Source organism: Onychomys torridus, chromosome 5, assembly GCF_903995425.1.
Source record: "Onychomys torridus chromosome 5, mOncTor1.1, whole genome shotgun sequence".
Classification (NCBI taxonomy): domain Eukaryota; kingdom Metazoa; phylum Chordata; class Mammalia; order Rodentia; family Cricetidae; genus Onychomys; species Onychomys torridus.
Genome location: NC_050447.1, coordinates 63,077,742 through 63,149,830, shown reverse-complemented (window position 1 = coordinate 63,149,830; position 72,089 = coordinate 63,077,742). Strand labels below are relative to the sequence as shown.

General features: G+C 39.5%; 2 protein-coding genes across 3 annotated transcripts; both read left to right on the top strand.

The window, feature by feature from the left end:
* Window positions 1-19,034: 19,034 nt before the first annotated feature.
* Window positions 19,035-36,296, top strand: LOC118584129 (aldo-keto reductase family 1 member C15). Its single transcript, XM_036188143.1, has 9 exons — window positions 19,035-19,159; window positions 23,630-23,797; window positions 25,012-25,128; window positions 25,905-25,982; window positions 26,990-27,112; window positions 28,793-28,902; window positions 30,178-30,343; window positions 32,911-32,993; window positions 35,407-36,296. The coding sequence occupies exons 1-9, from the start codon at window positions 19,073-19,075 to the stop codon at window positions 35,447-35,449; spliced, it is 975 nt and encodes a 324-aa protein (XP_036044036.1). The 5' UTR covers window positions 19,035-19,072; the 3' UTR covers window positions 35,450-36,296.
* Window positions 36,297-41,910: 5,614 nt separating this feature from the next.
* Window positions 41,911-65,944, top strand: LOC118584072 (3-alpha-hydroxysteroid dehydrogenase). 2 transcript variants are annotated; one of them, XM_036188035.1, is made up of 9 exons: window positions 41,911-42,056; window positions 46,835-47,002; window positions 48,588-48,704; window positions 50,752-50,829; window positions 59,994-60,116; window positions 61,572-61,681; window positions 61,944-62,109; window positions 63,831-63,913; window positions 65,653-65,944. In XM_036188035.1, exons 1-9 carry the CDS (start codon window positions 41,973-41,975, stop codon window positions 65,693-65,695), a joined length of 972 nt encoding a protein of 323 aa, XP_036043928.1. In that variant the 5' UTR covers window positions 41,911-41,972; the 3' UTR covers window positions 65,696-65,944. The 2 variants fall into 2 exon arrangements, with proteins under 2 accessions (XP_036043928.1, XP_036043929.1); XM_036188036.1 differs by lacking the exon at window positions 59,994-60,116.
* The last annotated feature ends 6,145 nt before the right edge of the window (window positions 65,945-72,089 follow it).

Below are 72,089 nucleotides of genomic sequence, written 5' to 3'. Positions count from 1 at the left end.
ACCCTGCAACAGGTAGGGAATGAGGGACACTGGGAGAACCTGGTAGCTAGATCCAGCTTTGAGAGCTTTGATATGTTAAATGGGCACCTCAGTTTTATATATATATGCAACAGACAGTACAGTTAAACATTAGCTTAAAAACTTAAATACTGACCAAGATGGAGTATGGTCAGGACCACCACCAGGAAACTCTCCAGCTGTGTAGCCTTGAGACATGTGTTGTTGAGGCATATATGGACAAAACCCTTAGGCCACTTTATCTGTTTTTTTTTTTTGTTGTTGTTTTGTTTTTTGTTTTTTGTTTTTTTGTTTTTTGTTTTTGTTGAGACTACATTGTTATTTTTTAAGAAATACAATTTTCAGAATCCCAGGAAGTTCCTTGGTCCTTGGGCAAGTGTTATCTTTTAAGAACTAGACATCCCAGAATTCCAGGAAGTTACCTGGTCTTTGGGCAGGTGGTACTTACAGGTTAATTTTGTATTTAACTTTTTTTTGAAGTTGTATCATGGGTCAAATCCTTGAATCTATGAAGGATACTGGTTTATATTTGGATTTGATAACCATTAGCTTAATGGTACCTAGATAGGAATTATCATCTAGTTATTATATCAGTGATATAAGAGCCAACAATAATTAACAGAAAGCAGAAGGGCCAAAGGTCCTGCTATGGATAATATGTTTTTGTTCTGCATAAAGCAGGTGAATGAAATATAAAACATTCTATCATATTATAGAGCCTTTTTTTTGGGGGGGGGTTTCCAAGACAGGGTTTCTCTGTGTAGCTTTGTGCCTTTCCTGGAACTCACTTTGGATACCAGGTTGGCCTCAAACTCACAGAGATCCGCCTGCCTCTGCCTCCCAAGTGCTGGGAATAAAGGCGTGTGCCACCACCGCCTGGCAGCCATTTTAATTAATGAATTTATCTGTTGATAAATAATCTGAGACACCCCCTTTTTTGTATATCAATTGGCATTATAGGAAGTCATTTGATGTCCAATTTCAGGGAAGTCGGGAAGGTTTCTTTTTTTTTTTCTTTCTTTCTTTCTTTCTTTCTTTCTTTTTTTTAACTTGGCCTTGTTTAGCAACTGTTATGGGGGCAAGGACAATGTACGCTCTTCTGTACCTGCTTCCAGCTGAACTGGGGGCATAGGTTGTCAGGGCTCAGGAAGGCTGAAAGGCTAGTTAAAGGTTGGGCAATAGGGCATTTATCAGAAACATCTGACTAGCTGTTCTAGGGGAAGGGACAGGGAGCATTCATATCAGCTGGACTGGTTCACATCAGCTTTCAGAGCTCAGCAGCTCGTGGTTTGCAGGTACTCCCTGGATGGTGATTATCAGCCAAGTGGAAAACTGTTGAGATATAGACAGGACAGAATGACTTTAGTTTGATGAGAAGCAACTTAAAGTCTGTATTTAGAGGACAACAAAAGGAAACTTAAAATCTTGAGCTTGTGACTAAATAATAAGTAGTCAGTGTTTTCAGAGCTAGATTCATAACTTGTCAGAATTCCATTGGTTTATGTTCAAACTCTGAAATTTTGAAATCTTAGTGAAACAATAGCATAGAAGTGGAAAGAAATCTGAAACATTCTTTATACACCTTAGGCCATTCTTATATCTTTATAAATTATATCCATCCATGAATCTCAAAACAATTTATGTCTTCAAACCTCTATATCTTGCATTTACACACCTAAGTCACTTTTTAAAATAATAATTTAAGCTTTCACATCATCAGACCTTTATAACTTGCATTTATACATCCTCTTAGACCCTAAAACATTTTCTTAGATCATCACAACTTAAGGTTTAAGCTTTACACCTTTTAAATGTCTAGCCATTCACCAGGAGACACAGGTGGTTGATTACTGAGGGCAGTCAGTGTAGAGTGAGTTCCTTTAAGAAGAGGAACAGTAGAAGGTTACATTGAATCTGTTTTCTGAGTTTATCTCTTTTCTGAGTCTGGTAACAAGGAAAACTGTGTCTAGACCTAGTAGTAGCTCTAGGAGAGTGAGACTTGAGGTATGAATTTTACCCAAGAAGAGAACTGAGAAGAAAGCTGAAGCTTTGGAAAAAGAAATGGGTGCTTGTTGTTGTTAAAGCTATTATCAAGATTGTATATTAACAAAACCTTTTATGAACATAAGATGTTTTATAGCCTTAAAAATACTAAATATTTTAAAGGCTGCTTCTTAATATATATTTAGCATTTTTGTAACTTAAATGTTTTATAAAATTAAAAAAAATTTCAAATACAATTTCTGATCTTTTCAAAATAAGGTACCCTTTTTTTAACCTCAGGAGGGGAAAAAACCCAGGATATAACCACAACCCACATGAGGTAAAAACAATCTCTAATAGTGTAGATTATTTAACATTTAATATCTGGGATTTATTCATGGACCTTTTTTTTAGGACAAGACAGGACCTATCACACAAAAATCCAACCTACTATAAAATATCTTGGAGACCCATTGTTTTCTCCTTTGTAGGCTTACTCCTCGTGGTGATCTTTAATTATATGGTGGTGAAGTCACATGACATCCATCTTCTCCAACCCTAGCAAAGATGATGACCATGCACGTGGCTGTCTAGAGATGGCAGCAAGCCAACTTGTTGCTTATGTGCCAGAATGGGGTCATGGCACATGATCTCTTTAAGATTTCCTATGTATAGATTTTTAACTACAAACCATGTGTTACAAGTTGTAAGTTAAAACTTTTTATATATATTTAACAGATTTTAAACCAAATCCAATAAAATGAACTTATAAACCTTGAGGTTTAGAATGTTTACACAATCCAAATTTAATATTTTTGACTGTTCTACTGGTCTCTGTGCCAGCAGACATCACCTGACACAGGGCAAAGAGTGAGCTTTTAATTGTGCTTGAATCTAGAGAAGGGGAGAGCCAGACCTCAACTCTAGAAACAGCTTTTTAATAAAATAGAACACACACACAAAACAAACAAACAAACAAACAAACAAACAAAAAAACACATCTAAATTTTTGCTGAACACACCAGAATGCACCAACAGACAAACTATCTGGAGAAACAGCCCAAACAAACAAACAATCCCCAAAACTTCTTATGAGAATGACACTTTGTTATGAATTATATAGATTTTAAACCATGCCTGATGGGCAACTTTTAAATCCTGAGATAAGAATTGATAGTATAATTGTAAGATATAGGGAGCAGACTTTTAGTAGGACTTTTAGCTCCTGGGAGAAGGGAGGGAGGCACCAGCAGGTGGGAAGTGTAGAAAGGAGCTGAATCTTTACTGACTGAGATAACTCACTACCTTTGGAAGTATCTGGCTCCCTAGACTCTGGGATTAAACAAGCAAGCACTGTTGCCAGCAAGTGTCTGTGTGCAGGCTGCAGTGGCAGTGGTGAGAGGGCAGGGTAGGGTAGGGGAGGGGAAAGGAGAGGGAGGGAGGGAAGGAGGGAACAGAACGAGGTAGGAAGGGAGGGAGGGAGGGAGGGAGGGAGAGAGAGAAAGAGACAGAGCTAGAGAGAGACACACACATACACAGAGACAGAGACAGAGAGAGCAACAGAGAGAGAGATTTTTTTATATAATTTAATTTAATTTTACACATCAGCCATGGGTTCCCCTGTCCTCCCTCTTCCAGCCCCTGCCCCCACCTTCCCTCAGCCTATCCCCCATTCCCATCTCCTCCAGGGCAAAGATTCCCCTGGGGATTCAGCTCAACCTGGTAGATTCAGTCCAGGCAGGTCCAGTCCCCTCCTCCCAGGCTGAGCAAAGTGTCCCCGCATATGCCCCAGGTTCCAAACAGCCAGCTCATGCACTAAGGACAGGTCCAGGTCCCACTGCCTGGGTGTCTCCCAAACAGTTCAAGCTGTATCACTTATCCAGAGGACCTGATCTAGTTGGGGACTCCTCAGCTTTTGGTTCATAGTTCATGTGTTTCCATTAGTTTGGCTATTTGTCCCTGTGCTTTTTCCAATCTTGGTCTCAATAATTCTCACTCATACAATCCCTCCTCTTTCTCGATAATTGGACTCCTGGAGCTCCACCTGGGGCCTGGATGAGAGTTCTAGCATGAGAGGGTGTTTGGCCATCTGATCACCAGACTAGGTCAGTTTAGACTTTCTCTCGACCATTGCCAGTAGTCTACAGTGGAGGTATCTTTGTGGATTTCTGGGGACCTCTCTAGCACTTTGCTTCTTCCTATTCTCACGTGGTCTTCATTTATCATGGTCTGTTATTCCTTGTTTTCCCTCTCTGTTCTTGATCCAGCTGGGAGATTTTTAAATGGCCCTACAGATGAAAGGAGCAAAGGAAAAAGTGTAGAGGAGAATTCCTTTTTATTTTTTGGTGGCTAAGACAGAAGGACCTGGCCTGCCTACTATTTGTTGGCAGAGAGATAACCTCCCCCGCCCACCCCAGCAAATTATATGTGTTGACACAGCCTTTGCAGAACTTGATGGGTAGACAGAGGCTCTGCCCCTCCCAATGTAACAGGCAAAGGCTTTGCTCTGCATGCAGTCAAGGGAGCACAGTTAGGATAAGCTGTTCCTGCAGCAGTGTGACTGTCATGCCTTCGTGGATCAGAAACAGAATTTCCCCTGATGGAGAACTAAAAGTAAAGCTGAGGGAGAAGAGAAAAGAGACTTGCTGGTCCTTTGAGGGATGGCCAGATCAAAAATTAACACCCTGATGATGACAGGACACATACCCATAAGCCCTGTGCATCCTGGAGAGTTCCTGTTCACAGGTGCCAGTGTTGTACCCAGAGTCCCCCAAAGACCACCAAGAGACAGAATCCAATGCAAAAGCAAAGAGTCTTTGTACTGTTACAAATTAACTCAGGACTCTCCATCTGTCTGATGCAGCAGCAGAACAGGAGAGATCCTGAGCAGCAATGGGGCAGGGACTTTAAAGCAAAGTGGGCTTGGGGTCTACAGACTACATAGGAACAGATTCAGGATTGGTTTATGTGAGTGGCAATCATGTTCGTAACTTTTAATTGGGTAGAATTAGTTGGGGGTTACAGTTATCCATTTTTGGGCAGGTCTGTACACGTCCCAAAATTCATCCTTGGGCTGCCATGGAGGCTGGCTGGCCTAGCACACACCGACTGTGGAGCCTGACTCAGTGGCCCAGGCTTTCACAATGACTAATGCATGTAGCTCTAAGTTGATGAGGGGTCCTGGACAGTAAACAATTGACTGAACCTTGAGCAGTCAGAGTATGTGCAGAAAGGGAGCTACTGCAAGGACTATGTCTTTTGTTCATGGCCCTCCAAGAAACTGCTTGCTTAAGTCTCAGGAAACTGAAATTGAGGCCTGACCTCTGAGAGAAGACTGAGCAGCCTGTTATGGTGTCTGCTTTGTCTTTTCACATCTGGCAGTCTCCTTCTTCCTTGGGATCTTTGATCACTGGTCCAAGAAGGTGGAGGGAGCAGAAGTAGGGAACAGGGTTCAGAGGGCCATGGATACAACATAGATTGCTCTCTGGGAGATGACTTCAGTGAGACAGCTCTGCTTTGTTCTAGACATGGGATATACAAAGTATTGGGGACAGTAGCTGGGGAATCACTCAATTTGAATCAAACAGCACACTCCTATCATAAAGTTTGGTTAGGGCAGCACAACCCTATGATAATAGCTAGAGCATGTTACTTAATTACCATGTAGTCAGCAGGGGAAGAATATTTGCAGGGGACTATGTCAAGGGTCATCCTTGAGATAAGTCAGGCATCCTGGCCTACAGACATCCTCCCAAAAAGGGCAGGAAGCCTTGTTGGGAGGGAGTTCTTCCTGTTGCTGAACTTGGAGAAAGTTGCCAGATGGTGGTAGACTGTAACCTCTGAGCATGAAGGCCTCCCAACAGTGAGCCTTCAGCTTCCTGCTTCTGCTGCATTTGCCTATTCTAACCCTCTGGAACTATAAGTTCAAATAAACCCTGTTTCTATAAGTTGCCTTAGTCATGGTGTTTTATCACAACAATAGAAAAGTAACTAATACACCAACCAACAAAAAACAAGACAAAACAAAGCAAAAAATCCAAACAAACAAAAAACCCAACAACAACAACAACAACAACAATAACAACAACAACAACAACAACCACAACAAAAACAAACCCTGTGAAATAAGCAATTGAAAGTGGGCTACAGCCTTATATCCTCCCTTCCTTAGAGGCTTTCTGGGTAAAAACTTGTCTGTACATCCTTCCTCAGGCCATTTTATGTGTATGTAGAACTTCCCAAAGGAGGAACGAGAAGGCTGGGAGTATAGTTCAGTTGCTGACCCTTGGCCTAGCATGTCTGGGTTCAATTCCCTGCACTTTCCAAATAAAACAAAGTAGGAACCAAGAGGATAACAGAGAACTAAAGAAAAAAGCTAGGCCCTTTGACAGAATAATTACAACCCAGGGTTGTATTCGTTAGAGTGTGAGGGCTGCCAAGCCTTTAAAATGTAAACATTCAAGTTTTCTAGTCCCCTGGCTGCCTTGCTCTAAGCAGTAACTGCTTCTAACCTGTCTTTGCTGCTTGCACAGTGGTCTTATTTTTCTTTCAGATTAAGGTGCTTAATGAGCAAATGACCAATAAACTGAGATATGAACCCTGAAAGACTGTATCATAAACAGTGTTGGTAGAGTCTTTTGTGAAGACGGTTGCCGTTTATCCTGACAATACATGTGTGAGGAATGTATCTGGATGTATAAAGATGTATAAGATCTGGATGTTAGTGTCTCTCTCCTCTTATAATCCTGGAATCAGTTTTTTTTACATTTAGTTATTTCTGCATGTGTGCATGAATGTGCAATGCCAGTGTTGGTGACATGTGGAGGTCAGAGGTAACTTTCAGAGTTAGTTATCCCCTTTACTATGTGACTTCCAGGGATGGAAATCAGGTCTTCAGGGGTGGCAGCAGGCACCTTTCCCTGCAGAACCATCTTGTCAGCCCTGTAATTTTTTCTTTTTAATGAAACTAATTTTTTTCATACAAAATATCATCATTATAATTTTCTTTTCCTCTATGCCTTCCAGTTCTTCTCCATATCCCCTTCCATCCAGGTCCACCTCCTTTCTGTCTCATAAAAAAATCAGTATCTATGGGATAATAATAAGATAAGATAAAAACAAAACCAACAAACAGAAGGAAAAGAGCCCAAGAAAGGGTATAAGAACCATGTGACAAAGGACTTGTTAGATAAAAGACTAAAAAATAGGAACTAAAAATAAAAATTAAAAAAGTCCTGACATGACATTATGAGATAAAGACTATCCAAAGATGCTGTTGAGTTTGTTTTCTGTTGGCCATGTACTTCTGGGCATGTATTCTATCCTTAAGAGTAGTTTCTTTCAGCTGTGCTGGTTGCATACACCTTTAATCCCAACCCTTGGGAAGCAGAAGTAGGCAGATGTCTGAATTCCAGGTTAGCCTGGTCTACAGAGTAAGTTCCAAGACAGCCTGGGCTCCATGTAGAAACCTTGTCTTGAAAAACCCAAAATCAAAACCAAATAAACAAAAACAAGTAATTTATTTCTTCGGTGAGACTCTGTTGGAGGAAACTAAATTTTAATTTGCAAATGCTTATCAATTGAAGACTGCTTCTTGTTTAGGGATGGATGTGGAATATTTCTTTACACTGTCTGAATATATGTCACTGTGATTGGTTTAATAATGAAGCTGACTGTCCAATAGCTGGACAGGATAAGGTTAGGGGACAGCAAACAGAATGCTGGGAAGAAGAAAGACAGAGACAGGAGTCTTGAGCAGAGGCAGAGAGAAGCACAATGGGCATCCTATACTGAGTAAAGGTATCAAGCCATGTAGCAAAGATAAAAAATATGGCTTAATTGAAAATGTAATAGTTAGCTAGTAACAAGCCTGGACTATTGCCCTAACATTTATATTTAATAATGAGCCTCTCTATGGTTACTTGGCATTAGTTTGCAGGACAGAAACTTCTGTCTACATATGGGGAGTTGTGTCTACTTCTTTTAGCTCTGGCAAAGACACCTATAGGCCCTGTGAATGCTGCCACAGTCTCTGTGAGCTTATATGTGCAAAGGTTATGGTATGTTTAAAAGGCCTTGTTTCTTTGATGTCCTCAATGCCTATTACACTCTTTCTGCCTTCTCTTCTGCAGGGTTCCCTGAGAGAAGGAATTTGATGGAGATACTCTGTTTAGGGCTGAGTGTTCTGAGATCTCTCACTCTCTGCCTAATGTCTGGCTGTGGGTCTTTGTATTTGTTCCCAAGCATTGCAGGAGGAGGCTTCTCTAACGGTGGCTGAGCAAGACATCAATCTATCAGTATGGTAGAAATGTCATAAAGAGTCATTTTATTGTTATGTTCCATCAAAAGAACAGTATTGGTTTTACCCTAGAGCCCTGTGCTATCCAGACCCAGGTTCTTAGTTACTCATGCAGCATTGGGTATGGGTTGGATCTTACCGAGTGGGCCTTAAATCAAAGCAGATATTGGTTGGTTACCACCACAAGTTTTTTAATTGCCATCATAGCACTTGTATTATCTTGTAGGCAGATCATCATTGTAGATTGGAGGGTTCATCGCTGTGTTGTTGTTTACTTTTCTCTTTTGGTAGCATGCAGAGTACTGTTTGGTACTAAGATCACTAGCCCATAGAGCCTCTGTACTTTATCTTTAAGTAGCAGCTTTCCTCTGTGCAGCTTCTGGGTGGTTTAGGTCTCATTAATGAGAGCAGAACTAATTCATTCTTTTTCTTTTTATGTTTTTGTTAAAATACTTTCCTTTTCTTTTTGAGATAGAATTCCACTTAGCAGATTAGCATGGCCTAAAACTAACTGTGTAGCCCAGGCTGGCCTCAAATTCAGAGTGATTTTGTTGCCGTAGCATCCTGAGAAGTTGGATTGCAGAGTTGAGCCACTATGACAAAGTGTCATAAACTTGTCTCTTTTATTGTTCCTTAGTTTTTCTCTCTCTTTCCCTTTTCCTTGTCCTCTTTCTCTCTCCCCTCCCTCCCTCCTTCCTTTCTTTCTCTTTTCTCACATTTTTTTGAGACTGGGTCTCAGGTAGTGAAGGAGACTTCACACCTACTACAAAGCTCAAGATGGCCTTGAATTCCTAATATTCCTTACCTTTACTTCAGGAATGCTGGCATTATTGGCACATATCACCACACCAGATTTATGTAATGCTGGTGTTCAAACATTGGCCTTGGTGTTGGCATTCTACCAACTGATCTACACCCATCACTCTACTGTATTGATTTTCTACCTTTGTAAATTGTGGTTTTATGCGTTATCAGGAGATGCTATTTTTAATTTTATCCAACATTAAGGAAGGGGAAAACTGAAAATTATCTAAGTAAAAAGATTGCAGTTCAGTATCACCACCCACCTATAATGTCTTTTAGTTTCATTATAAAGAATATGAGACTATCTCCTTTTCCAGTTCTCAGTGGGTAGTTCAGGCATGCCCACTGACCTGAGCACATGGAACACTCTTCCCTCTTCTTCCATGCTACAACATTGGTTTAGTTGTAGATCCTCAATTAAAAGAGTTGTGCCCAGATTTGATACTAACTGGAGTCTTTGCTGTTTGCTGTTTGATAGCCAAAATTTGAGATTCTAGAGTTCAATGACTAGCATTTTGGTAAATGAGGGGCTACTGATCTCAGATCTTGTTGTATTATGGGTAGACAGGGTTTGAACAGAGAACAAAGGCAGAGTGGGACAATGGTGAGGACAGTTAACTGAGGCAACCAGAAGTGAGTCTCCCTCCTCTGCCTTTTCTCTCAGTTCTGACCAGAACATGACCATAGAGCTCAGCCACCCTGGGGATATAGCCCAGCTCACATAAAACAATATGGTGGGACATACCTGTGTTCTAACATTCAAGAAGTGGAGGCAGGATCAGAAACTCAAGGTTATCTTCACTTCTGTAAGGAGTTTGGGACCAGCAGGAGCTGTGGAGACCTTGTCTAAAAACAAGACAAAACAAAAACACACTTTTTTGAAAGTTTATTCTCACAATTTATATGTCTTATGTTAGTGAATATATAGAACTAATCATTAGCGAACCAGTACAAAATTCACCAGATGTTCTGAGTTTTATTACTTATTTATCCTTTTAAAGGTACAGCCAACTTTATTTCTTTCTTTTTCAAACAGCAAAGACTTGAACCTTGGCTCATACACAGCATACATGAGGCTGAGGCAGGAGGATTGGTACAAGTTCAAAGGCAGTTTGTGGGACCAAAAGGTTTCAGTTGAGTCTGGGCTGCAGTATAAGCCCCTGTCTAAAAAATAACAACAACAAAAAACAAAACAAAACCCCAAATTCCCTCAATTTTGTTTTCTTTGGCAAGGTTAGAAATTTTTACTCAGGTACGAACACTCACAGCCTGCAGTGTAACAATCTGGCCTCTAGAATCAGAGAGGTGAAAGTTTAATCTGAGTGCTATCATTTGCCAGCCTCTTTCTTAACCCCCTGTGTCTCAGTTTCCTCGTCTACAAAATGAAGACAGTAATACCTGTGTCTAGGTATAGCCCTAAGGACTAAGGGACACAAGGTGTGCACACTGCTGCATGGCACTTAGCATTCAAGTTCTGCCCTACAATATTGGCCATCCCTATGCACAGGTTGCTCATGACTGCCAGGGGCAGGCTTCTGTGCAACCCTCTGCAACCTGTGCTTGTGTAATGCCACCGGGCCATGTTGGGAAAGTCCTGCAATGACTGTTTGGGGCTTCTAGATGTTCCCTCCTTCTGTAGGAAGCTATTTCTAGCTGAACAAGGACACCTGCCATCCCTGGCTGACCATTTCTGAAGATGGGTTCACAGTGGTTCGAACTAAGAAGAAAACTTCCAGAAGAGAGCTGCTACCCAGCAAGACCCGGTTTACCAGGTATCTGACTGACCACCTGATGGATGGAGCATTTGGGGAACTTACCTTTGTTATTTAGAGGAAGTTGGATTATGACAAAAGGATGCAGCTATAGGAGAGGGACCAAGAAAAGGGAAAGACCTGGTGGCTTCTGCAGAGGGAGATCCCGGGCTGTGGGGACTATGGGATATGGCTAGGATATCAGGTCACATAGCACAGGGACAGAAACCAGGCTCTGAGCACTTCCCCTGTTGCTGTGAAGGGTTCATCTTGGGTCAGTGGTTCTCAACATGCGGGTCAACCCCTTTGGGGGTGTCTAACAACCCTTTCTCAGGGCTCACCTAAGACCATCCTGGAAATCAGATATTTACATTATGATTCATAATAGCAGTACAATTACAGTTTTGAAGTAGCAATGAATATAATTTTATGGTTGGGGGGTCACCACAACATGAGCACCTGTATTAAAGAGTCGCACGCAGCATTTGGAAGGTTGAGAACTACTGCCTTAGGTCTTTTCTTTACAGTCCTGGCAGTTTTATTAGTTTTTAAAATGGAAAGAAAAATAATTGAGCTGTTAATGTCTTAACCAGTTGGGTGCATTTCTCTTTTGAATTTAGAATGCCAGGCCAAAAGTGGTCGACAGGGCACCCAATTCTCATAGCAGGGTCAGGGGTAGCCAGACAGCAGTAACTATGCCAATGATAACTGCCCAGGAAGGCACCTGCTTGCAGAACTGTTTGGCAACAAGTTTCCTTTATCAACAACATCAAAAGTCTAGTCTGAGGAGCCATACAGTTTTGTTTTCATAAAATTATAATATCTTTGTGAGATTTCTGTCTTGGAGTTCCATGCTTTTCCTGGTCACTGGCCAGGGGTAATCAAAGTCAGTTCAGTTTCTCTGAACTTTGAATATTAATCAAACCTAGACCCTCTTTCCTGGTCCAATAGGGAACACACACACACACACACACACACACACACACACACACACACACATGCACACACGCATGTGCACACACACACACATACACACACACACACACACAAACACACACTGACATGGTAGATTTGCTCACTCTTTTTCCTCGAAATGAGTTTTTTAGTTTTTTGTACTGAAATTGAAGGAAAAAGTTGTTAATCATTTGCTCAAACAATTCCCTATTGTTCTCACTTTCTCCCCCCTCCACTTTACCTTCCTCTCCATCCCTTTCTTCCTCTCTCTACCGTCTTTCTGATCCTTGTGTATACACCTGTGTGTACAAGTGTGCATGTTTATGGAGGCCCGAAGAGAGCCCTGGGAATTTTCCTCTAGTATTTTTCACCTAAACTTTCGAGGCAGGGTCTCTTCATGAAAAAAACCATGTTTTCTTTGCTAAGCTGGAAGACAGTGAGCTCTAGCAATTCTTTCTCTATGCCTTTTAGAGACTAAATCACAGGACACATGATGAGTTTTAGGGGTACTGGCATCTAAACTCTGGTCCTCATGATTCTGCAACAATGCTCTTAATTGATGATCTCTTTCCATCCTTCCTTCCTTGCTTCCTTGCTTTCTTTCTTCCTTCCTTCATTCCTTCCTTCGTTCCTTCCTTCGTTCCTTCGTTCCTTCCTTCCTTCCTTCCTTCCTTCCTTCCTTCCTTCCTTCCTTCCTTCCTTCTTTCCTTAGTTTTTTTTCTCGTGTTATTTTGAGACAAGTTCTTGCTACCTAGTGGCTTCAAGTTTGGGGTCATCCTCCTCCTTCAATCCTTAACTACTGAGATTATAGGCTTGTGTAATTGGATACTTGTCTTTCACTCACCTGTTTCCAAATACCTGACAGCCATTTCCCAAATAATTAACTCAGAGGCTTATTATTACTTACTAATGTTTTACTGATAGCTCAGGCTTGTTACTAGCTAACTCTTAAACTTAAATTAACCCATATTTGTATTTATGCTTTACCACATGACTCATGGCTTGTTACCTCATTTTCTATATGTCCTTTTTGCCCAGTGGATGTCTAGCATCCCCCCTATTGTCCTGATTCTGCCCTTCTTCCTCCCACCATAATCTTTTTGTCAGGCTGTCTCACCCAATCTCTTTTTGCCCTGCTATTGGCCAATCAGTTTTTTTTTTTTTTTTATTAACAATGAGCATATTCCACAGCAGGCTTGTGTCACCATGCCTGGCAAAATTCTTTTTCTTTGGCCTGCGTATCTGATTTTTCTGAACATCCCTCATAGTAAGGTGGAATTGAAACCAACCAAAATTTAAACACAGGGAAAGTTACCAGTACAGTCCGTGTTTTTGAGTTTGGTTTCTATTACATTACAGCACTTTTCTCATTGTTTTCTTGTTAGCATGTTCAAGGATCCATTGGTTGTTTGTGCATGTCATCTTTGCTTTATAGACAGCATAGGAGGTTAAACAATTTTCTCATCGGTGTAACAAACCTTCCTTTTTTTGTTCTGAAGATTCTCTAAAATGAAAGAAACATGTCCTAATGGTTATTTTTATTCTTATGCCTATAATTTCAGCACTCAGGCTGATGAGGCAAGAGGATGATGAATTCAAGACCAGACTAGCTAATGTGCAAGACCATGTATAAAACCAAACAAAATGAAAACAAAGCATCTGGACAAACACTCCTGCTGCTTGAGTATGGCTCAGGAGTTAAGAGACCTGGCCGCTCTCACAGAAGACCCCTGTTTAATTCCCAGAACCCTCATGTTATATCTGTAACCACAGCCTAATGTGTCTGATACTCTCTTCTGGTCTTCTCAGATATCAGATATGCACACGGTACACAGATATACAATGTAGACAAAACCCATACAGTTAAAATGAAAATAATACTAATAAAACATAACCAAAACTTCTTTTCAGCAACAACTGTATACTGAACAGCACCTTCAGCATCTATGATCAGCAGTATTTCCTGTTCAAGAGCATCAGGGGACCTGTTCAGAGATCAGGTCTAGGATCCAGACACCCAGAGATTACATGAATGGTCTCTGAGACAAAGGGGAAGTAAAAGTATTTTCTTTCTAAATATCTTAAATTTGCTGGTGGGCCTTTAAATTTGGCAGAAAGAAGACAGATTCCTAGGAGAAAAATGACTAGCAAGCAGTTCCTTAACACATGTTTCAGTGAAGAAGTAAATCCAGTCTCTTGGGCAAGGTTTGTCAAAGTCTGGGACCACCCCAGAGGCAGCAGCCTAACACTGGCAGTAGGATAATTGTAGCAAAGAGGACAAAATGGGTAGATTGAGAACAGGACGATAATTTGTAAGGTGACATACTTATGGATTCTTGACTTTCTGGGAGAGTCTTCCTGGCACTTGTGAGTCCTGATAGGATTTGAATGAAGGTTTTAACACATTCAGGATTGTGTATGGGATTTGTTCTTTTCTTTCCTCTAGCTTGTTAACTGATTATCCCACTCTGATTTCTACCCTCCATTGTTACTCTCTCCCATCCTTTAGGATCATATTTTACTGATACCAGAATTATTACCCAGAGCCTAGGGCAAAGGCAAACACCAGCTGTGGGATATCCAAAAGACTACTACAACGCATCAATGGAAGTGATGATTGATAGCACAAAACAAAGATTGTAGATTGACCAACCGTCATCACATTGGGGAGGGCAACAGATAGTAGGGTCTTGTGACCCCAAATCTGGCTTCTGGACACTGACATGAGCTTTAGGTTTAAACTGAGTAAGAGCTGGGGCAGTTGGTGAGAGGTACTGATATGAGATTCAGGTTTAAATAGAGGAAGAGCTGGGGCAGATGGTGAGAGTTAGGCTTATTAAGCAGTCTTAATCAAAATGTGGTTGGTTGATTCAGCAAGGCTTTGAAGGAATTATCATTGTCACAACTTGTTGAAAGCTGTTCCTTATGGTCATTCCTGATCTACAGTGAGATATTGTCACAGATGACTCCCCTCATTTGGAGGAAGTTAATCCAGTGAGGCTTGCTATCACTTGGTGTCAAGTTTAACCCTTTGGCATCAAAGTGTTTACAGGTCAGGCCTGTGCCTCCTGGAATACAAGGAGACTCCAGGTTTAGGACAATGAGCAGAGGCCTTCAGGGGGTTTGTGGAGTCTGATCAGGAGATTTAAAAAGTTGACAATAATATGTCTATGTCACTGTTATCATCATCACTGTGGAAATAGCACAGTTTTGTGGGTTCTTGATCTTGTTGATAAAAGAATTTATGAAGCCCAAAAGGGGAGAATCTGAAGACAGTTTGAATGGTGTTAGATTAAACAACCGGGCAAGTGGACTGGACGACTCAGCACTTGTCAGGAGAAGGGAGAAGGAAAGGGGAGGAGAGGGAGGACAGCAAGTTACACTTTTAGTAGAGTAGATAGGTAAAAGACACCCCTCACAGGCCAAGGTAGACATACTGAGCAGAGAATGAACTGGATATCCAGAGGTTTGCTTACTTAAGGGAAAGCTGTTTCTCTTAGTTTATTTGCTTTTAAAACTATTTTTAATTACTGTAAATTTTTCTATATGCATATATTTTATATTGAGAATGTTTCCTCAAACTCCTTCTCCCCTTTTTTCATCCCTCTCTCTTTCTCCTGTAAGTCTTCTTTGTCTCCCTTGACATTTTACTTCTGCTTTCATTCCACACAGATACACAGTCACACACACAGACACACACACACACAGACACACAGACACACAGACAAAGACACAGACACACACACACACACAGACACACACACATGTATATATATATAAATGGTTAAATATCTGGATATAAAATCTAGGAGTCATAAAAGAAACAAAACAAACAGTATTTGTCTCTGAGATTATTAACTGTGGTAATGCAATATAATACTACCACCTTTGACATTCTAAGAGACTGGAGCTTTTCTGTACCTCATTTGGTTAATGTTTTATTAATCAAAGTTAATAGAAAACTTTGAGGTCACTTGAGTACCCTTGTGTAGTTTTTCTGTCTGTTCACCCCTCCTTTAGGAGAACAATGTAAGAACCAACCTTACTTGTCTTGGATTTCTCAGATCTATGTTTACTTTGCAACCTAAGCTAATATTTAGCTGTAATCTTAAATTTTGTACTTTCTCATGCTTCTTTCACAGAGTGATTAAAATGTGTTCTGATAATTATTTGCTGAAAACAGCCAAAAAATAGTGGTTGAAAGCAATCTTCTAAAATAAACACCAAACATCAATGTTGAACACAACATATAGACTTTGGTAAACAATGATGTTTGAGAACTGTTTGTTATCTGGGTCAGTTGGGGGCAGTTGGAGTCAGTGACTTAATCTATTTTAGAACTTCGTTAAGTATTTCTTTATGGTATCCTTCATTCCTCCCCATGTGATGAACTAGACACAGACAGTCATACAGGCACAGACAAAGATGAAGAGATGAGGACAGATTGACAGGACAGCCTTCAGACAGGCACAGATTGACTCTTACAACAGACAGAGAGGAGACTGAAAGAACCAGGGACTGCAACCAGAATTCCATTTTGGGCTTGGTCTTGATTAAATGATACCAAGGAGAAGCATTTTTATTTCTTTCCTTGATGAGATCCCACTGCACTGTTGGTGACTCATAGTCTATTATTGTTTTCAAATCAATCACACAATCAAAATTTTAATCCCATGGCCATCCAACAATTTCTCAGCTTCTGAAAAACTATTATTATATAAAGTCCTGGATACTTCTGACTCACTCTGACTTTGTGAAAAAGTATTTCACATGCCTCTCTATAGCCCTCTCTTCCAATTAGAGCCAGTCAGGTGTCCTATTCAACACCAACATTATCATTTGTTAGACTGGTGGGCTGCCATGTTTGTTACTTGATTTGGCTAAAATGCTTGCCTGGACTGCAGGCCTGCCTTCACAATTATGACATGCTTTGCCATGAGAGTCTCTTGGACTCTTATGGGAATGGAAGAAATTGACTTTTCTCTAAGGAAAAATCCAGACTTACTTGATTTCTCAAGGGAAAGCTGTATCTCTTAGTCTGATTTTTAAAATCTATGTTCTAATCATTTTAATTTTAATACATGTATTTATTGTGCATTTAGAATACACGTAGTTTATATTTAGAATATACATGTAGAAATATATACACACAACTTCATATATCTTCTTTAAAAAATCTAAGAACCACAAGTGAGAGAAATACAGAATACTTGTCTTTCTGAGACTCTTAGCCTAAATTTTTTTTTGAGTTTTAGTATTTTTTAAGTGTGGTTTAAATTCTTTCAATGAATTAAAATTAGCTAAACTCAAGAACCTTTCATATAGTAATAGGAATCACAAAGAAAACCAGTGACAAGGAAGGAGCACCTAGAAAGAATGTGAAAATGCTCAGACTTCTCACCATACAATGATTTTGCAACTTCTACACAGCTATATGACTAAGTATAATTCTGAATGTTGCTGACTCTCCCTGACTCAGCATCTTCCAGGGACTCAGGCCAAAGCCCCCTTTGCCCTGATCCTTTCTTCTGAGGCTTTGACACAGGGCAGTGCTTCAGTATGGCAGGTTTCTCCTGGTTACTGTGTGCCATTGCTGTGGGATCCTCTCCTTTCTACCAGGTAGCCATTTATCAGGGATTTCTCACAGGAAAGCACAGAGTGCTGCTTCTGTTTCCTTGTTTCTTCTGGTTAGTTTTTTTTCTTCCCTTTATAAACTCCAAGTTGAAAGAGAGAAATAGAAGCTATTTAGGCATCAACTCTACATCCATCCCTGTGATAGCTTCTTGCTCATGGAGAAAGAACATCCTAATTCACTTTAAAAGAGGAAGCAAATCCTCATTCTATCCATTGTCAACATGTGCCTGACTTGACTACTCAGTTTTTCTTTGTGCCTAGGATGAGTCTTTTCTTCTTTGGCCATTGCTTCTCTAAGTTCAAGGCTGTATTAGTGCTCAGCCTATTCATAGAGTGTAACTTTATTTCTGTTTATTTTAACAGTTGGGCCAAGGAAAAGACAAAGTGTGTACTCATTAAATTTATATCTGATAAAATGCAGGGATAATATACAATAAAAAGATTAATAAAATCAGGCAAAATTCTGACTCTGCAAAGGGATGGGGATGGATGTAAATAACTATATAAATTGTAGTGCTATTGGAAGACCAGTTGTAGAGTTTCAAGCTGAGGAAGAGTGACAGAACTGAGATACTGAACAAATTGCTACATAGGCTTTTCTGGTTCTAGCTGACTTTCTGAATTAATTTGGAGTATAATTCACCAATTTTTTGAGCTGCCTTAATAGATGTGAGAACAATGTAAGGTGACCCAAGAAAGCATGATGAGTCATATCAAATGAGGCTGTAGGAGTTGTGAAGGACCTGAGACTCGAGCACATATACTGAGTATAATGAGCAGATTTCATATGTTGGTTAGTGAGCGAGGGCAGCCCGCTTCTCTGGAAACAGACAACCATTTAAACAAAGGCAACAATCCAGATATTAACCTCGGTTTCATTCTAGTTTTTCTTGAATAAAAATGATTAAAGAAGCAAAATAGAGATAACCTGAATTTTGAATGAAGCCTTAACACAGGGAAAAAGATAATTAGATAACCAAATAAAAGGTGAATATTCCAAAGGAATTATTTTGTTGTCTGTGTGCTTGGGCTCAGACATCCAGCTTTGAGAAATTCTATAAAGTATTTTTTGATGGGATTTATAAAAAAAATAGAGATTGATGAACTTAATGAAAGTTCTGCAGCTGAATTCGTGGTTTGAAACTAACACCCCAATGGTAGTTTGCATCTTAAAAAGTAAGTCTGGTGTTATTATCACAGGCAGATTCTCACAGTCAGCTTTTCAGCTTAGGAGCTTAAAATCTAATGTCTTCTTGTCTTTTCTTCACTTTTTTTAATTTTAATTTAATTTTACATATCAGCCATTGGTTCCCCTGTCCTCCTCCCTCCCATCCTTGCCCCTGCCTTCCCCCCAGCCCACCCCCATTTCCATCTCCTCCAGGGCAAAGTCTCCCCTGGGGATTCAGCTCAACCTGATATGTAAACTTTCTGTGTCTGTTTCCAGTAAGATAATCCTGTAGAGGTTTGAAAATATTACCAGAAATTTAGTGGACTCACTCCAGCTTTTCCGAGTTTGTACTCTAGGCCCCGCCTACCTTGACAGAAATAAAGAATGCTGGAGGTTTGGCTCTCTTTCAGCTCAGGTTAGTAAGGAAGGAAAGGCAAGAGTCACACTTGGGCTGTTGATAGCATGGATCTCAAGCATAGTCGTTCAGTGCAGCTGAATGATGGAAACTTGATGCCAGTGCTTGGATTTGGCACGTTTGCTTCGGAAGAAGTAAGTGTACCTCTTGGAATGAAAGCATTAGATAACAGTTATCCCAGAAGTACTTTCAGAAGGCAGGAGACCTGCTCCTAGTGGATCATTCTTCTGGGCTCCCCTTTCACTGTCTACAATTTACTTTTGTTTATGCTTAGAGATCCTTAGTGGTACTTGGTGAGATGCCAAGATGTTAGCTCTGGAGGTTAATGATTTTGTAGGTAGATTATCTGTCATTGTTGTTATTAACATTGTTTCCTGACAAATCTCAGTGTTTACTATATATTTTAAGTACTTACATGTATGAGTGTAATGAATCCTTGATGTAAATATTCTTACTAATTTTTAAATTCTGATCATCTCAGGCTCAGGCTTCTCCTGTACTCTACTCTTGGTTAGGAATTGCTATGGGCAATGGATATGGGAGAAAATGGCTAACAGTAGGGACATTGGATAGCAGCTTTGCTATGAGTTTTTTTTTTTTTTTTTTTTTGTTTGTTTGTTTGGAAGAAGATGTGTTTGTTAGAGATTTTCAACTATTTGAACAGGTTTTTAAAATTTCATGCATGTATGCAACATATTTTGATCATATCCACCAGTCATTCCACACATCTAACTCATCTCAGACACTCTCACATCTCTTTCCCAACTTCATTTTTCTTTTTTTTCTTTCTCCTTTTAAAATAACCTACTAAGTTCATTAATACTACTATATGCTCTTGAGTATGAGGCCATCCACTAGAATGTGGTCAACCTCTTGGGGCCATAAGCCTGAAGAAAACTGATTCTCTTTTCCCCAGAAGCCATTAACTGTCAAGAGCGGTTTAGCCAGGGGTGAAACCTTCTCAGCCCATCCTCTGTCCATGCTGCAGTGTTGACTGGATTGGATAATATGCAAGTTTTGTGCAGACAACCACAGCTGCTGTCAGCTCATGAATGCAAGCAGCTTTGTCACACCCAGAAGACACTGCTTTACAGCAATATTCCTGTTTCCATGAGCTCTAGTTCTTACAATCTTTCTTCCTTCTCTTCCATGATGTTCCTTGAGCCTCTTGAAGAAAGGGTGTGATATAGAAGTCCCATTTATGGGTGAGCACTCCTGGGATACCTATTCTTTGGACTTAAATAGTTGTGGGTCCTGGTATTAGTCATTGTCTATGACAAAAAGAAGCTTCTTTGATGAAGACTGAGAGATGCACTAATCTATGGTCATGAAGATAAGTATTTAGAATGCAAGTCAAACTTAAAAAAAAAAGTCTATGAGAATCTACAATCATTTCATTCATAGGTTAGTATCAAAGACTTGCAAGATACAAAGGAACAATAGGAATGGGATAACACTTCTTACCAAACACATTATGCACCCACCCAACAGCTCATTGTAGTGAAAGTGTCTAACTCTAGTCACAGATAATAGAAGCTTTGAGGTGGCTTGGGAAAGATTGTCTCCAAATGATAGAGATCAATTTACTCAATGTTGGTGGAGGAATGATGAAATATTAGTACTGGATAGAACCAGTTTATTTTAGTTATCCTTTTTAATAGATTAAGCATACAACATGTATTTTATAGCTTTTAACTGACATTTGTTTATAGAGGCAATCTTAAAAGTTTTATTAATGAAATCAAACCTGTGGCCAGTTATTGGGGTGAATGCTGGAAGATCAGAGAAGCAGAACAAGCCACAGTTTCCTCACCTTGCCAGTTTCTCAGCTGGTCTTGTTTCCTCAGACTGCAAGCTTCTGAGTCCTCATCTGAATGAGTCTTAGTTGAACTGTGTTGCTCCAAAGCCTTAAAGTTTAACCAGCCAAATGCTTCTAGCTTCTGGTCTTCATGCCTTATATATCTTCCTACTTTCTGCCGTCACTCCCTGGGATTAAAGGCTGGATTTCTGGGATTAAAGGCATGTGTCACCAAGCCTGGCTGTTTCTAATGTGGCCTTGAACTCAGAGGTATTTCTGTCTCTGAAATGCTAAGATTAAAGGCGTCTGCTACCACTGCCTATCCTCATGTTTAATATTGTGGCCATCCTGCTCTCTGACCCCAGATAAGTTTATTTCAGGGAACACTCAATATTTCTGGGAACACAGTACCACTACATTTGTTATTATTGTTAAACATAGAATTGTATCTTAGGGAACAGAACAAAAGCATTCTATAGTGCTTTCACTTACACAACTAAAGGTAATACATCCTTTGAGAAATAGAAAGGAAGAACAAACAGAAGCTTCCTTCACAATCTAATAGAAGTTTTTATTCTGAACGTGACTCTTGCTCCACCAATGACCTCCCTGTGGGATCATTGATGAAACAAAAGCCTGCTCCATTGTGTGCCTTGTGACTTTGTCTAGCCAAGTTTCCTGGGAGCAACACAAACACAGGATAACAGATTAAATCATGAAATTATACACTGATTGAAATTTGAGGAAATTTTGTAAATATTATTATCCTGACTTTGTTCCCTAACAGCAGCTTAGTGAGGTGTGGTCCTTGTCCTGGTAACAGTAGCTGGCCAGGCAAGTAGTTGTCAGCTTTCTGAGCATCTGCCACATATAGATGATTTCACTGTGTTTTTGTTCATGGATATGCATTTAGCATCCTCCTCTTCAATCTTCCCAATTCTGATGCAGACCAAGGGACAGACTCATGTAAATTTTTTGCATATAAAATTAATGAGTCAATTTTCGTAAGTAAGGACAAATATTAGAAAAAATAAACTAATGTTTAAACTAGAAAGAAATAATACACATTGTACTGGTCTGGAGTATCATCTATGATGGCTATACTTTTGGTTTTGAATGAATGATTTATTAAATATATGCAATAAAAGCAAAAGAATAAATTATGAGGGTCAAATAGAGAGAAGTAGCAGATATACAGCAAATTAAATCAGGGGGCTGAAAAACACAGAAACTAATTGTGATAGCCCATTGAAGTAGCCAGATGGAATTTCCCAGTTAAAAGTCCATTCTGGGCAGAATGAAGTATCCCCTTGGGTGAGACTACCAAGCAACTAAACAAATATCAGCAGATAGAGTTGACATCATCAAATTGGATACTCACAGCATCCAACAGGAACTAATTGTGGAAGTTGAGGCAGTAAGCTGGAGTTCCTTATTTATTTTTCTCTCCCCATGGATGAACTTCCTTTGGGACTCCTCCTCCTCCTCCTCCTCCTCCTCCAGCCATTTCACATCATGGAATAAACAACAACCACCTCTGATTTATATTCTAGCTGTTTTATGACACATGTTTTCAATACTGTTAGCTGCTTGATATTTTCCTCTCCCTGGTACAAAGCCAGAGGGTCAACCTGACCCAGGGCAGAAAGTTTTGGAGGACAACTGACATAAACATGCTTGTGTCTGAAGTTGGTGGAGAGGAAAATCTGCTTCCAAAGCCAGCTACTCAATGAGTTTTAGCAGCCTATGTCAATTTTCCACCATAATGTACAATATACATTTATGCATACACCTATTAAAGTAGTACTGGTAAATTATGTAGCTATTAATTGATAATTAACCAATCCAGTGTTCATGATCAAGCTTGTAATTGGCATTAAAATCCATCCTGGCAATCATAAGAGTCTACAAAGGCTAAAGATCTACTTCTGTGTGGCTTTACAACAAAATAGAGATATTTGAATCACAGATAGAGAGCTGTTAAGATGATGATGATGACGATGATAGTGATGGTAATGGTGATGATGATGATTAAAACAAGGTCTCATGCATTCAAGTTTAGCCTTGGACTCATTATGTAGATAAGGATGGCTTTGACCTTCTGATCTTCCTGCCTCTCCATCTCCCAAGTGCTAGGATTATAGATGTGGGTTACCCCATCCACTTTTCATCCTTTCTTGTGTAATGACTGTCTCTTCCACTTCTTCTCAGAAACCTCATGAAAGAAGAGCCAGACATTTTGTTTATGAAAAAATCTCTAGTACTCACAGCCTAACATAGTGTTAGGCAAAAAGAAGTAACCCAGTAAATGCTTACTGCATGAATGCTGAAAGCAAAGACCCTGAAAATGAAGAGAATAAAAAAATCTTGAGTGAACTGAAGAACCTATTTGAGTGGAAATTAAGAATGATGGGTAATAGGAGCTAATTTTCACCTGTCAGCCCACACAAACCCATGTGTATGTACACCTGTCCTGTCTACTGAGTACCTTAGAATTTTTCTTCCAGTATGCAGCTTTCCTGATAGCTAGTTTCTTACAATTAATCTTTATTGAATGAAATTTGCATTTCCATGCTTCATAGGAATACCACATCACTAATTCATTCAGTCAGATTTAGAAGTTAGTCTTTTTGTAGTTTGTAACTCCAGATAGACTGTAAATCTATTATCAAGGTTTGTATCATCAAACAAGATCAACCATGGGGCTGGCAGCACATTGAATAAAATACTATGAAGAAATAAATGGCCTTTTTTTTTTTTTTCTGAGTTGGTCAGATCCCAAACTTTTCCTACTCTTGTTTCATAGATTCCAAAAAGCAAGGCTGCTGAGGCCACCAAAGTAGCCATTGATGTAGGTTTCCGTCACATAGATGCGGCATACTTCTATCAAAATGAGGAAGAAGTTGGACAGGCCCTCCGAGACAAGATGGCTGATGGAACTGTGAAGAGGGAGGAGGTATTTTACACCACCAAGGTGAGTACTTGTGGCCAGAATGGCTAGAAGCCACTGTCAATTCAGATATGTTACTGGGGAGGGAGACATCATCCCTTTGGTCTCAATTTGAATCATGTCTTTATTGCAAAGACACATTATAGAAACATAGAGAACAGGGCCAACAAGATGACTCAATGGAAAAAGATACAGGCTGTCATGCCTGGCAAACTTTTATCCCTCCATGTACATGGGAGAAGAGAAGTGATTCCTGATATCTTACCTCTATATATGTGGTACCTTTGCACATACATTGGTGGACACACACACACACTAAAAAAAATTAAAAAAGAAAAGGCTTGCTTTGCTCCAAAGTATACTAAATGTGGGAAACAGCTACTCAGTGTCTCTGAATATCAGACATTGCCTGGATATAAAATAAGGAAACAGTTTTGTTGGATAATCTGGCCTCTCTGGGCCCTGAGTAACTATTTCTTCAGTAGATTACCAAGTGAGGTTGAAAATATTGTTCACAAAAGGGAAAATCCTTTTCTCCGATCAGCACTGAATGGACTGAAATTTGCAATGTTTACTTAGGTAGAAAGGCAGGCTTCCAGTGTGATGCAACCTGAGCTGAGGTCTTTATAGACATCTCCTACTTATGTTTACACTGGTGACAGCTTGTTGTTACACTAGATCTCTTAGAATTGGTTCTGGATTTACTAAGAACAGTCAATCCTTTGTCAACTCTATCTACTGCTATTTGTTTGGTTACTTGGAAATCTCACCCAAGGGAATACTTCACTCTGCCCAGAACGGCTTCCTCAGTGGGGCTTCCACAGTTAGTTTCTAGTAGATGTTTTTCAGCCCCCCCCCCCCCCCCCGATTTAATGTTTTGCTATATCTCTGCTGCTTCTCTCTATTTGCCCCTACTCCATTTCTTGGCTATTTGAGACTACACATCTTGAAACACTTAAATTGGTTATTTTCTAAATTCTGCTCATTTCCTTCACATTGTCATCACTAAAATAAATCTCAGTGTTCTATAGAGGATGTGATCTATAAGGAGAAGTATACACTTGGGGAGTGTTATTGGGGGGATCTGGGAAAAGTTGCGTTTTGTGATCAAAATACATGAAAAAAAATTAATAAAAAATATAAAAACTTAGCCCCAGATGTTCTTAGTTTTAGTTGAGACCATTATAGTGGGTCTTAATCCTTTCACCATAATGTGTAATTTTGTTTGGAAACTGTAGATTTGGACTACCTTCCTTAGACCAGAGTTGGTTCGTCAGTGCCTGGAGAGATCACTGAAGAAACTTGGGCTGGATTATGTAGATCTATGCATTATTCATTTTCCAGTTGCTATGAAGGTCAGTTTTGAATTTTTATGCCCTACGGTGTTTTATTATGTCAGGACAATGAGATTTTTCTGGACTCTTGCTGAGATAGATACATCTATCTAGAAGAATAGAATGGCTAAATGATTATGACTCTCCATGACAGCTAAGCAACTCCATGGGCAAGACTTCTTAAAATGTTCATCCTTCATTCTTTATGAGGGTTGAAATTCAAGGACTTCACTGCCTTTTACCCATTGGAGTGCCCCAAATTGTAGAGACTTCCCCTGGAGTCTCTGCCTCCTTAGGGCACGTTCTCGCCTATGTATATGTTTCACACTAGGAGACAGGGATCTGAATTTGTGTAAGGGACATTTGGGATTGGGCTCCTTTGGGCCTTGTGGCTTCATTTTCTTATTATGGTGCATGTTTGTGGATTACATCTGATAGACATGTTAACTCAGAATTGAGGCATCATAAAGTGGAGCAAAAGCTCATGATTAATAATGAAAGTCCTGTCTTTAACACCATTATAACATTGGATAAGAAATAAATTCTAATGGAAATTCATAATTGGTGAAATCTAGGCATTTATGGGGAGTCCAGGGGGGAGAAAAGTGGAAGCAATCAAGGGGAAAGGCACACACACACACACACACACACACACACACACACACACACACACACACACACACGTGATTAACACAATCTCCTGAATGTTTGAATGTTGAATGAGTAAGCTCATTAGGCACTAGAAATTGGAGATTAGAGAAAAATATTTGTTAATTTCCCTTCTCTCTGCATTCTAGCCTGGAGAGGAACTTCTGCCAAAGGATGCCAGTGGAAAATTTATTTTAGAAATAGTGGACATTCGTGATACATGGGAGGTATGTACTGCTGTAGATACCATAAGGCACTGTGTGGCAAGATAGGAACCAATCAATAAAGAATTAGAAGAGATGGATTTTGTTTCCTTAATTGACAAGCCTAAGATATATCATAATGCCTAGTATTATTGTAACTTATTATGCTGAGTTCAGTTGATATCCCTGGTATGCCTGCTCATTTCTGTAGAGAAACAGGAGGACTGGATCTGGGGGAGAGGGGAGGTGAGGAGGAGGAACTGGGAGGAGTGGAGGGTGGGGGAGCTATGGTTGGGATACAATATAAGAGAGAAGAATAAACAACAACAACAACAAACCCTTCTCTGTATTTCTGTAATCTCATCTGTAGAGTAAGAGTTGAGAGGGATGAACTTTAATTTTTAATCTCAACTGTGATTTGAGGTAGACATTTCTTTGTCTCATAGATCCAATAAACTATATAAAGGGGATCAGCATAAAGAAACTCAAGAAGGGCTACAACACTATTCCAGGACAGATAAACACACCTTTGGAGAAGTGTAACCCGTGTTAGCCCAGGGCAAGCTATAACTGAGAATGAAGTCTGACATCAAATATTCTATCTCATATATAGTTTTTCAGCATTATAAGAAAAATGTAACAATGTGTTTTTAATTAGCACAATTAGATCCAATAATTATTTGTCTTTGACTATGATGACATTTATTAAAGTACCATTGTGTGCTTGGAATCAAACAGATGCCACTAAAGAGGGTGGAGAAGATAACAGGAGACTTATGTGTATTTGTTGTTCTCAAGGTGCATGTAATTGAATGAGCAGACAAATATGTATTCATGCAGGTAAGTGCATTAGGCAAGGCTGTATTCAAGTGACAACATTGTTTTGAAATTATAACTGAAGTTGTTATATAAGTGAATGAAATCATTATGTAAATAAATGAAATTATTGTGTAAGTGTTCAAATAGGTCCAAGGAGAAACTCCAATACAATAAGTATACTAAGGATTAATCAGTTATTTTCTTCCTCCCAGGCACTGGAGAAGTGTAAAGACTCAGGGTTAACCAAGTCCATAGGGGTGTCCAATTTCAACCACAAACAGCTGGAATTGATTCTGAACAAACCAGGACTCAAATACAAGCCCACTTGCAATCAGGTAAGCTCTTAGTTCACTTTGGCTGGCCTTTCCCTTCTGTTCCTCACAAACTTCTTCCTTACTTGATACTTCCCAAATTTCTGTTTAGGATATAGCTGTTTTCACTGAGGTAGGAAATATCAGTGATTGTTCAGGTTGACTAGAATGGGAAGAACAAGAGAGGGGAAAGGCAGTTGGATTGACCAAAATCACTGCTCTCCTTAGAAGGAATACCATTGCTCGGTCACATTCACAGGATGTGCTGTACTTAAAATCATATAAAATCTTAAAAACAGACAAACAGACAGACGGACAAACAAACAAATGGACTGAAGTGAAGGACAGCAAGGCTGTATTGCTGCTGTGTTGTTCTGGCGGGACTCTAGACAATTTGTGGTGGTTTTGTCCCTAAATTTAGATTGAAAATATTTTTTAATAACTTTCAAAAAGTTTTAACTTTTGCAGCTACAAAAGCTACAAAAGGCACCGAGAATTGTGTGACAACAAATTTCTTCATCCACACCCATCAACACACTAAAGCAATAATTTTTTTCCTGTACAAATTTGTTAGATACACACTATTTTGAAGTATTTTGAGGCAGGCATTATGTAAGTTTAGCCCATATTTTAAAAATACATGGTTTAAAAAAATTAACATTTCTAGAATACTGTTAAAACACCCACACTTTTAGTAATGATTGGTGTAACTAAATATTTTGAGTGTTAACATGTGATCATGTCTTTTTATTTCCTTGGTACTTGATATTGAACCAGAGTCCTCATACACAGTAGGCAAATACTCTATCACTGAGTTATATCCTGTATTCTTTAACATTATTTTGAGGTAGGATCTCTCTGAATGCTCTGGTTGATCTTGAAATTTTAATCTTCCTGCCTTAGCCTCCCAAGTAGCTAAGTGTTTGTCACTATGCCTCTCTGTGTTCAAAGCAGGGAGAGAAAAAAGTCTATGTATTGCAGCTGGGTGGTATGTCTACTAACTTTTCCATTACATCACTGGCTTCTCTCTCTTGTATGCATGTCCCCTTTCCATTCTTACTCTCTTCTCTCCCCCTTCCCCTGTTCTTTGTTTTCACTCTCACTCTCTTTCTCCTTTGACTTATTTACGAAAGAAATTAAGCATTTTATCCTGTCAAAGTTCCCTACATAATAGGGAAAATTAGTCATTGATCACCATGATAGTTTGGTAGGCTGCTTTTGAGTTTCTTATATGTTGAGGATCAGAGCAAAGGACTTGATAACAGAAGATCAAAGTCATGTGAATCCCCAAATGTTAAAAGGCATGGCATTTTCCCATCCAGTGCACCCACTCTTCATTTTCATCCTCACCTCATTTGTTCCCCTGAACTCTCTGGTCCTTTCACAAGTCTCCAACTTCTTCCTTCCCTAGAGGGCAAACAGTTTCAGTCTCAGCTTGTAGTCTTCTCACATGTGCTTATACTGTCATTGCTCTATCGGGCTTTAGTTTCATTCTATAGAACTGACAGAGACAACAAGTTGGAAATGGAAGATTTTAATCTTAAAATGCTAACAAAAGGACAGAAAAAAAAGTATTTCAGGGAAAATTACTTATTTGAAGCATATTGTACATAAGTCAATGTAGAATTGGCCTTGAGTTTTTAAAACCTGTATGACATTGTTGGCTCATATGTTCTGGTTCCATTTTGTTTTGGACATTTACAGGTAGAATGTCACCCCTATCTCAACCAGAGCAAACTCCTGGAGTTCTGCAAATCCAAAGACATTGTTCTAGTTGCCTACAGTGCCCTGGGATCCCACAGAGACTCTAACTGGTAAAATGAGACTATTGGACTTCATTTCCTTATGTCAATAATTCCAGGCTCACTAGTGATCTTTTCTTCTTGCTTTACTGTCTACCTGTTTCCAACATTAATAAGTAGAGCTCTAAAAGGGATTTTAGGACACAGTTTCCAGAGATTAGACTGCATATATCCTAGCCATGCCATTTTGACAAATGGGTAGAAGGTAAAACCCACATTCATATCATTTCTAGAAACTTTCTTATTTCTACAACATTTAATATTTAATTTAGGAGGGGTGTAGAACCATCTTCTCTCATAATATCAGATAATTTTATGCAGAAACCAAAAACAGAGAATTCCCAAGAGAAAATATAACTGTCTTTCCAAGTGGTGATATTGACTTGCAGGGTATCCAACATGTCATTAGAGATTTTTCAAAGGATATGTGTAGCTGAAGTTATGGGCATATAGTTGTATGTACATTTGCATATGTAACAATCTTATTAAATAAGAAACACAGAGCCAAATGCAGAGTTAAAAGCCCAAGAGGTCAGAGCAGTAGCTAAGAGCTGATACTAAAAATCCTTTCTTACCCTTCACTGCCGCTGTTGTCCTTCCCCTCAGAAAGAGACCTACTTCCTGTGTATCTGTCTTTTTATTGACTTTCTGTTCTGTCTTCTCATTGGTTGTAAACCCAACCACATGACCTCCTTGTCACTGCCTGTCTATACAGACCTCCTGGTCTTCTATGGTTAGTATTGAGATTAAAGGCCTGTGTCTCCATGCTGGCTATATCCTTGAACACACAGAGATCTGTCTATCATGTGATCGAGATTAAAGGTGTGTGCCACCACCGCCCGGCTCTTGCTATGGCTTGCTATAAGTTCTGACCCCCAGGCAACTTTATTTACTAACATACAAATAAAATCATATTTCAGTACAAATAAAATACACACATACATACATGCATATCTATATCTATATATCTATATATCTATATATCACATAGAGATCAGTGCTGTTCTAAGACGCCCTGAGGATAAAAGGGAGTATCTGTATTTCTCAAATATTCCATTGCATGGACACATGTCCTACACAGTGTTTATCTTATCTCTTAATGGGCAACTTAGTTGCTTACAATTGCTACAAATAAAAAGTAAATCTCTATTAATACTCACAAAATTCTGCTTTAACTCTACTGTATTGTACTTACTTCTTTTAATGGTCTAGGAATATGGGTAAGGTGGCAACATATTCCAGATTTGTCATCTCTGTGTGAGCATGTTTTGTCTATATTTTTTCCAGGATCAACAGTGACAGCCCATACCTCTTGGAGGAACCTGTCTTAAAGACCATCGCCAGGAAACACAACCGATCTCCAGGCCAGGTTGCCCTACGCTACCAGCTACAGAGAGGTGTGGTGGTTTTGGCTAAGAGCTTCAACGAGAAGAGAATCAAAGAGAACTTCCAGGTAAAGGCACTTCTTCAGAATGAGACCTGGGGGGGCAATTCCCTCAAAGTCAAGCACTTGCTATTTATTCACTCCTAGGCATTGCCCTGTGTGTTGCAGACAGCAGCTTGAAAGGGCAGCAGAGAAAGAACTGGGTAAAAAGGCTGGGTTTTCTCCACACTAGACTTTGTCTTTTACAAGTTCTTTAACAAGATGTACTTCATTTGAGTTGAGCAAGGGGAACTCTCCTCCACTGCTGGTGGGAATGCAAGCTTGTACAGCCACTTAGGAAATCAATATGGCTCTTCCTTAGAAAATTGGGAATCCATCTCCCCCAAGACCCAGCTATAGCCTCTTGGGGATATACCCAAGGAATGCTCAAACATACCACAAGGGCATTTGCTCAGCTATGTTCGTATTAGCTTTGTTTGTAATAGCCAGAACATGGAAACAACCTAGATGCCCTTCAACTGAAGAATGGATAAAGAAAATATGGTACATATACACAATGGAGTACTACTCAGCAGAGAAAAACAATGACATCATGAGGTTTGCAGGCAAATGGATGGATCTAGAAAAAAATCATCCTGAGTGAGGTAACCCAGATTCAGAAGGACAAACACAGTATGTACTCACTCATAGGAGGATACTAGATGTAATCTCTCTTTCTATTTGCAGTTTTATGGCTCTTGAAAGATATAATTGCAACTCCTCTGAACAAATAGCATTGTGCTACTAAAATAAAAATGCAAATACAAAAGAACAGAAATGTATATCTCTTTAAACAAAATTATAAATAAAAATGACTACAGGCTCAGTTGAATATTATGTGCAATTTGGTAATAAAGGTCTTCCAAAAGGAGGGGACATGCCATTCCCAGCCTGAGTTGTGGGGAGTTATACAACCAGTAGACTTAGCACTGTGTCTGCATGGCATGTCTTCCTCACCCACCAGAGCTCCTTGGCTCAACCTGCCAAGGCCTCCTGTGTGCCATATCATAACCAGTATAGTGGCAGAAGCCAGAGGGAGCTGGTTACATTGTAGCTACAATAAAAAAGTAGAGGGTTGAATGCTTGAATATATGCTCAGCTCTTCTTCTCTTTGTGCAGCCCAAGATCTCCTACTCTGGGAATGATCCTACCCACAATTAAGATGGGTTTTCTCATATCAATGAACATAATCAATATAACCCTACCCAGGCACGCCCTATGATCCATCTCACTAATGGTTCCAGATTCTACCAAGTTGACACTTAACATTAACCATCACAAATATCTTTAATAGACAAATGATTAGATAGATATATTTAATTTTCATATAAATATATGTATAAATGTAAATAATATATATAATCAGAAAGTTCTATGTAAAATAATAAATAAATAAATAAATAAATAAATAAATAAATAAGAATTTAAGAAAAAACAAAAAACCAACCAAACAAAAAACAAAAAGAAAAGAAAATCAGAAAGTTCAAGGCATTCTTGGCTTGAGGCCAGTTCAGGTTACAAGAGATTCTGTCTCAAATTAACAAAATCATCGATTATATCTAGTAAGTAGGTAGACAAACGGATGGGACCCTGAGTTTTTTTTTTTTTTTTTTTAATGTGTGTGTATATGGTATATGTGTTGTTGTGTATGTCCTGTACTGGGTACTCTTCTCTTTACTCCTTGCCTTATTGTCTTGAGACAGGCTCTCTCATTGAATATGGAGAATAAGCTGACAGCCTGCAAGCCCCCTCAGCCCTGCTGTCTCCTCCGCTCTATAGTATTGGGGTTATCAGCACAGTTATGACTTTTTGTATGGGGGCCAAGATTTGAACTCAGGTCCCAGTGCTCGTACAGCAAATTATCTTACCCACTGAGCTCTGTCTGCACACTAGAATCTTGAATTTTTGATGAACTTTTTTCCTGATGAGCTCTCCATGCTTTTCTATTACTTCCCATTGGGAACTCCATTTCATCAAATACAAGAAAGCTGGTTTTGATTAAGAGAGACTGATGCAGACAGAAGAAATCATTTAATACAGGGTCCATTATCCCAGTGATCAATCAGAAAGGTTCTTTTGATAAAGAAGAATTGACATAGATGATGTTTAAGAACATGAGATGACCAAGTGTGTGGTTAACAACTGATCAGGAGATGATTTTTCTTCAACTCAATCAAGTCTTGAAAAGGAGTTAGACTATGCTCTAGGATTGGGTGGGTTCTAGTCAAAACTGGATCAGACTCCATGGTGGCAAAGGAAGAAAAGTTCAGCTGGTTTTGGTGAGGCTAAATCTAGTATTTCATCTAGATTTGAAAATTAAATTGGGAGTTCTTTTTTTCCTGTCTTACTTAAGATTAAGGATTGATGAGTCTTTCTTTTGTGGAGTGGATCAAAGTAGGAAAGGAATGGGAAAGGAGAGGGCTACAATGCTCAGCTCATCCAAATGTTCTGAGACCCAGACCACCTAGAAGCCAATGGTGACAAAAAATTCTTTTCTTAAAGCCACCCTTGTTGCTATCCCCTCATATATTCCCAGGTAGAAGGCCACTTCAATGGCTTATTTATTAATTATTTTATGACCCTGTCTTTCTTTCTAGGTGTTTAACTTTGAACTGACCCCAGAGGATATGAAAATGATTGACGGCCTCAATAGAAATTTTAGATATGCTAAAATGTTATTGTAAGTACCTCCTCTAGACAGCTTTATAGGTTATTTGCTTTTTGTAACATGCAGACGAGCCGTGAAGATGATCTGTAGGATCCAGGGAATGACCAATGGAGCTAAACTTCTGCTTTTGAATCAGTGAATTTATTACATATATATAGCAAGTCAAAGTAAAATAATAAGTAGCGATAGATAGAAAGATAGATTGCAAACACTATTAAATTGTGCACTCAAAATATCCAGAAATTGATTGAGAGAGCACCTTTAAAACAACCAGGCTGAGTTCTCAGGTCCTGAGCAGAGCACAGTGTCTGCTCAGGTGAGGCTTCTAGGTAAAAGGACACATAGCAGCAGAAAAGTAACATTATTAAATTGGATGCTTACAAACATCAAGCAAAAGCCAACTGCGGAAGCTGAGGTAGTCAGCTTTAGTTCCTAATAGACCATCTTGAGCAGAAAAGAATGACCCCCTAGGGTGAGGATTCCAACTATAACAAATACCAGAAGACAGAGATAACATTATCAAAATGGGTGCTTACAACATCTGGCAGAAACCTGGGAATATGGAAGTCCACCAGTGACTGGTGGTGAGGAATTAAGTCTAATTCAAGATTCAACAGAACCGGGGGACTCCAGGCTCTGCTTCTCAAGAGGGCCTTCACTGGCATTCTGTGAAGCTTTCTCTATTCTAGATAGCTTGGAGTTCAAAGGAGGGAGAAACAAACAATGGAAAACATTCAGACTATTTCTTATCACTAGATGTGCTCAGGAGGCAAAAGATCTCTTGGCTGAATGGGGCTGTTTGAATACTGTCCTTGAGCATCCTAAGTTGCACAGCTGAGTAAGAGAGGGGCCACATCTTATCCTTGACATTCCTTGGCAGGGAGAGACTTGCTCCTCATGGGAGTAAACAAAGTGCTATGGGAACAAAGTTCACACAGAAGGACAATATATGAAAGTCTGTTATATGTAGGTTACAGAAGTAGATGAGGCAGTTCCCGCAGCTGAACTTCTGGCTTATTTGTCCCACAGGAGACACTTTTATATTATGGATACCTCTCCCTGTTCTCAAAAGCATATTTCCACACTTGGGTTATTCTACTGCTTTCTTCTTTCCCTCTCAGAGATTTTTTTTGGGGGTGGGTGCATCCCAACCCTAGACAAGGGGCTTTGGAGGATACGTTGAGACAAAAATACTTTGGGTCTTAAATGAGGGAAATGCCTACTCTGCTTCCAGAGCCAGTTTTTCAGTGAGCTCAAACAACACATAATACTTTTTCAATATAGTGTCGTTACAGAAGACATACATGATTTTCAGAATGTTTGCAACAAATGTGTTCCTATAGACCTTAGAAGAGAGAGATTTCTTTGTAAGTTCATGACATGTAGTGAGACTCAGGACTAACCCCAACTGCCCAAGCTGGAGTTGTAGTTTAGTTGGTACAGCGTTTACCAAGCACCACATAAAAACAGGAATGGTTGCCTAGACCAATATTCTCAGCCCCTGGGAGATGAAAACAGGAGGATCAGCAGTTTAAGGTCATCCTCTATTGCACAGTGAGTTCAAGTTAAACACTGGTGCACCTCGTTTCCAAAAAAAGATCCAAGTTTTGTCACTGTGAACTGACGTTAAAAACTGCCATGTGATCTTCGGCCAAAATAAATGTCATCAGGATTCACCTGCCCATTTGACACAGAGGCAGACTATCTCATGATAATGAGATAAGATAAGAGGTCCATGAAAGTGCTTTCTCATTAATGTGTATTAAAATCAAAAGAAATAAAAGAGAATTCAATAATAATGGATATACATTAATGCATCAAGCCTATTCTAACTTTGTACTAAAGCAGGGTAACATGTACTTCAAATAATCTTTGTGGAAGATGGACTCCCAAAGAAGATATAAATAAGTCCTAGGGAAAACATAATTCTCTTTCAGCTTCCTCCTTTCTGTGTCCGTTAGCATTTGCCCTGAGCCAATCCTTTCCCAAGCTACATGTATTGCTCCCAAACATTTATCTATTCCTCAACTTTTGTTTTCCCATCACATGCCTATTTCTTTAGTTATATGGTCTCACTAACTTGAAATATAGGAAATCGTGAAATGGCGCTCAGTATATACAGAAGCTTATTATGCAAGCTCAACAACCCGAGTTCAATCTCCAGAAGGTAGAAGGAGAGAAATGAGGCTACAGAGCTACCTTTGACCTGCACATGCATGTCGTGGCACACACACATAATAATAAAAATTTAAGAAGAAAATAATGAAACCAGTTGATCCCCAACTTTAGTTGTTGATATGTTCCATTGCATTTAGCAGGGCAGGGTCCACTGAAATTTGTCTGGGTCCTCAAATGATGACTATCCTCATTTTGTCTATCAGAAGTGTGACTTGTGAGCAAACAAGTGTTTCTTCTTCTCTTTCAGTGCGGTGGATCACCCTTACTTTCCATATTCAGAAGAATATTGAGCATGAGCCGTTAAACATGATAGAGACTTCCCTCCCTCAAGACAACGTGTATCTGTATTTGGTGGAGTGGTGGAGAAGCAGTGTTCCTGTCTTCAGGTGCCTGCTACTGTCACAAAACTATGAATCTTAAGAGAGGACATTTATTTGTCATAATGATTAAAAATAACACACACAAGTTGGAGAATTTATAAAGTAAAAGGAAATATTTAATGTAGCTTCCTTGATTTTTGTGCAATCTCATGTCTGCATTTTTGTTTACAAAATTAAAATCTATTTCAATACATGGATCATATACTTTTAAAATGTATTTTGTTCAAGTTATTGAACATTATTCAGGAATTTTTGGAGCACTTTTCTGATTGTAAAGAAATGGGTCTTATTAACTTATTTAATTTCTTAGTTATTAAAGCAGATTTGGGTAATTTTACTTGTTGGCAATGGCATGCACTTTTATTTTCTTTCTAGTAAAACTGTTTTGAATATCTTTTTTCCTGAGGCATTGTTTTATAATAAATTAGGGAAAAATTAGGCCAAGTTTACATATAAATGTTTTGAGTATGAAAGTATACTGAAAGAAGTAGACTTCCAACAAAATAAAACCAGAAGCATTCAATGAGAAATGGGATGGGGGTATTCTGGGGAGGACTCAGAGGGGAAGAGTGTGCACTGCTTTTGGTTCCCAGCACCCATGTTGGCACCTCACAATTGCCTGTAACTCCACCTCCAGGATGTCTGAGTCCCTCTTTTGTCCTCTTTGGGCACATGTATTCATATGCACCTACTTGCCTCCCCCAGCATACACATATTAAAAAGTAAAACTAACACTTAAAAAAAAGAAATCAATAAACATCTATTGGAAAATAATTCTGCCTGGTCTCTTACATTTTTTTAAAAATTACTTTCTGAGGTTTTATTTATCTTTATTTTACTTCTTTTTGTGCTTTCTTTATTTTTTCTATTTACTTATTTATTTTGTTCGTTATATATATTTTTTAAATCAGTTCTTTAGAATTTTGTGTGCATTGTGTTTATTCTTACTCCCAGCTCTTTCCAGATCCATTCCCCTCCCCTTTCCATGTAAAACTTTGTCCTGAAAAAAACAACCAAACCAAACCAAGCAAGCAAGCAAGCAAGCAAGCAAACAACAAACAAAAAACCCCCCAAAACTCTCAAGATCAATTTGTGCTGCCAAAATAATCTTGGATGTGTGGTCTTCCACTGGAGTGTGGTCAGCTTCTGAAGGGATACACAGAAGAAACTGTCGCACCCTCTTTTAGCACTAACAATTGGCATGTGCTCTATACCTAGGGGCAGGACCTGCTAGGATTTCTTATGTTGTTTTACATGATACAAGCAAAAGGGACTGATTACCTCCATTCTACATTTATTCAAGAAGTTGTATAGTGAACAGTCTTGGCATGTGGAGACTGTAGCTCCCTCCAAGGAAATATGAAACATGTCTATTAAAGTAAACAGCTCCTTTTCCTCTTGTCAAAGAAACTACCATGCTTACTATCCATTGCAAATAATATTCCAATACTCAAAGCTTTTCTCCTTTTACTCTACCTACCTACTGAATGTTTATGTGCCATTGAATTGTTTCACTTCATGTTCTGGAAACTAGAAATGCAGGAACTGACTCAAAAGTGACCTTACTTTGGCCACAGATATTGTCACAAGTAATAAACTCACTTATCCCTAACCCAGAAGTTTCAGAGTTTTTTTTTTTTTAACCTCCATGTATAAAACATATCAAGCTAGTTTGTTAGTTTGCAAGTAAGATTAAAATCTCAGACCTTCCATATTCTTGATAATTATTTGGAGAAAATTCAGGAGTGGGATGAATGGATAGTTGTGGTGGAGTTGGAGTATTAGGTGCTCTCTCCTTCCTTCCATGCCCTGGCCAGTGGGGTTTCAACGGGGGCGACCCACCTGTGGGAGCAAATAAAAGAGACAGAGGGCATGAGAGACAACAGCAAGACAAGATTCTGATCAAGCTGCCAATTTTATTTTTCTCTGCAAGGCTTATATAGCATAGGAGGGGAAGGGGCAGGAAGGAGGGAAGGGGAAAAGGGGCGTGTAGAACATGGAAGGGGTACAAGACATGTGAGGCAGATCATGCAACTGTGAGATGTTGGCTAAGGTCACTGGTCAGGGGCTGTTTATTCTGTTGCTAGGCTACCTGACCATGGAATGCTCTTTACATTCAGTTGCCATGGCACCTGACTATGGAATGTCTTCTTATCTTTGGGGGCCTCTGGTTACTGCTCTGGGAAGGGGCAGTGGGCTTATGACTTGTTCTCTGGCCTAGCTAGTACTTTCCATGGTTCATGTTTGTTTCCTGACATATTGGTCCCTAACACTTCCATCTTTTCTCCCTCCCTCCCTCCCTTCCTTTCTTCCTTCTTCCCTCCTTCTCTCCCTTCCTCCTTCCCTTTTCCCTCCCTCCCTCCCTCCCTTCCTTCTTTCCTTTTCTTTTTGAAACAAGGTCTCTTTACAAGGCTTTGGCTATTATAGACCACATTGGCCTCAAACTCACAGAGAGCTGTACACAAATTGCTAAATGGTCTTATTAATAAAAAACTTGGAGCCAGGAATTGGGGCATCCATCTTTAGCCTCTCACAGTCACCTCTCTGTGTTCTATAGAATGCCTGGCAGTATCCTCTGCAAAGCAGGAACTTGAAGAATCATTTGACCTTGCAAAGTTTAGTGGTCACCTTTCAATGGGTCCTGTATGCCCAGTTTATGTAACATATTATCAGTAGTCCAGGCAAGAGCAGTTTCCTGCCCAAATGACTATTTTTGCCAAGAAGAAAATAAACTCCATATAGAGTGTCGTCAATGCCTATATTTCTCTTTGAAGTAAATCAGTGCTGCCAGGAGCAGATATGTCTCACTGTCCAGAAAGTCTAAGTTTTAAAAACATTTTAAATGCCATATGCTGTAGGTCTTTGAAGTGTTTGAAGATTACCTACCTAATTGATATGTATCTATGTATTACTAGAAAACTTAGCTAATATGACTATAAGTTTGACTATCATAGATGACTAATTATTAATTTGTATTTCTTAATTATACATTACACTTTCAAATGAGCACACAAACATAAGACCTTAAACAAGAGTAAAAATATACATACAGTATAAGAAAATTAACTTTAAATTTGTATAAATAAACTAAAATCCTTAGCAACATAAAACATTTTAAACACGTTGTTACTCTTTATCCTACCATACCTATAATATCCCCTTTTCTTCTGTAGAAAGATTTAATTTATAATCAACCCCCTTTTAAATAAAAATTAACATTTACAAACAATATTTTGGGAATTTGGGCATAGCTTCTCATACTACTTCTTGCTGGATGGAGGTAATGGCAATCTTTGGGGATATTGAGAAAATTAAGAATTATAGTCAAGTCCTGACTAGAGTAGTCTGTGAGTCTGCATTGTCTGAGCCAGTTGCCTTGAAGCCATTCTCGATGTTGGATCATATGGGCCATAGTGCCATTGGAGACATTTCAAGGGGTCTTACTTGACCAAACCATCTTAGCTTGGAAGTAATCCACAGGTTCTTATCTTCTGTGGAAATAAAAGTAGAACTTCTTTTCCAAAGCAATGCATCCTTAGACATAAATTTTGAAGTCAAGATACCTTTAAATATATATTGGTTTAACTGAGCAGCCTTTACAATCAAATGTCTTTCTGCAGTTAAAAATTCAAAAGGCAATATAATCCAGACTCTGTGTGTGATTTCCATCTTTACATGGCTTATTTTTTATATAATTTCTACCATCTCTTTAAAAGACTTTATTTTTTAAAATGATCTATTCTTTATATAACTGTACATACTCCTTTTCTTCTCTTTTCCAAGCCTACATATATTTTTACATATAATGTAAACCATTTAGAGGTTTATTTCATCTGAATCTGTCTTTTTGTGAATCTATTGCTTTAAACTGCAGCACAATTAGGACTAAAATGGCAGCTTTGGCTGCTGGCTCTGCTCACCTCAGCTTTCCAACATGGCAGAACTAAGTTTACTGCCAGCTCTGGGGGAACCATGCTCACCGCCGACTCTGGGAAGCAGTCAGTCTATGATTCCATCCAGTAGTGTGTAGCCCAAAAACCTTTTCTTTCATTCTTTTCCTCCCCCCACATACTATCAAAAGCTATATCTACCATGCACCATGCTGTGCAACTTTCAGACACCACTGTATATAGTGGTAGGAATCTGCCATGCTGCACTCAAGCCCATATGTCTATGAACCCACCATACTGTAGCTCAAGTCCATAAGCCATGATGTTTATGGTTTTTTTTTTGTGTGTCTATATCTTGACCTGCATGAGACATGAAGGAGAAAGCTGTTTTTGGCTTCATTATTGTATGTTTAGAATCCCTTTTAAACTCTTTTAGGCCTCATGGAAATTCAAGTGCCCCATGTTGGTTTGCCAAATGTAGTTGGAAGATTTCTCTGGTCCTGCTCATCCCTGTGGTCCTGCAGCCACTTATAAAATAATAACTCAGAAGCTTATATTACTTATAATGGCTTGGCCATTAGCTCAGGCTTATTGCTGAGTAGTTCTTGCATTTAAATTAACCCATAATTCTTATCTATGTTTAGAAGGTGACTTGGTACCTTTTCTCAGTTCTGCCTTGTCATCTTCCTTCCTCTGTGTCTGACCGGCTTCTCCTAACTCAACCCCTCCTCTTCCCAGAATCTTCCTCATCTGCTTGTCCCATCTATACTTTCCGCCTGGCTACTGGTCAATCAGCATTTTATTAAACCAGTGTACAAAAGCATTGTCCCACAGCAGCCCACTCCTCAAGGAGGTATGCCAATCTATGTCACATAGTGAAAAGTGGCCATGGTCGAATATCCTCCCTAGACATGTTACCTTTAGATGAAGCAGTCTTAGTTGTATGTCTTTACAACTGTTTCAGGGACATTGCAAGTGCTAGCATAGCATGAAGTCCTGCCATTCCACACCACCAAGAGAAGGGGTGGTGGTACCAGTGTTCCCAATGAGGGTGGTCCACTCACTTGCATGTTTCATCACACACACAGTTGAAACAATACAAACTCAACTATATGCTTTTGTGAAATGCTGTATTGTTACTTGTTTTGTTTTCTCTTCTCTGAGTAGAATAGAGGAAAAAGTCTTGAAGAGAAGGCTAGTTACTAAAAAGATAGTTACAAAAAATATAAGAAATGTTCTTCCTAACTGCTATGCAAATCTCAACATAAAACAGAAAATAAGAAAAATACAAGAAATAGGAAAAGGAAACAATTATCAAAGTGAAGGGATAGCCTATGGAATACAAGAGGATCTTTACCAACTATTCATCTTCCAAAGTAAGAGTATCCAGAACATTTAAAGAATTGAAAAATCAAAACATTAGGCCATTCAACCAAAAATGAAAAAAGTAAACAGCTCTAGAATGACCGATAAGAATATAAAAATGTTCACTGTTTATAGCAAATGAAGGAAACATAAATCAAAGATAGAGATTCTGTCTTACACCAGTAAGATGGCTGACATCAAGAAAACAAAGCCCAACAAATGCTGTTGAGGAAAGGAGATGGTGGGGTCCTTCTATAGCGCTGGTGAGAATGTCAATTACTTCAGCCAGTATGGAAATCAGTATGAGTAGCTTCAGAAAACTAAAAAAATAGAACTTTCTTTTAGTCTAGCTATGCTGCTCCTGGGTGTATATGTACAAGAATCCAAGTCAGCACAGTAAAAATATTCCTATTCCCATGCTTTTTAAAGGTACCAAGATATAGACTCAGTCTAGGTGCCAATCAGTGGATGAACAGATAAAGAAAATATGTGGCATATATATAAAGTAGAGTTTTATTAAGTCACAAGAAAGATTAAAATCATCTCATCTGCACCAAAATGGATTGAGCTAGGTAAAAATCAGTTCGTTAAACATAAAAATCTCAACTTAGAAAGGCAAATAGTTCATGTGTTCCCCATGGATGGTGTCTAGTTTTTGAAAAAGACATAAAAGTAGAAGGCGGATTATCTAGGGAGCCATAAATGGAACAAAAGTAGTCATGGGAGAGGCAAATATGATAAAGATATCATGTGTCAGCATGGAAATGGCACAAGAATCTCACTGTTTGGAAAGGAAAGAAGAAGCGACACCCTTCCTGTCAGCAGAAGTTACTTTCTAGGTAACATATGATCAGTTATTCTCCATCAGTTTCCTTTTTAACAATTGAAAAATAAAAAACAAACAAATTAAACTGTGGACTGTGAACAGAGTCTTTTCTTCTACAAGAAATTCATGGTTTCATTTTCACTGTCTGGTAATTTGTTGGAGTTCACTTTCATAAAAATGCAAGCAGCCTCTAGCTCTCTTCTTTATCTGTGGACTATTGCTTTAAGCGGCTCCTCCCACATGCCCCTGTTTGACTTCCCAGTAAATATTTAAGAAGCTGTCACATTTTGCTGACCTGTACCCCATGCAATCAGAAGACTGAAGACCTGCTTAGTTGCATGAGTAACAAGCTATGAATTCTGTATCTCAGCGTGTGGCACTAAATGACGGTCACTTCATCCCTGTACTGGGGTTCGGAACCACTGTGCCTCAGAAGGTAACAATTGTGTCTTGGGCTTAAGGGTTTATAAAAGAAATCAAGGATGTGTGGAAACTGAAAGAGACTTTCAGATTTGCTCCTGTGTGAAGCAGACTCACAGAATCTAGCCACATGTAATAGAGAAGGCAGTCTTGTAACTGTTCCTTGGGAACTTATATGGACAGTACCATTTATTCTGGGCTATGTTTTGCTTTTAGTTCCAGCCTGTTGGGTAGTAGGTGGAAAGCAGCTATTGGTGAAACTGTTGTGCTTTGAGTTTAATTGCAAAGGGATTAGTGACATGGATTATTTCTGTGATTCAAATAATTACTCCTCTCTGTTAGACAAGATCCAGATAATATATTTTTGGTGGAATCTACTAGGGATATGGCTTATGAAAAATGATGAGTTTATTGTGTTCTGCTGAAGAGCAGGGACTGAGCATCACGGTACAAATTCTGATTTGTGATGAAGTAAGTTTTGTTTTCTACTTTCACTACAGAAACACTTACCTAAAAAGAAAATAAAACATTTTATGGGTGTACTATACTTTAAGAAAGCACTCTAAATTCTTGCTCCGTGTTCCTATTCATGGCATTTGAATCAAAATACTATAGGAGGTTCTCATGGGAAAATGTTTCCATTCTGATTTTATCCTTTGTTTATTCAGTTAGTGGCAAGGACTATCACTTAAAGCTAGAGTCACAGTTTTCTCATGCAGAAGAAATAATCACAGAGATATCTCTACCTCTTTTGATAGAAATTTTTACTTCTCAGCATACATAGCTTGAAAGAGAGGTAAGAAGTGAAACTCTTACAACATCTGCAGTCTCAGTAAATCTGTAGAGGTCAGTACAGCTTAGAGAATCACAGGGCTGTGCTCAAGAGAGGCCAAAGGGAAAATTGTTGGAGCTGGAAGGGTTATTTAGTGGTTAAGAGTACTGGCTACTCTTGCAGAGGAATTGGGTTCAAGTACCAGCAACCACATGATATCTTACAACTGTTTATAACTCCAGTTCCAAGGCATCCAACATCCCCTTCTTGCTTCTGTTGGCACCAGACAAGTGATGCATAGATATACATGCAGACAAAACAATCACACATATAAGAAAAAAACAATTTTTTAAATGGAAAACTATCAAAGAAGATCATAATATTTAAGGAAGATTTATTGCATCAGACTGAGTAGGCCTGATAGATCTGTCTGCCTCTGCTTCCTCAGATTGGAGATTACAAGTGTGTACATCCACAACCCATGTTTTTACATAAGTTTGGGGGATCAACCTCAGGATCTCATCTTGGGCAACAAGCATTTTAAACAACTGAGCCATTTGCCCAGTCCTAAAGCACACTTTAAAACATAGATTTAAGCATGAGCTATTAAGAGCAAGAATAAGATACACCCAAGTGTAGGTGTGGGCTTTTCAAGGTAATGTCTCCCTTTTTTATACTAGCCATATATACCATTTAAGAGAAGTTATTATCTTCAAATAATTGATAAGATATTTAAATGACTTCAGGGAGTAGTTTCTGAAGGGCACACAGCAGGATCACAATCGATAAAGTGAAACTATTTCATAGGAATCCATGAAACAGGACGTCTTTATTGTATACAAAGTTAACAGTCTTGTTTGAGATACCCAGGAAATAAATCGGAAAATCAACAATGTATCCAAGACATAGACAGGCCAGGACTTAATCCAAATTTATTGCTATTTTAATACAGTGTATCTGAATATGAAAGGAGTGCTCTAATATTATAGCCATCACAGCACAAGTTGCTAACTGTGCTGGAATTCTTGATTCTCAGCTCGTTAAGAGGCTTCAACCAGACAGACTCCAGGGTGAGAGGCCCCCTTTTCTTCCTGTATCCTATCCTTTTAAGTTTTCCTGTTTTTCTATACTGTCTATGAGTCCTTTGATCAAATCACTGAATGAGGGGATATTTTTCAGGATTTCTAATGCCAGTTGTTGTTTTTTAAAAATGGTAAGTGGCATTGGTTACTGTTCAGAAAGGTCACGAGCCACGACAAAACCTAGTATCAGAACTTCATTAGAGGAAGCGGGGGACCAAAAGAACCAAGCCTGGGGAAGAAGCACGTGCAGAGAGCAGAGAGAGGGAAAGAGAGATAGAGATAGTGGGGGCAGGAGAGAACAGAGCAGAAAGGAGGGGCAGTCTGTGTCTGGATCTTTAAGAATTCCCTTGCACATGTGACCACGCTGTGTGTACATAATCACTGGTGCACACTGATGATGTAAGACACAGGACCCCTTGCTTAGCTCCTGAACTGCACATGTGTGGTCATGCAGCTGGAGCGAGGGCAGAATCCTAACATTCCAGACATTTGCTTATTATTAAAAAGCAGGTGATCAGGAATAAGAACTTTGTTTCTCCCACAAAAATTGCTTCCAGCTGACTTGGTGGTTTCAGTTGACTCTTGTGGGGGGATAGGGAAGGGGGACTTCTGAAGTAGACAGGTGTCCTCGGATGGTGGGTTGTTGTCTGCTGCCTCACAGCTGTCCATCTTTCCTGGCTTGGAACTCTTTGGCTGCTTGTGTTTGACAGGATACTGGTGAGACAGAGAAAAACTTAGAAGAAAATTATTATTATTATTATTATTATTATTATTATTATTATTATTAATTATTATTATTAATTTTCCTTTGGGAGTTCCCAGGGTGATAGAGATAGTTCTGAGACTAGGAAAAATTGGGTTTGACACTTATCTGAAGTAGATCTGACCTGTCCAGATGGATTTATGCTGGTTTCTGAAGCTTAGAAAAAATTTTGAACATATTAAGAAGCAGCCATGAGAAAATTTAGTCTTGGGATGGTGACCATTGTAGTGTTTGGTACTTTTCTTATATTGGTTAGTGTTAATGAGAGAGAGAGAGAGAGAGAGAGAGAGAGAGAGAGAGAGAGAGAGAGAGAGAGAGAGAGGAACATGTTTTTAATTTTTACCTGAGATAAGCCTTATGGGAGATAGATTATTTTAAGGTATCTGTTTCCTTTATTAGACTAGCATCCAGGAGACACAGGTGTTCAATTGCTGAGAACATTTAACAGAAAAGGATGGTTACTTAGAGTTATATTAGAGTCTGTTTACTTTTTTTGGTCTGGAGGTGTAAATACCTTTTAACTGCTACTGTTCCTTACCACATGAGTTATATCTGATGGTCCTCAGCTCTATGGTGATCCTGTAACAATTAACTGAGTAGTTAATTAGAAGAGGGAACCAGGAAGAGAAAGAACTTGTGGGGTGAGACCTCATTCTTCTGGAGTTGGTGACAATGCAGTGGATCCTGATGTCCTCTGGAACTTGAGAGAGAGCAGGGCCCTGTCTGTGTCACTGTGCATGGGAAGCACTGCTGACTGGTCTAGAGTGAGGCACATGGAGGGAGCAAATGAAATGAAAGCTGGAAAATCTTTTCTCATTAAGTGACCCTGAAAGTACAATTAAGTCTGATGAGGTGGGTAAGGCTGTTCCTCTACCCCAACAATAGAGAAACGAAAAGAAGAGGTGGGACCCCAAAACTCCCTCAGGACTGATAAAGTGGCTCAGTGTCCAACAGGAAGGAAACAGATGGCCCCCATGCTGTATCCTGGGTTCCCCGTGAGCCTGTGGCCAAGCCTAGGAGGTTTGCTGGAGGTCTTTGTTTGTCCCCATGCCACTGGGTGCCTGGGGGCAGTCAGCTGACCAGTTATCTCTCTAGGTGGCACTTTGGACAAGGTTCAACTGATGACCCGGCAGGTCACGCACTAGCCTGTGTAGCCTTCTAAAACAGGGACCTGGAAGCCCTTGTGCAGCTACTCAGATGGTGTGTGCCAGCATTTGGCAATTCTGTTCATGGGTTTTTTCATTTCTCCCGTGGCACACCTTAAATAACATAGCTGAAACTTCTGCCTGTGGGGTCAGGAGCCTTGCTCTCCAGATGCTTAAGTTTTAGCCCTAATGTCAGGGAGCTCTGGGAGACAAAAAATGGAGTTTATTCTGTGCCTTGAATTTTTTTTTTTGATAGTTTGCTGGCTTGAGGACAGCTTTAGGAAGACCCACTTGGAGGCAGGCTGCAAAGTGATCTCTGGCTAGAGATCCATCAGATTATTATGATCCCAATGGTTTGAGGACAGCTTTAGGAAGAACTGAATCATGGCACAAATGTTGTTTTTTTAAAAATGACAAGTGGCACTGGTTACCATGAGGAAAGGTCATGAGGTATGAGCCACGACAAAACCTAGTATCAGAACTTTATTAGGAGGAAGTGTATGTGTGTAAGGACCAAAAGAATCAGGCCTGGAGAAGAAGCACGTGCAGAGAGCAGAGAGAAGGAAAGAGAGCTAGAGATAGTAGGGGCAGGAGATAACAGAGCAGAGAGGAGGGGGAGTCTGTGTCTGGCTCTTTAAGAATTCCCTACAGGTGCAGATAGGCTTACAGAAGTACACCATGTGTGCGCTGACTGCATGACCACGCTGGCTATGTGCAAATAATCACCAGCGCTCACTGATGATGTAAGACACAGGACCCCTTGCTTAGCTCCTGAACTGCACATGTGTGGTCATGCAGCGGGAGTGGGGGCAGAATCCTAACACCAGTGATTCAGTGATTGCTCAGGACTGAGAACATTTGGGAGATGCCCACCTCTGGGGCTGATGGGAAGAGATCCAGGAAAATTGGAATAGGCTCATTCCTACACATACAGAGCAGCTCCAAGAAGGAGAAGTTGATTCACTGGAAAGCCATTTGTTTGTAGCTGAAATGTCTTCATTACACGTGTACTATTTTTGGTTGCTCCTTTAGGTTCCTAAGGATGAAGTTATCAAGGCTACCAAAATAGCTATCGATGCTGGATTCCGGCATTTTGATTCTGCATATGTGTACCAAATAGAAGAAGAAGTAGGACAGGCCATTAGAAGCAAGATTGCAGATGGCACTGTGAAGAGAGAAGATATATTCTATACTTCAAAGGTATTTTGTACATGGGATGCTTGTGGACATGTTTAATGTGGCTAAACTGAGGAGACAATATGTGTTTGGGTCAATACCTGTTTCATATATTATTACTTATTGGTATAAATTTTATTCATGCATTTTCATGTATTAAAACTAGGATAAAAATAGATAAATATGTTTTCATTATCATTATAGAGTTAAAATTTATGACTTTCATGTAAATAAACTGTTCTGAATCTTAGGTCAAAGCTGCGCTGTTCATCATGAAATGTAAAATGTGACAGAGCTTGACCATGACTCCACACAGTGAACATTGCTGAGGAAATGAGGTAGAATTTGAGATTCAACAGAACCAGGGTACTGTAGCTTGCGCTGCTCTCAAGTGCCTTTAATGGCATTCTGTGGAGCCTTTACTCCAGTTACATCAGGGAGAGAAACAATGAAAAACAGAGCCACGTCTCATCACCATCACCAATGTACTTAGAAGGCAGAAGGTCATGGACAAATAGGGGCTATTTGCACAATGCCCTTGAGCACACCAAGCTTCATTGTTGAGGAGGGGGAAAAAGAGGACACATCTTTCTGAGACATTTCTTGGGCAGGCATTTTTCCAAGGCTAGAAAACAAAGTTCTGTGAGAACAGAGTTCACACAGAAGGGTAGTATATGAAAGTATATTATATGCAGACTATAGTGTCTTAAGAACAATTGGAACCATTTTCAGTAACCATGGCTTAGGAACACAGATTACCTCAAGTTCTGTTTTCTAACATGGAAGCAATTTCATGAAGTTTTTATATTTTTACAGAACAAAGAAAGTTGTAAATCAATGCACATTTAAAATACATTGGTGGGTACACCAGAGAGGCAAAATAGGGTAAGTTGAGGGAAATTTTCTATGCCATGGATGACATTCTTAGCTTTTGGATTAGTGGAAACTAGTAGTCTGATAAGTTAATATAGTCTCAATGTTTTTTGTCTATTAGTCACAAGATGTTAGTTCTCACACAGAGGTGAATGAGCAATGGCTGTTCCAGAGGGCTAGCCCAAGATAAGATAGTTAGCCTTTGGATCTGCAGCATTTTAATTGCACCAGGGTACTGAACTTCCAATCATCCAGGCGATCTCTGCTGACAGCTTCTTTCTGGGAGTGCTTATTCACAAAAGGCATAGCTAAAGTTTAATCAGTTAAGTTCAGCACACACTAACACACCTCCAAAAGGGTTTTCCTAAACCTTCAGTTATGTACTAGTTCTTCCTGTGTTCTTGAATGGATGAGTGATTTAGACCAATCTTATGAATTACTTTGTAAACTCAGCAGTATTATAAGAGAAAACAATTCTTTCTCTTTCAACATTCCATTTCATGTTCAGTAGATAAAAGGACAATAATGAAATGTATACTGATATCCAGTTACATAGCTCAGTGATAGGGCATTGGACTACACACACATTGAAGTTTATATGTGAAAACCCAATGGAGAGAAAGAAAATCAGGGAGTGTATTTCCAATTGTAGAAAAATGTCCCCTTGTTAGATGAAGTAATCCAATGAAAGTAAGTGAACTCTTGAGTTTAAAGTTTTATTCTTTAACTTTGGCAGCTCTGGAGCACTTTCCATCGACCAGAACTGGTTCGATCTTGCTTGGAAATGTCACTGAAGAAAGCTCAATTGGACTATGTTGATCTGTACGTTATTCATTTCCCAATGCCTTTGCAGGTGAGCAATCACTGTGTTTAAAATTATTTCACTAATGATGCCCATATAGCCAATAGTTATGTGGCAATTTAATATTTATACCCTTGGTTGAATGAATGGATTATTTTGATGAAAATCCTAAACAATAATTCCCAAGTCCTGTTTTATTGAGTTATTTTTCCAGCCTTGAAACACTGCTTCCTGCTTGTGAAAGAAAATCTTCTGCATTAGAAACTTGGGAACAATCCAGTAACCATAATTCAAGGCATAGTTCTTGGGTTTTTTTTTTTTTTGTGTGTGTGTGTGTGTGTATGTGTGCATGTGAATTCATGTATATGCAAGTGCACATGTGTGTGCTTGTACATGCATGTGTATGCTTATTCCTATGAAGGACAGTCAACAGTCACTGGTGTTGTTCTTCAGATGCCATCCACAACTTGTTTAAGACAAGGTCTGTCCCAGGTCTAGAATTCTGAATAGGCTAGACTGAATAGACAGTATACTGTCCCAGGGATCTACCTGTCTCCATCTTCCCAGTCCTAGGATTGCAAACATGTACCATCACAGCTGGCTTTACAATTTGTTTTCTGTTTATTGTTTTACATAAGTCGTGAAGGTCAAACTCAGGTCCTTAGGCTTTCAAGTCCAATGCTTTACCTATTGGGCCATCTCAATTCCCCTTAGTCTTTTGAAGGTGTTTACATGCAATTCTGGAGACTGATAAAACCGCATACATATGCTTCACAACGAGGTGTTTTACATCATGTAAATACATGTAGATGATGTAAATATGCTTTATATCATCTCTCGTCATTGAACTTTGGAAGAAGATCTGGTGGTATGCAGTCTGGGTAGGTGTCCTAGTTGGCTTTAGCTGCCAACTTGACAGGGCCCAGAGGTATCTGAGGGAGTCTCAGCCAGGGAATTGCTCAGATTTGCTTGAGAACATGTGTAGTGGATAGCCATATCTTGACTGGATGAGGTGAGAGGGCTCACCCCAATGTGGGAAATGCCATCCCTCTGCAGGTGGTCCTGGCCTGTATAAGGAAGCTAGCTGATGAATGAGGAAGGGTTTGAACCTGGGAGCAGCATTCCTCTATGTTTTCTGCTTCAGTTTCTGCTTGAATCCATGTCCTGACTTCCCTCAATGATGGATTGTGGTCTGCAAGTGTAAGGCATTAAATAAACTCTTTCCTCTCCAGTTGTTTTGAGTCATGGTGTTAATAATTGCAACAGAAAGCCAACTAGAACATCTGGTTCTCATACTACCAGCCCTTGGATACTTGGCAGTTGAAGATTATTTCACTTGATAATTTCACGGTGGTGGGGTTTTGTAGATGGCACTTAACCATTAATAACTGTGTTATGCAGATTTCTTGCTATAAAATTATGTGAAAAACTTAAGCTAGTTTGTGCAATGGAGGCTTTTATGTTACAAACTGGGAAGTTCAAGCAATGACTACATTTAAGGGAATGAATACCATCAGCTTCAGAAGTATTTTCTCCATTCCTTATGCTGTTTATTTAGTTTGAGGCTTTAATTTGCTACGAGTAGAAGATATGGTCTTATGGCAATTCAAAATTCATGGTTGGTAAAACCTGAGAGCTACTCTGGCTTTCTAACCCACTTTAATCCTGAAAAGAAAATCTGACTGATAGCTCAGTTTAATTGTGCATGCCCTTTCACAATCATGTGTCCATTGTGAAAAGGAACTGTTGCTCAAATCATAATCCATTATTGACAGATAATAAATCTATATAATGCCTGGATTTTCTAAAAAGAAAGAAGCATTTTTCTATAGGGAAATACAGGGACTGAAATAATAATTGAAGTCATACAGGACACCATTAGGACTTTGAGAAAAGCATCGATTAAACATAAGGAAAAGATAAAAGATTAGGATATGACAATCTTTAAAGTTTAGTCCCTTTTCACTAAAAATATCTGAAATAATGTCCTACTTACTTGGGGCGGCTTCATGGCCCAGACTCTGAAGTAGTTGGCAGTGTGACCAAATGTGGTGACTGAGTTTCAGTGAAGTCATTAAAATGAATGATTCTATTGCAGCCTGGAGATGTTTTTTTTCCAAAAGATGAACATGGAAATCTGTTGGTAGACCCTGTGGATCTCTGTGACACATGGGAGGTGAGTTCTTAAGGAAAGGACACAGAAGGGGACATTGTGAGAGGATGAGTCAGGTATTACCTCCACCTGTGAGAATGGAATATATGTGGCTCAATCTAGAAGTGTGTAGCTTTCACAAGAGGGGTTTTGATGGAGTTATCGGGGGAAATCATTGTTGGAAAATAATAGTAATGGAGTAGAACTGAAGGCAGGGGCTTAGGAATCTTTTTCTGACCGAATGTTGTAATGTTACCCATTTCTTATCTGTCCGTCCATCCATAATCTCGTCTGTTTATCTATCTATCTATCTATCTATCTATCTATCTATCTATCTATCTATCAATCTTACAATGCAGCCACCGTTTCCTCTCCCTCCTCTCCACCAAGTCCCTCCCAACCAGCCCTGCCTCAGCACCCCCCCATCCACTCTTTCTCTGATTTTGTTCAGAAAAGGGCAGGCCTCCCATGGACATTGACAAGACATGGCATATCAAGTTGTGGTAAGATTAACTACCTCACCTTGTATTAAGGCTAGGCAAGGCAACCCAGTATGAGGAATAGGTCCCCCAAAGTCAACAAAAGAATCAGAGATAGTCCCTGCTCCCACTGTTAGGAGTCCTGCAAGAAAACAAGCTACACAACTGTTACATATATGCAGAGGGCCTAGGTCAGTCCCATGCAGGCTCCCTGGTTGTGGGTTCAGTCTCTGTGAGCTCTTATGAGACCAGGTTAGTTAATTCTTCGGGTTTTACTTGTGATGTACTTAACCCCTCCTACAATCCTCCCTCCATCTCTTCAGCAGGATTCCCCAAGCCTGGCATTATGTTTGATTGTAGGCTCTGCATTTGTTCCCATCAGATGCTGGATGAGGCTGCTCTAATGACTATTGTGATAGGCACTTACCTATGAGCATAGGAAAATATTGTTAGGCATCATTACATTGACTTTCTCTCCAGTCATGTTTGGTTCTATCTGGGCCATCTATCCTCTGGGTCCTGGTGTTCCAGGCAGTGCCAGGAGTGGGCTCACTCTAACTCTCCTGGCATGAGTCTCAGACTGGACCAGTTATTGATTAGCTACTCCCATAATCTCTGTGTCACCCTTATTCCAGCACATCCCATAGGCTGGACAGACTATAGGTCAAAAGTTATGTGGCTGGGTTGGAGTCCCAATCCTTCCACCGGTATTCTTGCCTGGTCACAGGAGGTTGCATATCCCTTTTTCTAGGAATCTTAGCTGGGGTCATCCTTATAGATTTCTGGGAGTTTCCCTTGCACTAAGTTTCTACCTGACCATGGAATGGTCCCCCCTTAAGTCCACTCTTTCAGTACTCTCCCTCCCACACTGCCCTCACCTGATCCTTCATGTTCCAATCCCTACTTGGCTCCAGTCCACCCATGAAATCTCTTATATTTCCCCTTCCCAGGGAGATCCAAGTATCTCCTCCTAACCTCCCTGGGTCTGTGAATTGTAGCATGGTTATCCTTTACAGATAATATTTACTTATAAATGAGTACATACCATGTTTGTCTTCTGGGCCTGTGTTACCTCATCCAGGATGATTTTTTTTTCCAGAGCTGAGGACTGAACCCAGGGCCTTGTGCTTGCTAGGCAAGCGCTCTACCACTGAGCTAAATCCCCAACCCCTGGATGAGTTTTTCTAATTCCACCCACTTTCCTTCAAATTTCATGGTGTCATTATTTTTTAACAGCTGTGTAATAAATATTCCATTATGTAAAATGTACCACATTTTCTTCATCCAGTCTTTAGTTGAGGGACATCTAGGTTGTTTCTAGGTTCTGGATATTACAAATAATGCTGCTATGAATATAGTCGAGCAAGTGTCCTTATGGTATGATTGAACATCCTTTGGGTTATGCCCAAGGGTGGTACAGCTTGGTCTTGTTGTAGATTGATTCTCAATTTTTTGAGAAACTACCACACTGATTTTCAAAGTGGCTGTATGAGTTTGCACTCCCACCAGCAATGAAGGAGTATTCCCCTTGCTCTAGGTTCTTTCCAGCATGAGTTCTTGCCTGTGTTTTTGACCTTAGCCATTCTGGCAGGTGTAAGGTGTAATCTCAGAGTCACTTTGATTTGCATTTCCCTGACTGCTAAGAATGTTAAACATCTCTTTAATTGTTTTTCAGCCATTTGATATTTTCTATTGAAAACTCTGTTTAGATCTGTACCTCATTTTTAGTGGAATTATTTGTTTGTTTTTTGATGTTTAGTTTCTTGAGTCCTTTATATATTTTAGAAATTGGCCCTCTGACAGATGTGGGGTTGGTGAAGATCTTTTCCCATTCTGCAAGCTGCCATTTGTCCTATTGATGGTGTTCTTTGCCTTACAAAAACTTTTCAGTTGTTTGAAGTCCCACTCATTAGTTGTGGATCTTAGTGTCTGCTCTATGGTGTTCAATTCAGGAAGTTGTTTCCTGTGCCAGTGTGTTCAAGGTTTTCCCCATTTTTTTTTTTTTTTTTTGAGACAGGGTTTCTCTGTGTAGCTTTGCACCTTTCCTAGAACTCGATTTGTAGACCAGGCTGGCCTCGAACTCTCAGAGATCTGCCTGCCTCTGCCTCCCGAGTGCTGGAATTAAAGGCGTGCACCACCACCGCCTGGCCCCCATTTTTTTTTTTTTTATATCAGGTTCAGTGTAGCTGGATTTATGTTGAAGTCATTGTTCCACTTGAACTTGAGTTTTGTGAAGGGTGATAGATATAGATTTATTTGCATTCTTCAACATGCTGACACCCAGTTATTCCAGCCCAATTTGTTGAAGATGCTTTCTTTTTCCATTGTATAATTTTGGCTTCTTCGTTGAAAATCAGGTGTCCATTGATGTGTATATTTACATCTGTGTCTTCGATTCAATTCCATTGATCCACCTGTCTATTTTTATGCCAATGTCATGTAGATTTTATTACTATAGCTCTGTAGTAAAGCTTAAAATCAGTGATGGTGAAACTTCCAGAAGTTCTTTTATTGTTCCCAATTGTTTTAGCTATCTTGGTTTTTTTTTTTTTTTCCATGTGAAGTTGAGAATTGTCCTTTCAAGGTCTATGAAGATTTCTGTTGGGATTTTAATGGGTATTGGGTTGAATCTGTAGATTGCTTTTGGTAAGATGGCCATTTTTACTGTGTTTATCCTACTGATTCATGAGCATGGGGATCTTTCCATCTTCCAATATCCTCTCGAATTTCTTTCTTCAAAAATCTAAAATTTTTGTCATAAATGTCTTTATAGAGTTACACCAAGATATTTTGTATTATTTGTAGCTATTGTGAAGGGTGTAGTTTCCCTGATGTCTTTCTCAGCCTGTTTATTGCTTATATATTGGAGGGTTACTGAATTTTTTTTTTTAGTTAATCTTGTATCCTGCCACTTCACTAAAGGTATTTATCAGTTATAGGAGTTACCTGGTATAATTTTTGTAGTTTCTTATGTATACTTAAATATCATCACAAATAATGGTACTTTGACTTCTTCCTTTCCAGTTTGTATCCCCTTGGTATCTTTCAATTGTCTTATTGCTCTAGCTAGAACTTCAAGAACTATATTGAATAGATAATGGAGAGAGTGGGCAGCCTTGTCTTATTCCTGATTTGAGTGGCACTGATTTGAGTTTCTCTCCATTTAAGTTGGTGTTGGCTGCCAGCTTGCTGTAGATTGCTTTTATTATGTTTAGGTATGTACCTCATAATCCAGATCTCTCCAAGATTTTTATCATGAAGGGGTGTTGGATTTTGTCAAAGGCTTTTTCAGTATCTAATGAGATGATCATGTTTTTTTTTAAATTTTTTATTTTTTTGTTCAGTTTGTTTATATGGTGGATTACACTTACAGATTTTTGTGTGTTAAACCATCCCTGCATATCTGTGATGAAGCCTCCTTAATCATGGTGGATGATCTTTTTGATGCATTCTTGGATTTGGTTTGTGAGTACTTTATTGATATTTTTGTATCTATGTTCATGAGCGATATTGGTCTGTAATTCTCTTTTTTGTTGAGTCTGTGTGGTTTGGGTATCAAAGTGACTGTGGCCTCATAAAATGAATTTGGCAATGTTTATTCTATTTCTATATTGGGAAATAAGTTGAGGGATATTGGTATTAGTTCTTCTTTGAAGGTCTGGTAGAATTCTATGCTGAAACCATCTAGACCTGGGATTTTTTTGGTTGTGAAACCTTTAATGAGTGCTTGTATTTCCTTGTGGAATATAGGTCTATTTAAATTGTTCATCTAATCTTGATTTAACTTTGGTAATTGGTATCTATCAAGAAATTTGCCCATTTCTTTTAGATTATCCAATTTTGTGTAGTATAGGTTTTTGAAGTATGACCTTGTGATTCTTTGGAGTTCCCCCTTTGTTTCTGATTTGTTTAATTTGGATTTTCTCTCTGTGTCTTTTAGTTAGTTTTGATAAAATTTGTCTATTTTATAGATTTGCTCAAATAACTTTTTGTTTCATCAATTCTTTGTATTATTCTTTTTATTTCAATTTTACTGATTTTAGCCCTCGCTTTGGTTATTTCTTACTGTACACTTCTCTTGGATGTGTCTGCTTCTTTTTGTTCTAGATCTTTCAGGTGTGCTGTTAAGTTACTTGCATGAGGACTCTCTAACTTCTTTATGTAGGCACTTAATGTTATGAACTTTCCTCTTAGCACTGCTTTCATTATGTCCCATAAGTTTGGGTATGTCATGTATTCATTTTCACTGTATTCTAGAAAGCCTTTATTTTCTTTCTTTCTTTATTCCTTGAACCAGTGGTAATTTATTGGTGAAATTATTAAGGCCACTCCACGTAGTTAAAAGGGAGGTTTATTTTGTGGGGTACTTACAAATGAGGGGGTAGGTTACAGGGTCTGGCAAGGGTATAGCACAATCCGGCGTTGTTCTCTGGAGAACTCTGCTCGGTCTACCTCCAGCGTCCAGAGTCCGGGAACCAAGAGAGTGAGTACTTCCCGATCCTTCGTCTTCCGCTTCCTCCTCTGCCCCGCCTTGTGGGCGTGACCATTACCAAAGCCTCAGTGGGGGTTGGAACTTCCAGGCCAATGCTGGGATGGCTACCCACTACAGTAATTCAGTAGAGAGTTGTTTAGTTTCCATGAGTTTGTAGGCTCTCTATTGTTTCTGTTGTTGTTGCAATCCAACTTTGATCCATGGTGGTGAGATGGGATACATGGGACTATTTCAATTTTCTTATATCTGTTGAAACTTGCTTTATGCCCAAGTATGTGGTCAATTTTGGTCAAAGCTCTACAAGATGCCAAGAAGAAGGTATATTATTTTCTGTTTGGGTGTAATGTTCTGTAGATATCTTTTAGGTCCATTTGAGTCCTATTATTTAGGACTATTATTTCTCTGTTTGGTTTCTGTCTCGATGACCTGTCCATTGGTGAAAGTGGAGTGTCAAAGTCTCCCACTATTAATGTGTGGGGTTCTTTGTGTGATTTAAGTTTTAGTAATGTCTCTTTTACAAATGTGGGTACCCTTGCATTTAGAACATAGATGTTCAGAATTAAAACATCATCTTGGTGGCTTTTTCTTTGATGAGTTTTAAATGTCCTACTTCATCTCTTTGTATTAATTTTGATTTAAAGTCTATTTTGTTAGCTATTAAGATAGCTACACTTGAGTGCTTGTTAGGTCCATTTGATTGGAAAATCTTATTCCAACTCTTTACTCTGAAATAATATCTTTAATGTTGAGGTGTATTTCTTGTATGCAGCAGAAGAATGGATTCTGTTTTTGTATCCATTCTGTTAGCCTCTGTCTTTTTATTGGCATATTGATTTCATTGATATTGAGAGATATTAATCACCACTGATTGTTTGTTCCTGTGTGTGTGTGTGTGTGTGTGTGTGTGTGTATTTGTGTTTCCCTTCTTTGGGTTTTTTGCTGTGAGATTATCTATTCCCTGTGTTTGTATAGTTAACTTTCTTGAGTTGGAGTTTTTATTTTAGTACTTTTTGAAGGACTGGATTTGTGAATAGATATTGTTTAAATTTTGCTATGTCATGAAATATCTTGTTTTCTCCATCTGTACTTATTGAAAATTTTGCTGGCTATATTAGTCTGGGCTGGCATCTATGTTTTCTTAGAGTCTGCAAGACATCTGTTCAGGTCCTTCTTACTTTTAAAGTCTCTTTTGAGAAGTTGTGCATTATTTTTATAGGTCTGCCTTTATATGTTACTTGGCCTTTTCTCCTTGCAGCTTTTTTATTCCCCTTTTCTATTTTTATTTTATTTTATAATTTAATTTAATTTTACGTATCAGCCATGGATTTCCCTGTCCTCCCCCCTCCCGCCCCCACCCTCACCTTTCCCCCAGGCCACCCCCCATTCCCATCTCCTCTAGGGCCAAGACTCCCCTGGGGATTCAGCTCAACCTGGGAGATTCAGTACAGGCAGGTCTAGTTCCCCCCTCCCAGGATGAGCAAAGTGTCCCTGCATAAGCCCAAGGTTCCAAACAGCCAGCTCATGCACTAAGGACAGGTCCAGGCCCCACTGCCTGGGTGCCTCCCAAACAGTTCAAGCTAATCAACTGTCTCACTTATCCAGAGGGCTTGATGCAGTTGGGGGCTCCTCAGCTTTTGGTTCATAGTTTATGTGTTTCCATTAGTTTGGCTATTTGTCCCTGTGATTTTTCCAATCTTGGTCTCAACAATTCTCGCTCATACAATCCCTCCTCATTCTCAATAATTGGACTCCTGGAGCTCTACCTGGGGCCTAGCTGTGGCTCTCTGAATCTGCTTCCCTCAGTCATTAGATGATATTTCTAGCATGACAGTTAGGGTGTTTGGCTATCCGGATCACCAGACTAGGTCATTTCAGGCTTTCTCTCGACCATTGCCAGTAGTCTACAGTGGAGGTATCTTTGTGGATTTCTGGGGGACCTCTCTAGCACTTTGCCTCTTAATATTCTCATGTGGTCTTCATTTATCATGGTCTGTTATTCCTTGTTCTCCCTCTCTGTTCTTGATCCAGCTGGGATCTCCCACTCCCCTAAGCTCTCTTTCCCTTGAAACTTGCCCATCATTACCCTCACTCACATCCAGGTTGTTCATGTAGATCTCATCCATTTCTTTGTCATTGGGTGGTCCCTGTGTCTTTCTTAGGGTCCTGTTTTCTAGGCAACCTCCCTGGAGTTGTGAGTAGCAGTCTAATCATCTTTGTTTTACATCTAGTATCCTACTTATGAGTGAGTACATTCCATGTTTGTCTTTCTGAGTCTGGGTTACCTCACTCAGGATGATTTTTTCTAGATCCATCCATTTGCCTGCAAACCTCATGATGTCATTGTTTTTCTCTGCTGAGTAGTACACCATTGTGCATATGTTCCACATTTTCTTTATCCATTCTTCAGTTGAAGGGCATCTAGGTTGTTATGGCGCTTTCTTAGAAAATTGGGAATCCATCTCCCCCAAGACCCAGCTATACCACTCTTGGGCATATACCCAACAAATGCTCAATCATACCCTTGCAGCTTTTAATATCCTTTCTTTATTCTCTGTGTTTACTGTTTTGATATTATGTGACAAAGGGAATTTCTTTTCTGATCCAATCTGTTTGCTTGTTCTGTAAGCTTCTTGCACCTTTATGGGTATGTTCTTCTTTAGGTTAGGAACATTTTCTTCTACGATTTTGTTAAATATATTTTTTTCGGTGTTTGAGCTGGGATCTATCTCCTTCTTCTATTCCTATTGTTCTTAGGTTTCATTTTGTTCATGGTGTCCCAGATTTCCTGGATGCTTTGTGTTAGGAGATTTTTAGTTCTACCATTTTCTCTTGCTGATAAATTTCTTCTATTGTATTCAATGTCTGAGATGCTCTTTTCTATCTATCTCTTAAATTCGGTTAGTGGTGCTTTCATCTGTATTTCCTTAGCTTACCCTGATTTTCCATTTACTAAATTCTTGAGTCTTGAATAGTTTTCTCTACACTTTTTTTTTCTGTTTCTTCTTAGCTTTCCTGGCATTCTTTAAGGGACTTGTTGATTTCCTCCAATATTTTGTTTGTTAGTTTCCTCAAGTTCTTTATGGGAGATTTTCATCTCCTCTTTAAGGACCTCTATCCTCACTATAAGGATTGTTTTTCTGTGCTTTGGCTGTGTTGGAATATTCAGGGTTTGCTGTAGTGCAATGGCTGGACTCTAGTGGTGACATATTGCCCTGGCTGTTGTTTGTGTTTTTACACTTACTTTTAGGCATCTGGATTTGAAATGATTATAGGTCTAGGTGCTAGTTTCTGGATTTGTCTTTGTTGGGTGAATGTTTTCTTCCTCAATTTCTGTTTCCATCTGGTCTTCTGGATCCTATGGCCTGTGGTTGAACAGAGGGTCTCCATCCACATTGGGGGCTTAATTTCTGACATCCTGAATGTTTTCTGATCCAGCAGTGGGTTGCTGCCCAAGATTGGGGCTGACATTCTGGTTAGGTTTGTGCATGGCTTCTGATCTTGCCAAGGGTCTGCTGGGGTTCAGATGCTGGCCTGGCCTCTGGTAAGGTAGGATCCTTCTGCCTGGTTTTCAAGGAGTTCGGCTGGTCTTTGGGGTTCAGGATATGGTCTGGCCTCTGAGCATCAACATTCTGGCCTGGCCTCTGATGGGGTGGAAATCTACCAGAAGTGTTAGCCAGAATTTGGTGGTAAGAAGAGGAGGGGCAGTTGAAGTTATGCTGGCATAGCCCAGGTGCAGTGGGGAGCAGAATTTTCTGGGGTTCAGCATGCTGGCCTTCCTCTGGGCAGAGGAAGTGTTCAGCCAGAGAGGTCAGCAGGGATCATGTGTCAAGGAGAGGATGGGCACTTGGGCTTATGGTGGGTGGAGCAGGCAGGAGTTGGGTGGGGTGGTGGCTTACCTGGTTTTTAGGATGCCGGTCTGGCTTCTGATGGGGTGGAAGGCTTCTGCCAGAGTTGTGGGCTGGGATATGGTGATGAGGAGAAGAGGAACAGTTGGAGTTCTGCTGGTTCTCAGGAAACTGGCCTGGCCTCTCATGTCACCTATTTCTTAAGGACACAGGAATTGTTTCTTGCTTTCACTTCCTTTGCTCCTTATTTCCCCCCAAAATTCTCTAGACAGTCAAGGCCAGTAGCTCCTTCAGCATTGCTTGAAAGCATCCCTTTTAACCCCACTTCTTGGAACAACTGCACAATTTATCCTTCACTATCTCCCACCATAGGCCATGGAGAAGTGTAAGGATGCAGGGTTGGCCAAATCCATTGGGGTATCCAACTTTAACCGCAGGCAGCTGGAGATGATCCTGAACAAGCCAGGGCTCAAGTACAAGCCTGTGTGCAATCAGGTGAGCCCTTTCCACAACTTGATATTTTATGCCTAAATTTGTTCATTCTTTACCAATGCCTCATATCCATTTGTTGTCTAGTCCTGTCCATTTTACCTTCATGGGGTGGAAATTTTAAAAGTGGAATCTTTCTGAGAGGACATAGAAGTCCCTTCATTACAACTATGAGAAAGACAGTGGATCATTAGGGCTAGCTCAGGGCTAATTGGATGTAAGAAATAGATCAGGGAAAGATAATCAAAGGAGGCAGCAGTCTTAGTGAGGTCATTGAGAAGCAATTGGATGAAGAAAGAAAAATGCTGTGGAGGGGACTGTGTCCAGAAAGAAAGGTCCTGGGAAGTAGTAAAGAATTATGGAGCCAAAGTAAAAGATCAACAGTACAATCATGAATGTTATATGGCTATGTCCTGAGTCCTGACACCTCTGATTTCAGGTGTATTAACCACAGTCATAGCTACAGGGAAATTAACTGGAAGCTATCAAATTCATTCAGATTTGTGAGATATGTTGCTTGGCTGTGGTGAACTCATGATGGAAATTTTGTGCAGAGCACTTTGAGCTGCCCTTTTTCTTTTCCACATATATCATAGTCTATTCCTTCCTTTTTCCTGACAGCAAATCAACTGTTTAAACACACACACGCGCGCACACACACACACACACACACACACACACACACACACACCAGCACATATGTGCAAGTCAGAGAATTATAGGAATTGGTTGGTTTTCTCTTTCCACCATGTGGGGCACGGGATTGAAATCAGGTCATCAGGCTTGATGGTAAGTGCTCTAACCTGCTAAGCCATTCCACCAACCCCTTTTACTTTTCTTATATGATAGTTTGCTAACAACAACAACAACAACAACAACAACAAACCAAAACTTTTACAAACTGAGATAAAACTCAATTATAGATGAGATAATGTAAACATTAACAGTTTGCCTTTGACTACCAACGTTTTGACTGAATTATCATAGTGAAAATCAGCATGAGCAAATGGATTTGCTTGCCCTTTTTCTTTTCTCTCTGTGTTTTCATGGACTTACAGATTTCTTACATTGATATGAATCCTACCAAACTGGTTCTTTTGTCTTCACACAAGCCACCATGAGCCTTTGGCCAAATTCATGTTCTACTGTGATTTAACATCCAAATTTGCAAGGATACTTCCCCCCTTCCCACTATGGAATTTCCCAAGCCTTCATGAGGTGGAAAAGATTATTTAGCACCTAAGAGCTGGTCCATAGAATTATTTCTTCTCAGGTATACATTTAAAAATGTCTTTCTGTAAGAAAGAGGAATTAAATTTATTTTGTTAAAGTGATTGTTACTTAATGTTATTTTTTCACTTCAAATTTCATGTTATATTTTTAAACAATTCAAGTTCTTTCATTTTGATATTCCATTTTGTATTAATCAAAGCTTCATATAATCTGATTATTTTTTATCAGGTAGAGTGTCATGTTTATCTGAACCAGAGCAAAATGCTGGACTATTGTAAGTCAAAAGATATCGCTCTGGTTGCCTACTGTACATTGGGAAGTTCACGAGATGCATTATGGTAGGTAACTAAGACAATAGTGAATCTCAACTATCATTGTTGAAATATATTTAGTTCTGTAACAACTTTCTAGATTAACTCTCAGCTGATTTTAGAGGGGCTGGTATTTAAATTTCTGAGAAACCCTGAGATGATGTTGACTCTAATAGGTCAAGGAGAACAGTTGCATATGTATGGTCTGGTGTATGTACCTGTTTTGTAAGCCTCCTATCATTAAGGTAATTTGAACTTCTGGAGTTCAGCATTTTACCTTCTTTTCCAGGGTGGACCAAAAGAGTCCAGTTCTCTTAGATGATCCAGTTCTTTGTGCCATGGCCAAAAAGTACAAGCAAACTCCAGCGTTGGTTGCCCTTCGTTACTTGTTGCAGCGTGGGATAGTAGCCCTGGCCAGGAGTTTCAATGAGAAACGGATCAAAGAGAACATGCAGGTGATGACAGAGCTGTAAGCCTTGAAGCATCTGTGAAATATCCTGTCTTAGGGTTATTATTGCTGTCATGAAACATCATGACCAAAGGAACTTGGGGAGGAAAGGGCTTGACAGGTTTATGTTTCCACATCACAGTTCACCATCAAGGGAAGTCAGGAAAGGAACTCAAACAGGACAGCAACCTTGAGGCAACAACTGCTTCAGAGGCCATGGATGAACACTGCTTAGTGGCTTGCTCCTGTTGCCTTGTTCAGGCTGCTTTCTTATAGAACCCAGGGCCACCAGCTTAGGGATGGCATTGCCCACAATGGGCTAGACATCTACCATTAATCACTAATTAAAAAAATACATTACATCTGGGTATTTTGGAGATATTTTCTCAATTGAAATCTGTCCTATAAGATAACTCTAGCTTTTGTCAGGTTGATATAAGACTACCAGCACACATCCTTAACCTGGGTCCTTTGTGATCTCTCATGGACATCTTTGTGCTTCTTAGCCTCTTTTGAAATTATATTTATTTGTGTGTGTGTGTGTGTGTGTGTGTGTGTGTGTGTGTGTGTGTGTGCATGCACGTACCATGATGTGTATGTGGAGGTCAGGTGACTGATTTCCAGGAGTTCACTTTTCTTTCCACTATGGATTTCAGGGACTGAATTCAGATCTTCAGGCATATGCCACAATTGGTTTTACTTGTTTGTCTCATCTTGCTGTGGATTGAGTTTTATCATTTGCAAGACTGCGAGACTTCTCTATTGGTTGTGCTGTTGTAGAACTGCCTAAGTTCTCCTTCATTATAGCTTTATTTTTATTCTTTTGTGAACTAGCTTAGGTGCACTTCATTATACATCACAATTGTCAGAATGGAGTAGTCTAGAGATGTCTGTTTCCTGTTATCTGTAAGATCATTTAAAAATCTCTCTCTCTCTCTCTCTCTCTCTCTCTCTCTCTCTCTCTCTCTCTTGTGTGTATGGACATGATATGGTGTATATCTGGATGTCAGAGGACAACCTTAGGTGTCAGTTTTCACTTTTCACCTTGTTTGACACACAGTCCCTCTTGTACATGGCTGACATTGGGTTAATTGGATGTCCTAGTAAGTTTTCTGTTGCTGGCTTAAAATCATGACCAAAAGTAACTTGGGTGGGAGGAAAGGGATTATGTGGCTTACACTTCAACATCACAGTCCATCTTACCTTTAATAGTTTTATAAGCTGTTCAGATATTGATTTTTTATGTTTAATCTGTCTCTAATTTAGCCAAGATCTTTTAAAGCCAGTTCCTGTGCTCTTTCCTCATGATTTCATTCACATTTGACAATTTATAAATTAAAATATATAAAACTTATTTTCTCATTTCTAATGAGATGTAGGAGTCTTTGTCCATACATTTTACTAAATACTATTGTTAAAATTCAGTTTTTAAAGTTTTTTCAGTATTTTAAGTTCATATGTTTCAATAACATCATTTCTGTTTCTTTCCTAATTTTCCTTTGGTTTGCAGTTGTGTGGTTCAATCTCTTATATAAGAACATGGCTTTATTTCTTTTCCATCTGTTATTCCTTAATAGTTTGAATGCTTTGCTTGATATCTTCACAAGACTTGGGACATGTCTCCTGTGTTTTCAATATTGCCTCTGCACTACTCTGTTGAATTGACTTGGATTTCCCAGACTGGCAATATGGAATATGAAAGTAATAAAATTTCTACTTCTGCAATAGGTTTTTGAATTCCAGTTGACTTCAGAGGACATGAAAATCCTAGATGGCTTGAACAGAAATTTAAGATACAATTCTGGACATTTGTAAGTATTTTGGATCAATAGATTGCTTCAATTTGTTTTCTGAGTAGAAATGTAATGTGTTCAAAGTTACCTTGTTATACAGAAAACATAGGCTAGTCTGAGTTAGGGATGAGTTGCTTTGGGAGTTCTTACAGATTGTCTCCAGAGCTCTCTGTTCATGGGACATATACTTTGCCATGTAGCTGAATTAAATGTTTGTAAACGTGAGCTTATGGCACCTGCTCCCATATTTCTCAGGTTGCTTTTTTTCCTTCCTAACCAGATCAAAGGTATTTGTTTCAATACCATGGTCTTAGACTCTCATATCTACTCCATATGGAATTGTTAATTACACCTTGTCAATTGATTTTTTAATAGATTCTATTTTCTCAATTCCTTTCCCTGAACATTTGTTCAGCACTGAAACTCTACCTTTGTATAAAACCAGTTGGTCTTTGTGAGGTGAGCAGAAAGTACTCTTTGACATTTTCAGAAATACAGAGATGTCAGTGCAGAGAATAGAAACATCTTAGATTAGTGAGCTAAGAAACCAAAGGAAGATTTGGGAGACATTGTGCTAGAATTTGAAGCCAACAAATGGTGTCTAGTTTTCCTTCCCTCTGTAAAGTTGTGGGAATTGAGAAAGAACATACCCTGTAAATGGACAGAGGCAGGGTTGTGTATTCCTTTTGCCCATGGGAATTTAAATTCACAATAGAAATAATGGAATGGTGTATAAAATGAGAATAGTCCCATTAAAAATTATATGTCCTCAATAAAATAGCAGATAAACCATTAACAATCTTTTTATTAGTATAGAAAAAAGTTAAGAATTAGTGATAACACAATGAGAGAGTGGCAAGCAGAGAGGAATTGTTGCTATCTTTTATATGTTTAATTATAAAGACTGAAAAAAAAGATCTTTGTCAATTATATTTCGTGTCACTAGTGAAGTATGAACATCACCAAATGACAAAGTATGCTTCTAGAATAAGGAATTCAAAATTCTTAAACTGGGCATGGTGGTATACAATTGTAGCCCCAACAGTGGGAGGTGGAGGCAGGAGGGTCAGAAGTTCACAATCATTTTCTGCTACATAGTGAGCTTGAGGCCAGCCTGGGATAAGTGAGACCCTGTCTAAAAGTTCCATTTATAAACTTAACATGTTAATTACCTGTATTAGCTAGGGTTGCTATTGCTGTGAAGAAACAGCGTGATCAAAGCAACTTGTGGAGGAAAGGGTTTATTTCACTTATACTTCCATATCACTGTTTCCTATTAAAAGCAGTGAAGGTAGGAACTTAAGCAGGACAGGAACCTGGAGGCAGGAACTGATGCAGAAGCCATGGAGGAGTGTTGCTTACTGGCTTGCTCTACATGGCTTGCTCAGTCTACTTTCTTATAAACCTCAGGACCACCAGCCCAGGGATAGCACCCAACACAGTGTACTGTGGCCTTCCACATCAAGCAGAAATTAAGAAAATGCTCCATTGGCTTCCTGCTAGCTGGATTGTATGGAGGCATTTTCTCAATTGAGACTCTCTCCTCTCAGATGACTCTTATTTGTGTAAAGTTGACATAAAATTAGCCAATATAATATGTAAACACTGTATTTGATATTTTAAAAAAGTGAATTTGTTAGCAGTAACTAGTACACCTTAAACTAGCCTTTATTACTGACCTACATTTGGACTTATCCTTCTTTAAAATGAGGAAGAATCGATTGCTTATTTTAGGCATTCTTTTTTTCTAATTGTAGCTTTAATGGACATCCCAATCATCCATTTACTGATGAATATTAACATGGAGGCCCTTGTCAGAATTCTTACCAGAAGATCTGTTTTATGCATCATGATATGAGAGGTGTCTTGGATATTGGCAATTGAACACATCACTTCTTATCAGACTTGTCTTGTTAATTCTGTCAGCTAGAGCTAAGTCTCCAGAGCTGTTTGGGAAGTCGGAAAGGCAACATCAAGATGTTTATCCCAAAGATTCTTATGTTTTGAAAGATTAATTTATTTTTATTTTACATATATGAGTCCTACATGCATGTGTGCCTTGTGAATGCCCGTGTCCATGGAGGGGAGAAGAGGGTGACAGATCACCCAGAACTGGAGTTACAGATGATTGTGAGTTACCATGTGGGTGCTGGAAGCCAAATCTGAGTTTTCTGTAAAAGTAGCAAGCCTTTAAATATTTTGCCATCTCACCAGGCCCTACCCTAAAGATTCTTGCCTGCTTCTATTTCTGTGACATCAGTTTTTTGTTTCCTTCTGACACCAACCCAATTTGCCTAGAAATCTTGGGCAGTAGGCTGTAGTTGAGGAGAGTCATTTAATAGACATTTTTGGGTTGAAGTTGGAAGAACTTTCAACATTTAGGGAGTTAACAGTGAGAGATTACTGGTAAGTCAATAATCCTCAAATCCTTTGAGAAAGAAGAAAGTACTCTGAAGTTATTTTGCTCGTAGTTTGGAGGTGAGGCAGATATGGTAGGGGTGACCTGGAGTCCCAGAGCTCCCTTCACCAGCCCAAGGACCAGAGTTCCAAGAGTTTTCCCTGTGGGAAGGTTTGGAGGTTGGTAAGAAGAGAACTCATCTAAAAGAATCATCATTACTCAAATGTGGGGAGAGCAAGAAAGAAAGCTGAACACGTCTCTGCTTGGGAAATATATCATTTGTTTTTGATAATTACATGTTGCAGATAAAAGGGAACTCTACATATTTTATCCAAGACAGAGAGCTAGACTTGATAATTGTATTTTCAAGGGTTTCAGCAGTTGTCTTACTGAGCTATGGTAGGAAGTCAATGAATGTAAACTCCATATTCATCACATTTTCTTAGATTTAAAAATTTATTTGTGAAACTTGATCTTTCATGTTTATAGGTAAACAGGTTAGACTTATAAAATACAAAATATCACATATACATTACATTGTGTTATGAAATTAATATTAAAAGGACATATAATTGATGAGACAAGTACTTTAAATTTTCAAAAATTATTTGAAATACTGTATTTGAGCCAGGACAATATTTTAAGAATTGTTAAGTTTTAGCAATATACTTTGCACCAAGAATATCTTAAAGAAATCAGAGAAGTAAAATGATAGTGTAGTGTTGTGTTTACAGAAGATCCAGAAGAATGTGGTGGGAAATAAAAAAATACAAATATTATTTACCTAGTTTTAAGCATACAGTTGGTCTTATATATTTCATTGATAAATATCTCAAATAAAAATTTTTTGAGACAATTTCTCATTATATACCCCTTGCTGGTCTGGAACTTGCTATGTACACCAGGCTGGCCTGGAACTCACAGAGATCCACCCGCCCCTACTTCTAGAATGCTGAAATTAAAGGCATATCACTACACCTATATATTTGAAGTCTCTTAAAGGGAAAGATTATCAAAAAGCAATAAAATTAGTAGTTACCTATTGTAAATCTAACAAAATATGAATAGATAGCAAACTAAAATTCTATGTACTGTGTTGATAAAATGAAACTGTCATGTTCTTATTAATAAATGGAATAAAATATATATGTTATAATGGGGAATGTGAAATTTCTCTAAATGAATTAAACAATGTATAAAAACTAGACATTTCGTGGCCCTACCACAACCAGGGTCTGTGTTGATGTCTCTGCCTCCTGATACCATCCACGTCTGATACCATCCATGTCCATGATGGTGCCAGGGGTCTGGGCTGTCACTTGGTGCCATGGTGATATCAGAGGCCAGGCTGCTGCTGGGGACCATGTCTATGTCCCACCCCTCACTGGCCCTGGGATAACTGGCTGTGCCCCTAGTTGGTTACTGTAGGCGGAGAGCTGGTCTACTCCCCATATGGGAGTTGGCCCCTGCACTCAGAAGAAATGTCCCCACCCCTCACTTGGGGCATGGGAGAACTGGCCCCTATGGCATAGGCTTGGGAGAGCTGGCTCTGCCCCTTGCCTGAAGGGGACAGTTCCTGTGACCAAGACCCATAAGTTCAGCTACCAACAAGACCCAGATCCTGGACCTTGGGTTGGCTCACCCTAACACCTACCCCATTTGTGACCTGCTGGAGTTCGTGAAGGGACTGGTCCTATGGAGCAATAACTACAGGACCTCCCTGACTCAGGAACAGCAGGATATCTGAGAGTTTTCTTGAGTGTCCAGTGATGGTGGTGTGCCAGAGGCTGTAAGCCAGACTAATAACTAATTGCAATGAACATTTTGCTGGTGGGGATGATTGACAAAAGGGTGTACTTTGTGACACACTACAGCTCCTGAAGCCACTAGGATGAATGAAGAGGTACTGAAAAGATAGAGGAGCAAAGTGGGAGTTTTTTGTTTTTAATTAATTTCTTTTTTGGGGGGTCTATTGGGAAGCATGCTGCAGGGGTGAGGGGCAGATATGGAGGAAGCAGTAGGTGCATAAGGGCTGGGGTACAAGATGTGAAATTCCCAAAGAATCAATAAAGAATTATGTTAAAATAAAAAAGAAATCATCAAATCATTTTCCAAGGTGGCTCTACCATTATACACCTCCAATAGTAATGAATGAGGGCATCTGTTGCTGACAGTTTTCCAGCATTAGGGGTTGATTGTCAGTTTTCTGGAATTTGCCCATACTATTAATAATATCACCTCATTATTATTTAATTTACATTTCTTTAAAAAGAAACAAACAAACAACAACAACAACAACAAACTAGACATTTATTTCATGTCAGCAGATTCAATGTCAATAGGGTCAGTGAGTCAGTTCTAAACCAACCAAAAGTTCCAATGCAATAGCAAATAAATGCTTAGGCTTATTCTTTTGTGGAAGTTGATTAGGTGGCTATAAACTTTACATAACATATTCATAAGTCAAAATAAAGTTACTCTTAAATTGAAGGAGTTATGGAGACGTTGACTTGGAATATTATAAAGAGCATACAGAAATTAAATATATTAGGGCTGGAGTAATGGCTCACTCAGAACAGTGCTATCCTTGAAAGCGTGAAGACCCGAGTTTGACCCCAGATTCACACTTAAAAAGCTAGGTATGGTAACACACATACTTGTACATTTAGTGTTGGGGAGGCAAAGGCAGGTGTATTCATGGCTTCCTAGCCCACTTGGCAGTTTCCAGACTAGTGAGAGATCATGTTAATGAAAAAAACAAAAATAAAAACAACCCTCAAACAGACAAATGAATGACATCTTAAAAGTAACAACCAAGGTTGTCCTCTGGCTTCCACACAGCCACACATGTGCAGACATGTATACAACAAAATTAAATATGCCAGTTAAAAGGAGAGAGGCCAGTGTGCCAGAGAAGACAGGGCAGAGGTTCCTTTATCCTGTGTTCTTGCTGAGGCCATTTTAGGTTTAACTAGAATTTGATCTCCTTGATGGGAAGCCCTGTTGAAAATTACCCAGTTGACCCAGGTCAATGCCCCAGCTAGCTCTGCTTGGCTTCTATTAAACTGTCTGCTTGTACAAACCTCCCCCTGAAACTGCCAAGCAAAAGAACAGAATATAGTTTTTGTCTTTAAAAGCCCCTTATTCTAAATGCTTAGCATTACACTTGGGTCCCGAGAACCTGAATGTAGTCTCAACTGGCTTGAATAGAGACTTTCAAATGGCTAAAGACTAAGTAGTCTTCTTTGGAGGGTACCCTACAACACCAGGAACATACTATTTTGGCTATGAATATTTGATATCTGATTGAATATGGCGAGTGTTTGGTGCAGGAGAAGTGTTCACACGGTCATTCCACTGTGCCAATAAAGCCACTTTGAATCAAAGGATAGAGTTGGCAATTGGCTGACTGGGATCAGCCATAGAGTCTTTGGAGGGCTAAGGAGGCCTGATAGAGAGGGATAGGAAGAGAGAAGAGTGAATTTCCAGGGCTGGTGGATCAAGAAAAACATGGAGACAGAGTCAAACGTGGAGAGATGGTCAGACTTTTGCTCTCTGCTGTTTCTTGGATTTATCAGATCTTTATCTCAATTTTTGACTCCCGAGTTTTTATTATACTAGAACAATTTAGGTAAACATAGGTGTGTATTTAGATAATTGTTTCACATATTAATGAGTTATGGCATAATTAAACATCTACTCAGCAGAAGACACAATAACAGTAGATGCAGGCTTTGTGGCACCCCCCTGTATTGATAGCACTTGGAAGGCAGAGAAAGGAGGATCAGGAGTTAAAAGTCATCCTCAGCTATATGGCATGTTCAAGGGCAGCCTGTGAGCTACAGGAGAGCCTATCTCAATACACACAAAACCCAAAAACAAAACAAAAAATAAGCTGAGTGTGGTGACTCACACCAATAATCCCAGTAGTCAGGAGGCAGAAGCATTTGTTTAAAAAAATATCATGTAAAAATGAACGTAGAAATTATTTAGGAAAATATCTCAATAAGTATTGCTGATGCTATAAGAGGATTAATATTTAGAATATGTAAATTTGGTAGTTTGATCATAAAGACTTCAGTTTCAGACCTACATAGGTTCTGGTGGCCCAACTTTACCCTGGTGGCTGGTTGCTTTGGCCACGCCAGGAGGGGGAGCTCATGCCGCCCAACCTCGCGATGGCCATGGAGGGTCCTCCAGGACTCTACGAAGAATTCTGATGTCTGGTTCCCAACTGCTTCGTCCCATTTAGATTCTCTCTAGCCACTTCTGGCTCCGCAAGTTCCATTGAGGACAAAGAACAGTTGGTTTCCTAAATGCCACCGGCTTAGCTCGTCAGCACAGCTGGAGAAAGAGGTACCGGGTGGGGGTCGGGGAGGAGGGAGAGGTGGTGAGGTGATGGAGGGTAGTGGGGAAGTGTGAGGTAGTGAGGTGATGGGGGTGGTGGGGGTAGTGACGGCGTGAGGGTAGTGGGTGATGGGGTAGTGGTGGGGTTGGGGCTTGCAGGCCGGTACCGGAAAAGGAAAGGTCCAGCAATCTGCTCAAGGAAGGGGCAGCCAACTTTCTCGGTATCTCGGTAGGGTTTAACTCAGTCATTCACTTAGAGAGAGCTCTCTGTCAGAAATTTAGCACTTTTGATACAGCTTGTGTTCCTGCGAGTCGATCAGTCCCATCAGGGACCTTGACCACCGCCCTTGAGGGTTACCAAGAAAGTCTGATCAAGAAAAGGCAGCCGTTGACAAGGAAGTACTGGGAGCCAAGTAGTTAAGTCAGGTTGGGGCAGCAACAGCTTGTACTTAGGGAGGAGTTTAACACCCGCCTCAAACTGCGCCAAGCTCGGCGCGGACTACATATCCCAAAATGCACTGCGTTTACCTCCTTCACACAGATAAATACCATCCTTGGCAGGTCTTCTGCAACCGTGCAAGTACCCGAGTTCCAGAATCTACAACTTCAATTTCCGTCTCAATGATAACTGCCGCGGTGCTATTCAGCCTTCTTTGTTTTTTAATTCATAAATTAGTATTCCATATTACCTGCAATACAGCAAAACCAAGGCACACGATATTCCTATCTCCCTCAGAAGTTCTTCTGTATTCTTCCTGTGACAATGACTGTTCTGAAGTGGCCGACTATTTTTTGAATTGCTATGTATCTTAATTTATTTCATAAGAGAGAATAGGAACCTTCTTATATTTTACTTAACGATTGTACTAAATTAAATTCTGTAGAACAGTGTTTCTATTTTTATTTAGTTTACGAACAGTGCTTCTATTTTTATTTAGTTTACAGTTTGGGGAGGCTAAAGGGCATGATGGTGACGTGATTTAGCTCTCATTAGGACCACATACCTAATGGTTCAGCATGGGAGAATTAAATGCAGAGATTCCATCACCAGATAAGAAGCTAAAGAACAACTGTTGACCAATGATGTAATTTTGTCTTAGAATTCACTACCAAAGATTCGCACACACCCCCATCTCTAGATCCCATCTCTTAAATCTGTAAGTGGGCCCAGAAATCAGAGTTTTTGTTCTTCCCTTGAAGATAATAGGAATGGTGAAATGCCAGGATATGTTAATTAGTTTGACTGAATCATTCTACCATACATACACAGAGAAAAACATCTAGCTATCTCTTCCCACATTCCCTTCTTCCATTCCATTTCCGCTGTATACCTGATCCCCCACCCTGCTCCAGTCCCCACTGGACCCCAGTCCACCTGCAAAATCTATTCTGTTTCCCTTTCCCAGGGAAATCCACCCCCAGAGCCCTCCTCTTTACCTCACCTCTCTG

Bases quoted from the DNA above. Each gene is read 5' to 3' on its own strand.
- LOC118584129 (XM_036188143.1), top strand. From the start codon at position 19,073: ATGGATCTCAAGCATAGTCGTTCAGTGCAGCTGAATGATGGAAACTTG. The intron at 19,160-23,629 runs GTAAGTGTACCT...CTTGTTTCATAG, and splicing joins GCACGTTTGCTTCGGAAGAA to ATTCCAAAAAGCAAGGCTGC. The intron at 28,903-30,177 runs GTAAAATGAGAC...TATTTTTTCCAG, and splicing joins TCCCACAGAGACTCTAACTG to GATCAACAGTGACAGCCCAT.
- LOC118584072 (XM_036188035.1), top strand. From the start codon at position 41,973: ATGAATTCTGTATCTCAGCGTGTGGCACTAAATGACGGTCACTTCATC. The intron at 42,057-46,834 runs GTAACAATTGTG...TTGCTCCTTTAG, and splicing joins GAACCACTGTGCCTCAGAAG to GTTCCTAAGGATGAAGTTAT. The intron at 48,705-50,751 runs GTGAGCAATCAC...ATTCTATTGCAG, and splicing joins ATTTCCCAATGCCTTTGCAG to CCTGGAGATGTTTTTTTTCC.